The sequence below is a fragment of the Cricetulus griseus genome, chromosome 4, assembly GCF_003668045.3.
Source record: "Cricetulus griseus strain 17A/GY chromosome 4, alternate assembly CriGri-PICRH-1.0, whole genome shotgun sequence".
NCBI lineage: Eukaryota > Metazoa > Chordata > Mammalia > Rodentia > Cricetidae > Cricetulus > Cricetulus griseus.
Genome location: NC_048597.1, coordinates 201,179,422 through 201,251,510, shown reverse-complemented (window position 1 = coordinate 201,251,510; position 72,089 = coordinate 201,179,422). Strand labels below are relative to the sequence as shown.

At 37.9% G+C, this 72,089-nt stretch overlaps 1 protein-coding gene across 2 annotated transcripts; it reads right to left on the bottom strand.

The window, feature by feature from the left end:
* Window positions 1-37,393: 37,393 nt before the first annotated feature.
* On the bottom strand, window positions 37,394-52,376 carry Plscr5 (phospholipid scramblase family member 5). 2 transcript variants are annotated; one of them, XM_035444649.1, is made up of 7 exons: window positions 52,364-52,376; window positions 47,620-47,804; window positions 44,444-44,486; window positions 43,367-43,587; window positions 41,628-41,789; window positions 39,216-39,377; window positions 37,394-37,432 (listed from the first exon to the last, which is right to left on the bottom strand). In XM_035444649.1, the coding sequence occupies exons 1-7, from the start codon at window positions 52,374-52,376 to the stop codon at window positions 37,394-37,396; spliced, it is 825 nt and encodes a 274-aa protein (XP_035300540.1). The 2 variants fall into 2 exon arrangements, with proteins under 2 accessions (XP_035300540.1, XP_035300541.1); XM_035444650.1 differs by having other exon boundaries at window positions 47,656-47,804.
* Window positions 52,377-72,089: the final 19,713 nt, after the last annotated feature.

Here is a 72,089-nt window from a genome sequence, read left to right as displayed (position 1 = left end):
GGAAAAGGAAACAAGCTTAAACTCTGAATGAAACATGGTAAACTTTGAATGAAAATAGATTGCCCAGTGCTGGTAGAGCATGCCTTTAACCCCAGCACTCAGGAAGCAGAGGCAGGCAGAACTCTGTGAGTTCAAGGCCATCCTGGTCTACAGAGCGAGTTCCAGGATAGCCAGAGCTGCTACACTGAGAAACCCTGTGTTCTCCAAAACTAAGAAGTAAATTTCAAGAAGCAGAAATACATCTTGAAACATAGTTATGCTTACTAGGTTCCTGTATGATTTCAAAATGCCCTTCTGGGGAACCCAATGCTCTCTCATTAATTTAAGATTTTTTTTTTTTTGGTTTTTCGAGACAGGGTTTCTCTGTGGCTTTGGAGGCTGTTCTGGAACTAGCTCTTGTAGACCAGGCTGGTCTTGAACTCACAGAGATCCACCTGCCTTGCCTCCTGAATGCTGGGATTAAAGGTGTGCGCCACCAACACCCAGCCCTAATTTGAGATACTTTTTGCTTATACATAAATGGGGCACCTATGTCCAAGGAACTAAAGCTGTTGTTTAAATGCCACTCAGTTCACTAACTGGCTAAATTAACATGGTTCCTTTTCCCACCTTCATATTCTTGCCTCTGGTACCCTGGGGGGGGGGAGGCTTCCAACTTTCGTTGACATTTGTTGGCAGCAAATATCAAAGTCTTGGATTCCAGTTTATTCTTGTGGTCAACAGTTTAATGGCTAGGTAAGCTTTTTTCCAAGAATTTAATTTGAAAATGAATAGAACTCTTGTTAACACACATTAACCAGAGAGCCTGGTTTTATGGAGCCCTATTTATTTAACACTGCACTATAAGCCTGTGTTGGGCTGTGTATATGCACTACAAGGCATATAGGCTTTTCTAAATATTTCCTGAAGAAATATTCACTTTGTGAATATCCCGTGGTTTCAAGGGTGTATTCATGGACAGTATAGAGCTTATCCTGTCTATAGTATACATATATCATATATACTGTTTATACTATATACAGAGACAGTATAAAGTCTATACAGACCATGCAAAGCTCTATACAAACACTTCACCAGTAAACCTAGAGAGCCAGGACTGATGAGAAAACTAAGTATGTTGTATGGAATACTGAGAGTGCTGTGAGTGACAATGATGGTATAATTAGAAGGGTTTGGGGGGCACAAATTTACTAGGAGAGGCTGTGGTACCCTCAAGACAGACAAAAGTCTCACCCAACGAAAACAATCTGTCATCCACCAGGCCATGTTGTTATGGGTGTGGGTGTGTGCAGTGAGCACTACAGAGAGGTGGGACGACACAAGCAGAAAACCTGAAGCTAGAATCTCACTTCATTCGGAGGAATGGACAATCTGTGAATTACACAGCAGAGGAGGGAAGACAGGTCTTTAGAGGTGATGACAGGAGGGGCACAGGAGACAGTCACCCAGGCAGAGTCTCCACCTTACATTAAACTCCTTCCAGCAGTCTGATGCTCTCTGCCCCAGTGGCAGGGACTCTAGCAGGCTTACAACTCCTTTATTTCCTTGTTGGTTTGTTATTCAAAGTGGCCCAATTGTTGTAAGTGCCCAGGTAGAAAGCTCTGTTGTTAGGAAAACTCTAGAAGGCAAAACCCCAACCTGCCTAGTGCTTTTCATTAAGCTTCATGTGCACTTAACCATTTAGCTCCAATCGCTAAGCCGGAAGAAAGCGTAATTGTTTGTCTTGGACCTGGGAGGGAATTACAGGAATAAGATTACAGAAATCAATCCACACAGGAACCAGGGGAGAGCTGTGGGTGTGGGGACTTTGTCACGTATTTGTTAGAATGAAAACTGATTTCCACTGGATTCTTTTGTTTTTTTTGTTTTGTTTTTTTTTTGGTTTTTTTTTTTTTTTTTTTTTCGAGACAGGGTTTCTCTGTGGCTTTGGAGGCTGCCCTGGAACTAGCTCTTGTAGACCAGGCTGGTCTCGAACTCACAGAAATCTGCCTGCCTCTGCCTCCCAAGTGCTGGGATTAAGGGCATGCACCACCACCGCCCGGCTCCACTGGATTCTTTATGCAACTTATATTAACTGATGCCAAAGTGACTGCACTCTTTTGTTGTTGCTGTTTTCTTTTCTTCCTTCTTTCCTTCCTTCCTTCCTTCCTCTCTCTCTCTCTCTCTCTCTCTCTCTCTCTCTCTCTTTCTTTCTTTCTTTCTTTCTTTTTGTTCGTTTGTTTTACTTTTCTCGAGACAGGATTTCTCTTGCGTAGCCCTGGTTGTTCCTGGAACTTGCTTTACAGACCAGGCTGGCCTGGAACTCGGAGATCCAACTGCGTCCCAAGTGATGAGATTTTGAAAAATGACACGTTTTATGTCTTGTACTAGTTAACAGTTTCAGAGAAGAACTGAATATACAAGAAGAAACCGGGTCAGAGTTCAAGGCTATGCTGTAACACAAGCTTAAATCCTTAAGAAGTCTTACTCACTGTGTTCTTTACCCCCTTTATATTCCCTGTTTTGGTTTTCTAGAATGCTATGCATGGTTTGGGTTCTAGCCATACTCCAAAGGAGCCCTTGGGTCAAAGAGCTAGCAGGCTCTTTGAATGGTTCTTTGTTTTTTCCCTTCCCTTTCCCTCAATGGGAATCCAACTCGGACTCGCACGTTTGGTAAGAGTGTTACGGTTGAGGTATAGCGAGCCCAGCCTCTGGCCCTGATTCAAGGCTGCTCTGGGTTGTAAAGCAGTGCGCTAAGCTGAAGAAGGTCCTGTGGGGACTTTCAAGGAAATTACGCCAGTTTGGTTCCCCGAGTAACGGTGGGGACAGCAGGGCCTCTAGCTGAGTTCTCTCTCCACTTCCGGGGTCACTAACCCAGGTCTTTGGGCCACTTCCTCGAGTCTCCATTGCAAAACCCCTGTTGCCTGAGAAAACGGTCTTCAGTCCTCGCTCCCACTCACCCCTCCCCCCACAACCACCTCACGCGCTCCATCCTGCTACTCTGCTCCTAAGCGCGCACAGATCGCGAGCTCCGTCCTGGGTGGCTCAGAATGCCGGACTCACCTGAGGCTGCTTTTGCTTATCAGCCGTGGGGAGCTGAGGTCAGGGATGTATTCAGCCGGTCCTGAGTCTCAACTCCTTTGTAGCGGCGCAGCTGTAGCAAAACCTTCCCAGAAGCCTCGCAAAGGGACTCCGACTGAGACTATGGACGTGACTGCACCCTGCACTCCAGGATCCTCCAGCTGTGCTCTGAGGCCAGGCAGGCCACCTTCCCGCCCCGCCTACAAGCAGCTCTCTGACTGGTGGGTGCAAAAAGGAAGTGGAATTTTGATGGCCTTGGAAGGAAAGCTCGTTTATCACTTGGGGAGTGGTCTCCTCTGGGAAGTTTCTTTAAATTGCCCGATCTCAACCGCCCCACCTGTGCGGGAAGTCAAAAGTTACTTTCCTGCTTTGCACATTTTCGGAAGGGGTAAAATCGGGTACCACATCTGCTCCATCCTCCCTGATTGCATTGTCAAGTTTGTTGAACTCGTTTTTCTAGCAGCATTTTTCTCGTCTTTTAAAAAGCCTTATGGCTTTTACAATCATTTGATGCCTTCTGGTGCTAGCCATCTTATTTTCTTTTTATTACAGTCTGTAGAAAATTACTGCCCTTTAACTGGAAAACATTCAAGTTTGGGTTGAACCGTTGCTTGCTCACGGGGAAATCAGCATCTGCTTTTGTATAGGACAACAGAGGCTGTCACATCACAGCCGGGGAAGAACCGCCTGGCTAAAACTACATTTGAAGGCACCGCTTTCTAGTTTCCAATTTAGTATGCCTGGTGTGGAACCTTTCTAAGAAATTTCCCTGTGGCATGGAAGGTATTTTTTTCCTGCCTCGATTGTTCTGAATCATTTAGTATTCTTTGGGGCGCTGTATTTATGAACGGATGATGGAAGAGGGCTACAGGTGAATTCTGACTGGTGAGCTCATCTTTCTTTCCCTGTGATTGGTGCATTTCTAAGTATATTCAACCAAAAGAAAATCTGGAAATCATCTTGTAACTATGTATATATTTCTGGACACACATAAACATGTATGCATAGGGTATATTGTTCCTTCATAGAAGTCAGTGGTGTGAAGAATTTCCACGTCACTGTCAGCTGTAAGAGAGCAAGTCTTGAGAAAGGTGAAGCTTACATATGAAAAGATCCTGAGATCATTGGACACCGATACTTGATAAATGGACCCTGAATTTACGGAGCTCACGGTGATTTGTGACTTGAACCGGCTTGCTGTTATGAACTCAGGATATTAATCACTATTCTTCACCTAATTTCATACTCAGGCCAAACAAGGGTCCTTATTACTGTCCCCTTCTGCATAAAAGAATTCATTTCATTTGAATTTTATAGTATGATTATAGGTATTTGTGATTCTTTTTGCTCCCAAGCTTAAGCAGTTTATTTATAAGTAAAGTTTTGGGTCTTGAAAGCACTAGTACAACCCAAGAGTCTTCTTTTGCCATCGCCTGTTGTGTTTCCTAGTATAACTGCTCTTACCAGTAGCTCCAAGACTGTCTCTGCCACAGGTGAGACAGGGTTTCAAGAGAAGCAGCTGCATGGTAGAGACTCACTTTGGGTTTGTTTCTCTTCCTGATGTCTTAGTGCCTCAGGTCCACCTAAGTTTTCTCCTTGAAAAAACTAACCTTAGCAAATGTTAGTTTTAAATTAGATTTAAATGTTGTATCCCTAGCACTAATTCCTTATGAATAACAGGAGGCCCAAAATAAAACATTAAATAGGTAACAACTTAATGGGTATGTCCATGTTGGTGCTGTGTGAGGATACCTAGCAGATTCTCAGACCCCGGTTCTGTATTAGGTTTTAACATATGATCTATTCACAAAAGGGAAGAAAGGGCTCAGCGGCCTACAAAGAGTTGGGGGCCATGCAATGAACTGATAACTCATATTTCTAGTCATATCATATAATCCGAATTAGGTTGAAAGGCCACATGAATTAAAAAAATTGGAAATGCAGTGTGGAGTCTTCTCAGAAAAAAAGAAATTGTACCTTTTCTGGGAATTTCCACTAAAACTAAAACAAAAACTCCTCTAAAATAAATGAGCAAGCAAGTATTTCAGCATATGTATTTGTAAATCTTAGGTCTTTTTTACTTAAGAGGACTATTTCTTGAAGTTTGTAGTAAAAAAAAAATCCAAATGAACTAGATACTTTTTCCATTGCTTTTCAGGTCCCATTGCAAAATAGAAATATGACATTTTAAAATAATAATGTAGAGAAGTACATCAAGATCATCCAAATATTTATTACAAAAAATCATATATATTACACAAAGACATTATTCGTGAAGGAAGAAGAGTAATGCTAACTTTCTATAATCAATGGCTCAATTAATTTATAAAGGAAGGAGTAGGAAGCAGCCATGAGCAGAAGGCAGTACTAATGTGAAGAGAGGCAGTGGTGTTTTTGAAGAAAACAAATATACATAGCGTCTGCAGAAGGTATGGTTTGGTCAGAGATCCCTCAGCTTGCATCATAGACCAAAACTTGTGTTCCCTCTTCTAACAGAACATAATTGTTACTGAGGAGTGGTTGTCTGCCCTAGAAATGTATTTTCTTGTTTCCAGATGTGATTGAAATAGTACCAGTGTCATCTAAGAAACAAACAAATCTGTTCCTTCCAAACCAGGAATCTACAACATAGGCATGCCTTCATGGTCCCATTGTCCTTCCATTATTTTATTGCAGAATTGAGACATGGGAGGGATAGCAAAGCAGAAGGGTCTCTCCATTCTAAAACACCCTCTCATATTCTTGTCAATTCAAGAGCTGCTCACCAGTCAGAGAAATCCCACCTTGATAACCATGTAGGAGAAAATAAGTTACAGCTGCTAACATTGTCTAATCTAACCCTGGAGAGGTTGAAAAGGAGTCATGGGGTCTGAAGTCTTGTAAAGCAGACGTTTGATTTTATTGTAGAAAGGGGAAGATGGTGTGATCTAATTTTAAGGACAAGAGAGACACTCTAAAGTTTTTGTTTATAAAGAATACTTTGCACGAAGAGTGATTTGTAGGACTAGAAAAACACGTGGGGAGGAGATTCTTTTATTGACATTGCAACACCAAACTGTGAGGCTAGAGTGAGATACTAAGATAAGAGGAGATTTTACTTAGTAAAATTTGAAAGATGAGGAATGGTCGAAGGTAAATATAATCAAAGCATGATATGTGCATATATGAAAATGTCACAATGAAAATTTATCTTGTAAAAGTAACACAGACTGATAAAGAAAAAAAATCGGTTCTTGGTGACTAAGTAAATTTTGAGAGGAAAAGATTGTCCCTACCTTAAGCAATTGACCATGCTCACATTCCAAAAGGACAAAGGACATTTGGGGTAGAGCTAGATTGACTCAATTTGTAATCTTGTAGGGTATCTAAGTGAAGACAACTTTATTTTTAAGACACTCTGGTCACTTTTTTCTTTTTATCTTCTTTGCCATGTGAGGAACCAGCACCTGACTCAGACACTGAGCCCAGCTCACAAACTGTTCAGCACTCTAAAATATTAGAGCAGGAGCAGTGTCCAGTACTGGAACATGGGACACATTCATCGTAAAGCTGGTGGATGGATCCTTTACTTCTTCCTGTAGAGGGAAGGTGTGAACAAGGAAGGGAGTGGGAAGCAGAAAAGCTGGTTTTTATGGAACTCAACCGGGAAGTGATCTACGATGACGACACTGTCAGTTTGAAGGCATAAAACGGAGTGAGACTGATCAGAAGTGACCAAGCCTTGCTCCTAAGGTACCTCCTCACTTAAGCTACACCTACTAACAATGAAAGAGGCCCACATAGCTCAGCGGTGATCAGTTTATTGTGCCCTCCACCTCTCCAGTTGCATAGGGGAAAAGAAGGAACAATCAGAATCACACTGTGTAATTCTATGTCATAACTAATCCCTGTGACTACATATCACGAGTGTGAAGAAAGTAGAACCTTACCACATGGTTTCTGCCCCAAGGGCTCAGTGCTGGTTCTTTTTTTTTTTTTTTTTTTTCCTTTCTGTCTCCAGGCAGAGCATTCCTTTTAGACACCATGTGAGGTAAGAGAACTCTGGTGGCTATAGGAGAGACAAGGGCTACATTTTTGTAGCGGGAGCCTACTGTGATTTTATCACACACACTTGAGATCTTAGCTGTTTTATATTTTTTTTTACTTTGCACATGTCATTTAGCATTCATGCAAAATGCAAACCAACAAAAGCAAACAAAATGAATTTAAGGCCTAAGGGGCTTATTTTACTTATTTACTTATAATCCTACTTATTAAAAAAGATGGCCGAATAGCTACCTGGAATATAATTATCATTAGGTTTAGAAGAAAGCAAAAAAGTCTAAGGAAGAACAAGATGTGTTTACAGATTTCCTCAGCATCTAATCATGATTTCAAAGCTGCCAGTGACTCTAAAAATGAGGCCACTTCAATAAAATATTAAATTAATACTATTTAATGCTCATACCAGTCAATCAGTAACTTACCCCTCTATTAAAGAGAGAAATTGTGTGCTTAAGATTATTTTTAAATATAAGATTCACATTCATAATCTAATATGATCTAAGCTAATTTTATATGGAATAATAAATATATGAGCTTTCTGTTTTTAACTCTAATTCCAAAATTTAGAGATTTTGCATTGAAGTAAAATTTTCTTTGAAGATATTTAAGATGTATTTGAATGTTGACAGTTTCCAGGGCTTCATCTTTGTCTCCCACATGCCTTCTCCTACGGTATCTGGGAATGTCAAGCAGGCTGTGTTCCGATGAGCTATACACCCACAGCCCGGGTGTTGTTTTTGTTTGTTTTCTTGTCTTTTTTAGTGAAAAGTGTTTAAAATATTATAAACTGGTGCTACTTTATTAAATGAAAGTCAGCCTATTTTGTATTTACTTCTAAAATTTCTAGAGTGGTACTAGAGACAGGCCAACTTGACTCCCTGGGTTTTAATCGATATAATGTCTGAAAGCCTGTTCCTCAGGTTTTATGGAGATTACTTAAGCACCTGTCTTCTTTAGGGCCTTGATAACATCAGAGCTCCAACAGATGTTCTCTCTGGACAGCCCTGAATAGTTTCCCTCACTCCTTCTACCTTGCCGTGGCCTTTGGCCATTTTAAGTTTGGTTCAAAAATTAGGTGTGTTTGACACAAAGGATCTGTTAAATATAAGCACCTAAAACATTCAATGTGAATATTTTCTCAATAACAATGTAAGCCCAAATGCTAAAGGTTACTGATAGAGCGTAATTGGGGGCTTTCTTACTTTGCCACAGTGCAGTGTGAACAGGGAGCCTCAATAGGCTAATGCTGAGAAACAAGGCAGGGGTGAAGACATGGAAACAAAATATGTCAGGATTACTTTAAAATATGCCTAATTTCCAAACAGATTGTTAGGTCTTTGGTAGTACACTTTTTCTACAGCAAGTTAGCTCTTAATGTGTTTGGTAGATTTCCCAGGCAGTATTTATGAGAAATCCCTTGCTCTAAATATTCATGCCAGGCAATGTAATTACGTGTGCTTTGGGTTACATTTTCTCCCAGTTTTAGTGCTGATGTACCCTTTACATAGAGTTGAAGATGTGACCACAGATGAAGGGATTGAGGCTTGTTTACTACTCCTGGGACCAATTCTCTTAAGCTGATAATATTTGCTTCCTACTTTGCTAGAATAAATTCATCCAGTTATTGTAACAAAGTCTTTTTTCTGTTCCACCAGCGAGCTCCCAAATAATGACACAGAGACTTTAATTAATAATGAAAGCTCAGGCTCTTATAACTAACTTCAATGAACCCATTTATATTAATTTTCATTTTATCATGTGGCATTACCTCTCTTCTGTCTTGCACCTCCTGTTTCCTCTTCCTATCTCCTGGCTTCTCTTGACCCTCGATTCCTCCTCCTCTTCCTTTCTCCCCCTGGAAATCCCACCTATGCCCCCTGCCTGGCTATTGGCCAATCAGCTTTATTATTACACCAATCACAGCAATGCATCTTCACACAGTGTACAAGTGTCCAGCAACAACTTATGGAGAGTAGCATCCAGTTATGTGATCCCAGCATGCAAGTGCCTCTATTAACTTGAATTTCCACATGCTTGTGTTGACAAAAACATACAGTCTTCACCTCAAAAGGAATAGAGGTGGTTTATTCTGTAGCCAGAAATGAGTGACCACAGCCCTATACACACATTCACTTTCTCCCAAAAAACATGTTCCACTATGGGTGTGCTTACAGAAGATTTTATTAGTTACAGAGCAAAGAAAGTAAAGAGTCAAGTGTTCACCAAGTACATTGGCAGAAGCCACTGGTCTGGGGGGTGACAGGGAATGGGGGAAGTTTCTACTGTAGGTTTCAGATGACCGTCTCAGATTTTGTATTGATGAAAGCTCGTGATCTGCTAAGAATAGTGTTTAAGGTTTTGAGAGTTATAGAATGTCAGGTCAGGCACAGGGGTGGGTAGTAGATAAATAACTGGAACTCAAAGTAGCCCAAGAGACTTTATCTTTGGTTTGCATCATTTCTTTTTGTTTTTCTTTTTAAAGTAACATTATCTTTTAATGTTAAAAATGTAATATTTTTATGCATTTTTTTGAAAATTTTGTACATGGGGTGTCATGTATTTTGGTCATATTCACTTCCCACTCCTCCTAGGTCGTCTCCCCCTTTGATTGAAGATAGATTCTTACATAATATTCCCTGATTATAGTTTCTCCTCCCGTTTCTCCTCCCGTTTCTCCTCATCTCCCCTTCTGTCCAGATCCTCTGTGTCAGCCCTGTGTTTTCTGCTTCAGTCTCTGGGAGTTCATATGAGCTTTGCTTAGTTGGTTCAGAGGGCCTTGTTTTCCTGGTGACCTCCAGCCCTCGGGATCTTACATTCTTCCCGCCCAGCATTTCAACTTCTCAGAACCTGGTGTTCTGTCTCATAGTATCGTTAACAGATTCAGCCCCTTTCTCCTTTTCCTCTGCTCCCTTCCCTCTTCTTCTTATCCCTCCACCCTTTCCTTTTGAGAATGCCAGTTTACACCCGTCTAAGAGATATATATTCTGCAACAAAATATACTTAGAATTCATATTCTATAATGACAGAGAGGGGGAATAATTTTGCCATGAGATAAATGTAGCTAGGTGCCTCAGCTCAACTACTTTAGCTTTTCTTGGGCTCAAGGAACAGACAAGGAAAGGCACAGTGAAGGTACTTCCAGCAGTGGAGGCATTGCATTCTGCATTGGACCATGGCAGCTAGACAGCACTGTTGCGTCTCTGCTAACTTATTACCAAACTGGTCAGTCTTTCAGAGTTGTTAACTTTAGATATACATATTCTTGTATAACCCCAGGCTCAAATCTTTTATGTTCAGAAGTCACCTATATGACCAAACACAATGCATGAGTTGACTTGGTATGATGAAACTATAAACTCTGGGAAGATGACTCTGTCTCAGTGACTTCCTTGGCCATCTCCTCTCTTAAGGGTAAATAACAGTTTCACCCAGTTTGATTTGATATATTACTTAATGTATTTCCTGACAGAGATTAAATACTCAATATAAGCATGTCATATATAATAGACTATGATTTGAAAATATTATTTGATTTACTGCTTCTTTAACTTTTTTACCCTTTTTTATTTCTCATTAGGATTATGTTTAGGAATATAATTTCCAAGATTATATGAGTGGTTGTATCCATGGGAAAAATATCAGCTACACAGACAACCTGGGAAGAGAATAGTAACCTGGGAAATATTAACAATGTTCTGACCATAATTAGAACCTCCTGTACCTAGGTAATTTATTTTTAACCACTGAGATATAACCAAGAATACAACCTGCACTCTTTATGCTTAAAATCTTTTAGAATTGTGAAATGTACATACATTTCCATCAGTTGTGAAACTGAATGATATGAAAAAGTATGTGTGGAATCTAATTGTTGTCCCCATGGTTAAAGTGTTTTACTTTAGGTGCTATCTCTGTGTTGTATTGTTGTTAATGTATTAAACTTACTGAATCTTAGTCACTGTAGAAGATAAAGATGAATGTCTTCCTCTCTGTTTGCTTTACTAATTTCTTTACTTATATTGTAATTTATTGTTAATGCAATCTAAAAAGCATTTGCTAGGAGATAAGTTAAATTTAAGCGAGCCAAGTTTTGATGGTGTTGTTTGTTTGTTTGTATTTGTTTTATGTAGTGTCTTAGAATTAGAATGGCCTCTAGCTGGGTGGTGGTGGCACACACCTTTAATCCCAGCACTGAGGAAGCAGAAGCAGGTGGATCTCTGTGAGTTTAAGGCCAGTCTGGTCTACAGAGCGAGTTTCAGGACAGGCTCCAAAGCTACACAGAGAAACCCTGTCTGGAAAAAACAACAATAACAACAACAAAAAAAACTAAAACAAAAAAAGAATTAGAATGACCGCAAGTTCCCCTGACCCTGAATTTCTCTAATCCTTCTGTCTTTGCTCCCCAGTGCTGGGATTGCAGGCCTGAACTTGTTTGCCAAACTCTGAGAATTGAACTCAAGGCCTAATACATACCATGTAATCATTCTACCTATTGAACTACATGCCGAATCCAGAGGCTTTCTTCCTAAAATGGAATCCATGAAATTTCCCAATTGTTTTTCCATGCTACCTATATATTTCTACATTACATGTAACTCCTAGTAGGTGTATTTACATTAAATCATAAAAGCAGTATTTACTTCCTGGTATTCGGAATCATACAAGTCTTAAATATATGCTCACTAGTGAGTCACTCAGATCAATGTATGTGTGAGATATTTTCATTTAACTCACTGACATAAAGATAAAAAGAACATTGGCATACGTGTACTGCGGAAGTTAAGATCGACTTTCACTAACCAAACACTGACTATGGCTTTTCTGTTTATCAAGAACTGTGCTATGCGTGGGTGGCTCAAAGTTGTTAGAGACTCTGTGAATGTCCTGTGCTGGCAACTCCAGGCTGGCCGAGACTTTCTGGTGACCAGGACCCAGGCTAGTGTCAAGGACCCACAACTTTTTAAATCTACTGCTCTACACTGATTTCACATGCACGCACACACACGGACACATTCTCATTTTCAACTCTTACTAACTTTCAAAAATTGTAGGAAAGTTTGTCTTTTTTGTTATTTTTTTACTCCAGTTATCTAAGCCATATTTAGAGGTAGGAAATTATATAAACACAGCTGAGTTTTAAATGTTCAAAACTGTCAAGCTTTTGACAATGATATACTTTATGAAAATCAGACAGCTAGGGCACTTGAATAAGCATATGAAACTCTATTGCTAAGCCAAGTTAAAAGCAAACAATCATTTTAATATACCTTTAATTCTCCTTAGAAGGTAAAAATCTTAATCATTATGACTGTGACTCTCATTGAAATTCAAGGTCCATTTGTTCACAGAGGGCCACTACTCACTCATTTTGATCACTTGAAACATTTCGTGATTTCTTGAAAATATTAAAAATGGTACTAATAATTTCTTTGACACCTTGTATTTTAAGGCTATGTCATCTTATAAATGTAAAAATAGGTCTAATCTTTCAGGCTGTTGATATATGGCCAGTGTTTCCCAAGCTTTTTGTAATAGCTTCCATAAATATAGGCATTTATATATTCTTTGCCATTTTTTTAACTTTGTGTTTATTGATGATTTTTTTTAATTTTGTGCAATATTGATTCTTCGTATCAATTGCATAGAGGAGATTTCTGGCGTTTTTTTCTTTGTTCATGCTACTTAAAGTAATTCTTCATTGGCTTAATGTGACAACACAAGTGTAATCTCCATATATAAGTATGAATTGTGTAACTTATTTCATATTTAATCTTAGTCCTCAGGTCCTATTTGTCAATGCAACACTTCTGTATTTTAATTATTCAACTTTATGACAGTTGCTCCATAGTTCTATTTTACTTTTAGTTTTAGGAATTTATTTTTATTTTTGACTATGCATATGTGTGTATGTCTGTGGCAGATATGTTTGTGTGGGTGTAGTTGCTTGTAGAAGCCAAAAGAGGGCGCCAGATTCCATGTGACTCAAGTTACAGGTGGTTGTGAGTTGCCTGAGATGGGGTGCTGGGAAATGAACTTGGGTCTTCTTCAAGTGCATACTGTGCTCTACATCCCTAAGCCTTCTCTCTACCCACTCACTCTTCTTTTAACAGTTATGCCTTTCCCATGCATTCATCAAGATAAGTATTATAATTAGAATATAAAGTTCAAAATACTTTAAATACTTCTGCATATATCCACACTTTTGTAAATCTTTACACCTATGGATTAGTGCATATCTCAACTCTCATCAGAGAAGCTTCATTTTGGAGTAGATGATACTTAACACAGAGATTCATAACTGTTCAAAGTGAAGAAAATAAGAGACTGGATTGTTCAATCATTTTGGGACATCTGTATCATAGCCTCTTTTCCTAAGCCTCAAGGACCATCAGAGAAGATAGAGCAGAAAGACTATAAAGGCCAGAAATAATGGAGAACAAATGTGAAACTGTTTTCTGGATATGACAGGACCATTGCACACATGAACCCATGGTGGCTTTGACTGTATGTATACACAAGGCCTGCACAAGATCAAGACAGACAAAATTCTAGCATGGATGAGGGACAGAATCACATAGTCACACATCTAACTGAGGAACTGTGGGTGGTTGATGGCTATTGGAGAAGCAAGAGTTTTTCTTTTCTTTTTTTCCCCCATTTTTAAAATTTAAATTAGAAACAAGATTGTTTTACATGTCAATCCCTCTCCCTTCCTTCCTCCCCTGCCCCCCACTAACATCTTACCTACCCCATACCATTTCTGCTCCCCAGGGAGAGTGAGGCCTTCCATGGGGGCCTCTTAAGAGTCTGTCATATGCTTTGGGATAGGGACTAGGCCCTTCCCCCGTGTGTCTAGGCTGAGGGAGTATCCCTCTATGTGAAATGGACTCCCAAAGTCTATTCCTATGCAAGGGATAAGTACTGATCTACTACAAGAGGCCCCATAGATTTCCGAGGCCTCCTCACTGACACCCTCATTCATGGGGTCTGGATCAGTCCCATGCTGGTTTCCCAGTGAACAGTCTGGGGGCCAAGAGCTCCCCCTTGTTCAGGTCAGCTGTTTCTGTGGGTTTCACCAGCCTGGTCTTGATCACTTTGCTCATCACTCCTCCTTCTCTGCAACTGAGTTCGAGTTCAGCTCAGTATTTAGCTGTGGGTATCTGCTTCTACTTCCATCAGCTGCTGGATGAAGGCTATAGGATGGCATATAAATTACTCATCAATCTCATTATTAGGGGAGGGCATTTAAGGTAACCTCTCCATTGTTTAGTAGATGGTTAGTTGGTGCCATCCTTGTAGAACTCTGGACATTTCCCTAGTGCCTGATTTCTCTTTAAACCTATACTGGATCCCTCTCTGATGGTACCTTATTTTGCTCTCCTCTATTCTTCCCCCTATACAACCTTCCTTCTCCCTTATGTCCTCTTCACTCCTCCTCTTCTCCCCTTCTCATTCTCCTAGCTCCCTCTCCCCTCCCCCATGCTCCCAATTTGCTCAGGAGATCTTGTCCTTTTCCCCTTCTCCAAGGGACTATGTATGTCTCTCTTAGAGTCCTCCTTGTTGCCTAACTTCTCTAGTGGTGTGGATTGTAGACTGGTAATCCTTTGCTCTATGTGTCAAATCCATATATGAGTGAGTACATACCATGTTTGTCTTTTTGTGACTGGGTTATCTTGCTCAGAATGGTTTCTACTAGTTCCATCTGCCTGAGAATTTCAAGATTCCATTGTTTTCCATTTTTTTTTCTGCTGAGTGGTACTCCATTGTGTAAAGGTACCACATTTTCTGTACCCATTCTTCAGTTGAGAGACATCTAGGTTTCTTCCAGGTTCTGGATATTACAAATAATGCTGCTATGAACATAGTTGTACAGATGTCCTTAATTGTATGAATGTGCTTCTTTTGGGTATAGCCTAAGAGTGGAATTGCTGTATCTTGGAATTGCTGGATCTTGACTGATTCCCATTTTCTTGAGGAATCTCCATACTGATTTCCAGTTGATTTTCTACATGGATGCACTGTTTGGTTGTTTGCTTATGTTCCACTGGATGGCTCTACACCCATGTGCGTAGCACTAAGAGGACTCAGTGGATTGAACAAAATAATACATGAAGTAGGGAGGAGAAAGTGATGGGGGGTATGGCTGATGCTTGAGGCATTAGAGTGGGGCATGGCTTTGATCAAAACACATATTCATCAATAAAATTCTCAAGCAGCAAGTTTTAAGAGAAGACTTGATGCCTATCTTTAGCAAATATCATATCTCAAGTAAATCTAGTGGTTTCTAATGAAACAATATGGAGCTTAAGACTTGAGTTTTCTTTTCAAACTTTATTTCGTTTGAATCCATTATATTGTGTAGAAACTTGGTAAAGCAGAAGGGAAATGCTGATAAGACATTCTTTGTCTTCCTTTGTCTTCGTCTTCATATGCATGGAAGGAGATTGTCTCTGCATCTCGTCTTTGCATCATCCATACTTCTTAGCTGTTTGCTAAGCCTGGTCCTGAAGGCCTCAATCCTATGCTCTGAAAACTCCTGTTCACATGTTAGGTTGTGCCAGTTACTCAGTGAAGAGAGGAACAATCCTGCGTTTCCATAAACTGGGTTCATTTAGAGCCCCACCCCTCCAAAGAGTCATTATAATCCAGGAAAATCATGTCTAGTTAACGGGGTGGATTTAAGCTTGGAGTCTTCAGAAATGGTCTGTCTCCATTCTCTATCTTCTCTCTTTATATTTTACTTTCACAATTTATGTTCACATTTTCCTTTCAGCACAATTATTCCCAATACATCAGACTTAGCTTGAGCTGATAGATCAAAAATATGGAAGGAGAAAATCAGAATAGCTTACATTATTACTTTAATTTTTCAGGAAATTTACTGTTTCCTCTTGGGCTTTGTATGAATTCCTAATTTCTTCTTTCCTACCTTTCTTCTGATCACCTTTCAGGAGAGGTTCAAGAAGGGCTCAGCCCTGCATTACTCCATGCCCTCCCCTTCCATTAACCTCCATCCTCAAATCTGTTCGTTGTTTTATGGGTCAGTTATCCAGAGTGCTTTGTTTCTTAATTCAATATAAATATGCCACTTAATACAATATATACTTACAGATACTATGTATGGAAACTAACATTTAGTTTAAAAACTCATGGTGTTTGACATGGAGTGTGACATAACTGGTTTGACATTTTTCCATGTGTCCATAACTGATTAATTTGAGACAGTAGAATTTGAGTAACATAAGTGGGATTGAGGACCTTGATACAACTAGTGACACAGACCTTCACTTCACAGAGGGTCCTCACTTTCTAAGCACTGTGTAGAATGCTGCTGGTTCATCTGCCATTCAGCAAATCCTCCATACTTTTTTCTTACCAAGCTAAATGCATACAACACAAAATGAAGCACTATATCACATAGGTTTCCCTCGACCTCTCTTGGTTATTTTCTAAGCAAAAATGTCATTAGTTCATTATTGGTACTGACTTTCTCTTGCAGATGTTTAGAACATCTCAAGCAACAGGTATCCTAGTTATTCCAGGCCACCGAATCATCTCTATTAATTAGACAGCTTTATGAAGTGAGCTGTGTGTTTGAGAGAGCCTGAGACTTCCTGTGGCCAGTTCTAGGCTCCCAGCTCCCAGATCTCAGTGACCTCTCAACTCTCATCTTTTGGAGTTAGCTCTCACTGTTTGTTATTCTATACTAAGAACTATAACTTTAGTGTTGTAAAGCAAGGGTCATAAATTCCATCAATCACACACATATGCACCAAGTTAATGGCATTGTGATAAGTGTGTGAGTAGTTCCAACCTTTCCACTTGGGAAGGAGATAAGTAAGGACTGTTCCTACCCCACTAAGAATGACAAAATGTTCAGCAGGAGCATGCTAGCACTCTGCCATTCTTGGTGACAATCACATTCCAAGCATCAGCATTCCTGCTTTCCACCCGGATGGAGATGTAACTTGACTTCTTCCCAAGAAGAGAATGTCCAGTACAAGCTCAGACTGAAGGATAAGAATGTCCCCTAAAAGAAGCGCACAGTGAGGGCCTCTAAGTTGACAATTAAACCATTTCGTTCTTTTTAAAAATGATTCATTCACTTATTTATTATTTATTTATTTTCATGTGCATTGGTGTTTTGCCTACATGTATGTCTGTGTGAGTGTGCCAGTTCCCCTAGAACCAGAGTTATAGACACTTGTGAGCTGCCATGTGGGTGCTGGGAATTGAACCCTGGTCCCCTGGAAGGGCAATCAGTATTCTTAACCTCTCAGCCATCTCTCCAGGCCAACTCTTTCATTCTTAAGAGGTTACAGACTTCTAATTACCATAAAATGCTGCCTTTGCCTTTCTATCATTGCTTGCCCTCTTTAGAAGATGAAGAAGTAGAAGCTGGTTTGTTCATAGGCTTCATTGTGTTTCATGAATTCCTCTAAGTACAGAGTTATTTTGGTTATTTACTTAACCTTCAGGAAAGTCCTAAGAAGAATTTATAGCTATTGCGTCAGTTTTATAGATCAGTGCTCTGAGGCAACCAAGTGACTCAGAACAGATCTCACATTTCCTTTCTGGTGACATAGATTATTACTGATTTTTAAGAAATCTTTTATTCTTCACTCATACAATACATCCTGATCCAGGTTCCCCTCCCTCCTCTCCTCCCATTCTCAAGCCCATCTGTTCCTGATTCTTCAGAGAACATGGACTCTATACTCTCGTAGTCATCCTTTCCCGGATGGCCTCAGCTTTGGTGCAATACTAAAGTTTGAATTTATTACTGCAGTGTTTGTCACCTACAGGAAACAGGAGCACTGGAACACACTGTACCATAGCCACCCCTTTGTCACAGACATTTTTGTCAGTTCCCCTCAGCAAACCTTTGATTTCCAAATGATCACTGGAACTTTTTACTTAAGTAAAAAGCCTTCCTTTTCTTTTACAAAGACTGTTTGTTGATATACCTTCTATTAAAATGCCAAAGATTATTTTTACACAACTTCATTAAACATTTGCTTAATTCTTTACCACTGCCCCCCCCAAAAAAAGCAGAACTGAAATTAACTACATGTAAGACAAAGTGTTCTATGTCCAATGGAGGCAGCTTGAAACAAAAAACAAAAACAAAACACAGTTCTGTGTCACAGCCTTCTCAGATTCAGCTCAGGCTGGCAAAGGTGGGGGAGAGTAGAAGTTAAGCAGGGGATACACACACACAATAGAACATGGTGGTTTCTATGGTAAGCTTATCATTGTATTTTACTGACAAGATGAGAATGGAAAAGGAAATGTACATAGAATGGACATGAGAATAGCTCGGAGAGAGAGAAACAAAGCAGGGTGTTTGGACCTGTAGCAAAATGTGAAGGCACTAAGGAGTCTAGAAAATCATTCATAAATGTAGGAAAACTAGGGGCCCTGGGAATGTTTGAATTTGAGTAAAGTGAGTTAAGCTGTGTGAATTCAAAATCTAGATGTTGCCGTTTGGGTTTTGAAATTAAATTTGACAGTTTAATACTAGGATTTTGAGTTTCCCACTTGGCGGTTTCACTGTGCCCTCCATTTTGAGACAATAGATCTGCAAATTCTGCTTTTGCTTTTGCAATTATGTAGAAAGGTATGAAGCAGAGGAATTAATATCTGCATCACACAAGTGATTCTCTCTCTCTCTCTCTCTCTCTCTCTCTCTCTCTCTCTCTCTCTCTCTCTCTGTGTGTGTGTGTGTGTGTGTGGTGTGTGTGTATGTGTTACATGGAGGCCCAATGTTTGTGAGACAGGGTCTTTCATCGAACCTGAGCTCATTGATTAGGCTAGATTTGCTGGCAAGCTAGCCTGAATTCCTCCTGCCTGCTTTTTTTTTTTTTTTTCCCACACAGACATAACAGGTATGTGCTATGGCACCTGGCTTTTTTTGTGGGTGTCAATAATATAACTTAGGTTTATATGCTTTATATGCTTTCATAGCAAACACATTTCTAACTGAGCCATCTTCCCAGCAACTGAGCAGTGATTTAAGATACTTCTCAGCCCCAGCAGCCACCCCATTTGCTGTTTAGGTGACTGAAGCACTCTACAGAGAGATTTGCATGTTGGCATTTGTCTTAGGGTTTCTATTGCTGTGAAGAGACACCAAGACCATAGCAACTTTCAGAAAGGAAAACATTTAATAGGGTGGCTTACTCTTCAGAGGTTTAGTCCATTATTATGGTGGGACAAGGAGTGCAGACAGACATGGTGCTGGAGAAGTAGCTGAGATTCCTACATCTTTTGTTTTTAAGATTTTTAAAGTTTATTATGTATGTAGTGTTCGTTCTGCCTTCATGTATGCCTGTGCTCCAGAAGAGGGTACCAGATCTCATTACAGATGGTTGTGACCAACCATGTGGTTGCTGGGAATTGAACTCAGAACCTCTGCAAGAGCAGTCAGTGCTCTTAACCTCTGGGCCATCTCTTTAGCTCCAGAGTCCTACATCTGGCAGGCAACAAGAAGTAAACTGAGACACCAGGCATGGTTTGAACATATATGAGACCTCAAAGCTTGCTTCCATAGTGACACACTTCCTCTACAAGGCCATACCTACTCCAACAAAGTCAAATCCCCAGTAGTGCCACTCCCTATGAGCTTATGGGAGTCAATTACATTCAAACTACCACAGCATTCTTTGGAGGCTGAAACCAATCACAGAATAGTGAGTGACTTGCTTATGGAAGGGGTTTGTGTATTAGTAAATTCACATTGTGGGTCCTATTTTATAGAACAAAGGGTAGAATTATAAAATGCATATCACTTTCTCAACAGAGATGCATTTTACTTTCCCAATAGAAGCGTTTATTTGCATAATATACCAACCCAATTATTTCCTACGTGTTTATCTGTCATGCTTTGTTTTTGGTATTCACTCTGTAAGATATATTTTAATTGTATTACAAAGTAATGACATGTTTTGAACATTTGATTCTTGTATCATCTCATTATCTATAATGGTTGTGAAGGTTCTTGACAAGGAGTGAACCTTATATTTGATAGAATAAATGTTTATTTTTTGAAAGAAATCATATATTTCTAAGTACTTCAGTCTTAAGGTTTTGCTAGGTACATTGCAGCTCACATTTAAAAAATAAATCTGGCTATAAAAATATTATATACTTCAGGTACAGAAGGCATGGAAAATACTTAATCATCTTAACCAAATATTTTTCTATTTACTGACTATTCTGAGGTCTGCTAACTGTAGGAAAAAATTCAGTCATGACCTGGCAGTCAGTCTGCCGGGCATAATGCACTTCTAAATAAGAAGCATGGCACAGCCACAGCTGAGCATCCCCTAAGTCAGAACCCTGAGTTCTAAGCAGCACGTGTACCTGTTTGCTGGCCTGCTAAAAGTCAGCATTCTAGTCTCCTTTTGCTAGCTTCTTCTGCATAGCGACCCCTGGTGGTATGAGCACTCACTGTCCAATCGGAGGTAATGTGCTAAGCAATTATAGTAGATGGGCTTCCACTATCTAAGTGGTTGTCATGTGCAATAAAGCAGACGTTGAGTTCCCTGACATGACTGTAGAATAGCTTAACTCCGCACCCTCTACGGCATTGTGTTCTTGTGGGGGGCACGCCCCAATAGCTATGGCAGTTAACATTTCTGTAATATGTTTAACATTCGACACCTTTACTCTTTTCAAAAATCTATTTGGAGCATAAGGCCCTCAAAATATTTTTAAATTCTTAATAACTAATCTTGATGATTTAATTAAAATGTTACACACCAAAAGTTCTGAATCAAAGCAAATTAATTCCTTACCTGTAATGTCAAATTTGAATGCATGCAAGAGAGGAGACATGGAAGAAGACACTGTGTGGCAATGTGTAACAATCTGTGGAAGTCACAGAAAATCAGAATTTCTAGCCTAATCCAGATGTTTCTCTGAAAGTAGAGAATCAAATATAGTGTTAGTGTAGCTACAAAAGAATATTTGAGGGACATGTCCTCAGATCTCCCCTGTGTGTCTCTGGTTTGCAAAGATATGGCAGTCAGGACAGCAAGAGCTGTCCAGGGACTCTGCAAGTGGCAGAAGAGGGACATGGATAATGAGATGTCCCTGAAGTCCAGCGCTGTACTAAGAAAATACCTGCCTCGAAAGTTTACAAACATTAACAGATGAGCCTGAGGTCTGTGAAGTTGCAACATTCCTCTAGCATGGAGACTTCCTCTTCTCACTTTCCAGTATTATGTATTTCTTGTCTACTTTCATGGACTTTTTGATAGGACAGTTGACCTTTCCCTTTTTGTACGTATACTTTCACTTTTCTGGGACTTGGGAGATTTTGGATTCACTTATCAATGGAGTTTAGGAGAACTTTGATTGGGAGATGTCTATGTGATTTGTTTTTCCATTGCAGGACATGTGATGGTCTGAGTCCAATCCACTGATATTTTCCTTAATGCTCATTGAAAAAGTCTTGTATTTGTTTTTGCTTTACTAGAGAATTTGAAAGAAATAGGAATATTGTGTCAGGATCAAAGTGCAAGCAATGCTGTCAACCTCTTTAAAAAATGAACAGGTAGAAACCCTGCCTCGAAACCCCCCACCCCCCCCCAAAAATGAACAGGTAGAAAAAGAATTGAGGGTTTTAAAAGAGAGTTCATAGTCACAACTGCCTGATGACAGCCATCACAAGAGTGCTCAAATCACTGACTTGAAGAGAGGCCACCTCAGCTTTATATAAAATCTTAGATGAGGAAATCTGCAGCCAACTGTCTGTTTAACCTTGAGCTTATTCTATGTTTCCTAACTTTTGTGTCCAGGATATTGTTTTAAAATATCAGATGTTATCTTCTTCCTCTTTGTGTTCAGGATCTTCCCCAGCTGGGACTTCTTTAGAGACACCATGGTTTCCTCAGACTCTCTTCTCCCCTTTGTGATGCTCTTCCCAAATACATGAGACTGCATATACTTGTCCTGTATTGTTTGGTGAAGCAGTTGCTTTATGTACTCTTCATCTAGATTGTTGCTCTTTTTGTGCACTTGTGTCTTGGCAGAGGAGCAGTCCTGTGCCTTTGTTTCTGGAGCTCCTGTGGTAGCCCTGGAACACCATCATTAGTCCCAGCATTTTATCTTGTCTCCTGGGGCTTCTTCCCTTCTCTTCTTGCCAAGCTTACATGGAAATAAGCTTCTAATTCCTGGTGAAGACCTCATGGCAGAGGAAATTGCAAGAGCCAATAATTCCAGACAGGCCACAAGGTGAGACAGGAAGGCAGCTATCCAAGATAAATTATTATTTTTGGCATTTGTTCATCATTGTCCCTGCTGGATTCCACGTAGACATTTCTTTCAACCTGGGTCATATATATGCTTCCCTTCTATTTTTGCTCTCTTTAGTACATTTGCTTCTTTTTATCTCCCCAATGGTCTCCTACTCCTTTTAGTGTCTCTTCTGCATTTCTGTCAAATTCTCTGTCAAGTCTCTCTCTCTCTCTCTCTCTCTCTCTCTCTCTTCTCTCTCTCTCTCTCTCTCTCTCTCTGTGTGTGTGTGTGTGTGTGTGTGTGTGTGTGTGTAACTTATAAATAAGAGAAAACATGTCTGTAAACCACAGATATTTTCAACATGGAAAGACATTCCTAAAGGTGCAATAGTTGCACTTACATCTTGGCAGGAACCAAGGAATTGTACTTAAGGTTTGCTTACCAGGAGGCAAATCAGACCTGGCACTGTAAACCTAACCAATAACATGTTGGCTAATAAGGTCATGGAACTTAGAAGACAACCCATTACTGACACTTTCCTTCCTTAACCATTGAGATTTCTAAGTGCATTAAAGTCGTTATCCCTAGAGATAAGTGTACATCTTACCCCTCATCAAAGAGGCTTCTTATAGTAGGAGAACATTACAGAAAGCCCAACTAGTCAAATATAGAAAAAACTGACCATGGGGTGACCAGCTCTAACTGATTTATCTACAACTCAACTTCTATTACCTAAGGCTTAGGGAACATTGCAAAAAAGAGAGCAGCAATGTGTAAGAGCCAGAGGATGGGAAGTCTGCTGTGAAATCGAGTCTTTGACATATGATAGGGAAGCTGCACCCATGAAATCTCAACAATACGGCTTCCTGAGCAAGACCTGAAGAGTGACAACACCAACTGGCATGCTAATGTGGATGTGGGAAATATGGGTTCCACTCCATGACAACGAGCTACAAACAATTTACAACTGCGGAGAGAGGGAAAATTTGTCTTCCACATGATGGAGCCCCCTAAGTGGTTCTCCATTACCTTACTAAGGGCTCAACCATAAAGACATATACACATAAGCAACACTAAAAGGACTCAGAAGGCTGTACAGATGTATGTATGTATGTATATGTATATACAAACATATGAATATATATATTATATATATATGAAAAAGAGACTATAATATTGAGAGGGATATGGAAAGGCTTAGGAGAGATTGGTGGGAGGAGAGAGAGGGAGAGGATTCTGTAGTTCTTTTTAATTAAATTCTGATAAAATTTGGAAAATTGTGCTGGAAAAAGAGCTCAGCATTGAGTATGTACTATTTTTTGCAGAGAACTGGAGTTTGATTTTCAGCACCCACTTTTGGTAGTTCACAACAGCCTGCAAATTCAGCTCTAGGTGATTCATATCTTTGGTTACTTCAAGTACTTGCAAGAATATGTACATACCCACAGACAGAGAGACAAACAGTCACACACACACACACACACACACACACACACACACACACACACCTTAAAAATAAAGCTAATCTTAGAAAAAATAATTGAAAGAATAATATATAGACTTTACTCATTGTTACTTATTAGACCATTTCTTAGAAATACAGCACAAACTATAAATTCAAAACAGATATTTAAATTTTCTTTGAATTTTGTTCCTAAATTATCAGTCATATGTATACTTATAGTAAGTTTGCTTTCATGAGTTTCATTTTTTCATTTTTACATCCTCCTAGTCTCCTTTAATGAATATAAAAATGTCTCAAAATTTTCACTGAACAGCAGAACATTGTTTTTAATGTTTTATTCTCTTTCTTTCCCCAATTTTTTATTTGTTTCTTCTTTGGAACAACAAACTAAGAGATGGCGATCTAGTTGAACATGATCTTGGATCTCTGTTCTCTCTCTCTCATATGTGTGTGTGTGTGTGTGTGTGTATGTATATGTATGTGTGGATACATGTGCATATGTGTGTATCTATGTGTATATGTATATATGTATGTGTATTAGTCAGTATACTCTAGAGGAACAGGACTGATAGAATGAACTAGCACATATATATGTTATATATCATATATAATATAAATGATATATTATATATATGCAGAAAAAGGATTTATTAAAGTGGCTTTTAGGCTGTAGTCCAAGTAGTCCAAGAATGACTGTCTCCTGATGGCTAGGCCAAGGATCTGGTAGTTTGTTTAGTCCTTGGGATACTAGGGGTCTCAGCAGTCAGAGTTTGGTGCTAAAGTCCCAGGCAAGTCCTAGAGAGCTGCCTGATTTCAGTATATGGTGGAATCCTGAAGAAGTAGGTTCTAATACCATAAAGGGGAGCCTCAGGAGCAGGATAATTGGATTTCTCAGGCAGAGCAAGGGAAAGCAGAGGGTGTGGCCCAGATTTAGGGTTGTCTTCTGATCTCAAATGATCCAGGTTTAGGGTAGGTCTTATACTTCAAGTAATCCAAAGAAGAAAAGTTCCTCTAGGTGTGCCCAGATGCTTAGATTTTAATTAATTCCAGATATAGTCAAGTTGACAACAAAGATTAGCCACCAAAGTGTGTTCTAAGTGTATGTGTGTTTGTGCAAATGTATATGCATATATATGTATATGTGGGTGCACGTGTCTATACAGGTGTATATGTGTATATATGTATATATATACATATATATATATATATATATATAATATATATATATATATATCATAATAGTATGTGGTTTACTCACATGTAAGACGAGAAGGCTGGTGGTTGTGGCACACACCTTTAATTACAGTACTCAGCAGTCAGAGGCAGATGGATCTCCGTGAGGCCAGCCTGGTCTACAGCTAGGTCTGTTACACAGAGAAACAGTGTCAAAAAAAACAAACCAAAACCTAAAATCAAAAAACAACAAAAAAGAAGACTATTGATGTCTTTCCTATAATGTGTGTTTATTTTTCTGTTAGCTGGAGCAAAGCTGAAGAAGCAATTATGTTTAGAGTAGTCTGAGACCTGGAAAATAGAGGTATTTGGCTGTTGTCCTTTTAATCACAGCATACACATTTTATGTGGCTTGCAGATGAATGTGGATCTGTGTTTCTGTTATTTTAAACAGGAAATTTGACCTTTTCATGCTATTTGCTCACTTCATTTCTCACTGTATGTCATGTGTACAAAGACTACAGCTAGCTTTCTTAGTTAACTTTGACAAGATGCAGTCTGAAAATGCATTAGCCAAACAAAATACACATTTGTTCTTTGCCAGAAGGCCAAGAAACAATTGCTATGTCTTTGTTGTGAGGCAAAGTGTTTACATTCTCAAGAGTTCTACTATGAGTATTCTGAGAGATTGTGGGGGCCATTAGCTCTCTCCTGGCATCGTGATTTATGCCAAGAACTACCAAGATGTGTCTTCTTATCTGTGATCTTGTGTCTATTTCTTCTTCTAAGTCTGGTGGCCAAGACCCTCCCTAGGTAGAATGGGCTAGCTTTATTCTTTGGCCTCATTTTGCCAACTCAAGTCCAGAAATAGAAATCCATGAATTTTTATCCCCCCCAAAACAAACAAACAAAAACAAAGACAAAACAACAAACAAACAAAACCTCTAAACTACATAAACTTATTTCCTGAAATTAGATCTGAGATCTTACTATTTCTGTGAGATCTTTATAGCTGCACTGTTGCAAGATCTGGCATATGCTTGCTCAAGTGTAATTTCCATATTTAAAGACTTTGTAGTGGACCTGTGTATTATCTGTCATTCTGTTAAGTATATAGCTGAAGAAAAGGAGTATCTCTTTTAGGTGGTTTACTTCCACCATAAGGCATTTAGAACCCCCCCCCCACTTTGCTACTTTCTCCTTCCACCCCTCTCTCCCTTTTTCTATGTATTTTTTTATGGTTTTGCAAGCAAATCATGTTTCTGAATATTTATACAAGTCAGCTTGCTTTAGTCTCTTATGTGTTGTAGATTCTTTCCAGCCTTTATATTTGTGTATATGTTTCTTTTTCTGTCTAGAGAGTTTTTGTCTGTGTAGCTCTGGCTGTGCTGGAACTCACTCTGTAGACCAGGCTAGCCTTCATTCGGAGATCTGCCTGTTCTGCCTGCCAAAGTGGTCGCATTAAAAGTGTGCATCACAACTATCTATATGACTTATCTATTTACAACCTAACATAAACTAGAATGAAGTTGATTTATTTCTTGTTAATTCTTGATTTTTAAATTTTCTCTATATAAGGGAGGCTTCTTCCTGCTCATCTTCAGTATCACGTGTGACTGAAACCCTCTGAGTTCCGATGAGGTCGCACTCAGGACTTGGAATCTGCAGAAGTGCTCTGAAATACGGGAAGGATTCTAAGTCATAAGACGACGTCATTACTAGTATTGCTAATTTGCAATTACTTGCAGCATCTGAAATGAAAGTCAAAGGAAATAAACTATGGTTCTTCACACAGAGTGTCATGAATCCAGTAAGAATCTATATTTACTGAAGCTTTTTTTTAAAGATTTATTTATTATGTATACAGTGTTCTGCCTGCATGTATGCCTTTATGCCAGAAGAGAGCACCAGATCTCATTATAGATGGTTGTGAGCCATCATGTGGTTGCTGGGAATTGAACTCAGGACCTGTGGAAGAGCAGCCAGTGCTCTTAACCTCTGAGCCATCTCTCCAGCCACATTACTGAAGCTTTAAAATGGTAACCATGGAGTTTGGACTCAAACTAAATTTTTCTCAACATTGCATAAATAGCTGCTATTTCCTGTCATAGAATTTTTAGATAGACTTTTTATTGTAAAAGTATACAGTGACTAGCCGGGCATCGGTGGCGCACGCCTTTAATCCCAGCACTCGGGAGGCAGAGGCAGGTGGATCTCTGTGAGTTCGAGGCCAGCCTGGTCTCCAGAGTGAGTGCCAGGATAGGCTCCAAAGCTACACAGAGAAACTCTGTCTTAAAAAACCAAAAAAAAAAAAAAAAGTAACAGTGACTAAGAAAACAGGTGCACAAATTGAAATTTAACTGGTCTGCAAAGAGGCCTCAGCCTCGGCCTTGGCCATGGCATTTAACTATGCAATTAAATACACACTGGGTTGAAAATAGCCTGTCCAAGATAGAGTGATTTCTCTGTTTTAGTTCCTGTTTTCCTTCTGATGTCACAGCCAGTTCTGCATGGTGTATGCATTGTGGTTTTTTGCTCATAGTAGTTCATGATCTTAAAAGCTTATTTTAACATCATTCACTAGTAGACTCCCTTGTGATGGCTTGAGGGTTGAATTACAAGGGAGAAGAGATCTGACCTGATGCAGGATGCCTTGTCTTGAACAATGGCCATTCTTCACAGGCTCTCTTGAAAATTCTCAGAAACTTTAGATTTTTGTTTGAAGTTGTTTAAGTCTTAGTGACAATCAGAATTCAGATTTTGGGATCTATTTCTAGTTTTATGCTTGAATCATGTATATATATATATATATATAATATATATAGTATATACGTAAACTGGGTATTTCATTACCGATACTTCATTCTCAAAATACTTTGTGTATTTTAGGCTGTGTTTAAACACCTTGAATGGTAGCTATAGAAAATGCAGAGGAAGAGTGAAAAGAATATATTATATATATATATATATATATATATATATATATATATAGAGAGAGAGAGAGAGAGAGAGTCTTGATGCAGTGTTCAGGCTGTCTTGGTATTTAGTCACCATGTGCAAGAGTCTGGCATTGAACTTTCTGCTGTTTTCCTGCCTTGCCCTCTCTAGTCCCCGGATCACAGGAATGAATCATTACACACAGCTCCTAAGCTTGATCTTTATGGTTGTTCTCACTTCACTTGTTGGTCGAGTGCTTGTCAGTGTTCAAGGAAAACTGACAAAGTTGACTGAAATTATATTAATGTCTATTTCCCGAAAGCAGAAAGTACAAAATCTTTGTGGTGTGCATCATGCAGCTAGAAAGAGTCTGCTTCTCTGTTGATAAGGAAATGAACATCAAAGTTCCCCGTCTTGCTGATGAACCCTGCATGCTTGCACAGATTACAGAAAGCACAAAGTGAATCACTAATAGAAATGAGCTTTTTCCCAGAGTCCTCTTGCCTAGCTACAGTGTATCCATGATAATGTGAAGTGTTGCTGCCATCTGCAGCATGGAAGAATTATTAGGAATATATTACCTTTACCAGTCTTGCATTGTTGAATTTTAAACGCGTGCTATAGTTTTAAAAGCAAGAACTGCTTAAATTCTTTTCACTCTTCCTCTGCATTTTCTATAGCTACCATTCAAGGTGTTTAAACACAGCCTAAAATACACAAAGTATTTGAGAATGAAGTATCGGTAGTGAAATACCCAGTTTACATTTCCTGATCGTTTAGTTATGCTAAACTTATTTTGAAAGGAAATAAAATAGCAAACAAAAGGAGGATTCAAAACTGAGAAATTGTTCTTCAAGTTTACTGCTATTGGCTAAGTATAAATATTAATCTTTTCTAAAGTTTTTAACAAAGAGAACTTTTCCCGTGTGGCTGCTTCCTCCAGTTTTGGAGGAGTTACTCCAAAGCTGACCACTAAGTTGACACTGAAAGCACACTATTGTCACAGGGAAGTGTAAGTTCATTGTTCAGTTGCTTTTCCAGATAAAAATGACAGGTAGATTGAAGAGACTACTGCTTATTTAATTCTCAAGAAAATGAAGACCCTCTTGTCCTGCATGTCCAGATTCTCAGTCTATGTGTTTAAAGGTCCCCCCTCCTCCATGTTCTGCCCACTTATATTCTCATCAGGTCTGTGAAATCTGACAGGTTGCTTAACATCCACTGCTCAGACTGATTTGTTCAGTGAAACCTGTGAACTTATAGTATTATTTTTAAACTGAAATTGGATGAGAAATGTATAAAATGTCTAGTCTTGAATTCTAAAATATTCATTAATGTTAGCTTTTATAAATTGATGAAACATTTTCATTATGTTTTAGTGTTGTTTCAGGCAAGGTACCAAATTTTAAAGTTTTAAATCTCCTATAATTCCAGTGTAGATGACCTTTTAAAAGTAGATATTTATAAATAGAAGCTTCCTGTGGTGATCTATTGTTTATGTTCTAATAAAGCTTGCCTGGATATCAGAATGCAAAGCTAGCCACAGCCATAGAACTGGGCAGTGGTGTCACACACCTTTAATCCCAGGACTCAGGAGACAGAGGCCACCCAGGGCTACATGAGAATGAATCAGTCTAAAAGAGAAACAGAGGTCATGCCTATAATCCTAGCACTAAAGAGGTATATAAGATAGGAACAGTATCTCAGATGAGGACAGGATTACTCCATCCTGGGTAGAGGTAAAAGCTCTCTAGTGATTTGGCTGCTTTACTTCTCTGATTTTCAGCTTGAACCCCCAAATCTGTGTGGATTCTTATTATTCTTGTTACAACTTGCCAGAAAGTGAACTTTGGTATTATTATGGCACCATTATTAATGGTCAACCAGAAAGCAGTGGCCCAGTAAACACAACCCACTATAATCTCCTCCTTTTCTTTAATGAGATTTTAATCAATTTAATTTTTATTTATATCTTTAACATCTAGATCTCTAAATGCAACTTCTAGTGGGTTAAGGGCTGATAACCTGTCAGAGGTAGTGACCTCCAGTGGTTTGTTTCCCCCACTTTGTTCCTCACATTGTGTCTCTGTGCTGTGCTCTTGAGAGAAGTGTAATTCCATGAATCATCTGCAGTGAGAAGGAGCCACATACACATGGTTGAGCACAGAATTCATTTGATTGCAGTGTAAAAATAAATGCCATGCCAAAAACAAGTTGTGAAACTCCTTGGCCTTCCCCTAGGGCCTTACACACACACACACACACACACACACACACACACACACACACACACACACGTAAAGTTATTGGCCCTGCTCTACTTAGCCACCTGCTTCTGGGACTTTGCCCAAGAATCCACATAGACAGAAGCTCCTGATAAGAATAAGACTCTTTCACTCTCCCTACTCCCATGCCTCTGCCCTAGAGAGTGGTCAAGCAATCCCAAATGTGGTTCCAGGTAGAAAGATGTCCTTGGGCCCACCTAGATCCATCCTCATGTTGTAAGCCTTAGCCTAAGCAGCTGCATACAAAGCCAACAGTGGTCAAATACCTCAGTCCCTCCAACTGTTTGTCCTGGGACCTTGTCCAAGGAATGCTCATGTGTCCACCAGTGACAATAACCAGAACTCTACATTATCTGGCCTCAGGACTTTGCCCAAACAGGTGTACATGAAGCCAGTAAGACCCCAGGGACTCTTAGCCTCTGAAATCAAGTCACCCTAGCCTTTCCACTTACAAATAACATTGAGGAACCAAAAGACTGAATTTCAAGCATCCCCTAATGTCTCCAAAGCCTGCCAAATTTGGGTAACAGCAAAAAGAGAATGAAACCACAACCTAGCACAGATAGGTAAGAAACTCATCAACAACTATAGTTTCCTAGGTCCCTCTGTAAAAACACAAGTATTAAAAAACAAACGAACAAAAAACACAATATGGAAAACCAAGACAATAAACTCCCTAAAAGATGATCAATTTTACAGCAATATTCCTTAAGCAATGAACCTAAAGAGGACAGAATAATCTGTTATTAAGTCCAAGAAAACACAATCAAGTGGCTGAATATACAACAAAGACAATTCAGGATATGAAGAGTAAATTTAATAAACAGAAATACAGAAAAAAACCTAAATTGAAATTTACTTGAAATGAAAAATTCAGTAAGTCAATTAAAAAATATCAGTGGAAAGCCTCAAGAAGATAGAATATCATGGCTGAAAGATAAGGCAGAAGAATAGGATCATGCAATTAAAAGGGGGTAATTTTTAAAAAGAACTTCACCAATGTAATATACTTCTATGGAATATTCCTTTACATTGTGTGAATATATGTTGCTGTGATTGGCTTAATGAAGAAGCTAACTGGCCTATAACCAGATTATGTGGGAGAGCCAGACTAGGAGAACTCTGGGATAAGGAAGGGTGGAGTCAGGAGAATCACCAGCATATACAGAGAAGCAAGATGGGCAGGTTGGACTGAGAAAAGGTACCAAGGCACATGACCAAGCATAGATAAGCAATATGGGCTAACTAACTTAAAATGTAAGAGCTAGTTAATAATAAGCCTGAGCTATTGGCTGAGCATGTATGAATAATACTAAGTCTCTGTGGCAATTTGGAAGTAGCTGCAATGTTGGGGAACAGGCAGAATCTTTGGGATGATATGAATTATAGGGCTGGAAAAGTTAATATAGTAAAACTCTCTAAATCTGTGGAAATAGATGCCCTTATAGAAACAAGAGGCACACAGAACACCAGATAGGAGCATGAAAATTCTTTCTACACCATATAATAATGAAAATGTTAAACTTAGGGAACAAATAAAGAGTATTGAAAGCTACAAGAAAGAAGTGACAAGTCACATGTGGAGGGAAACAATAGCTATTTTTTCTATTGGAAACTTTAAAAGACAGACAACCTTATAGCAATGTTCTTCAAGTCCTAAAATCACCTACGTTGAACTAGACTGTTATACTTGAAAAATTATCTGTCCTATTGAAGAAAAGAAAAATTCACTGAAATTAAAAACCAGGCAAAGGAATTCATCTCCACAAAACATCCTTACAGAAAATACTGAAAGGGATTCTTCAGACTGAAGGGAAATGCAACCATATCCAAAAGGTTACAGGAAGAAAACAAATGATGCTACAATAACAAGTGTGCAAATTAAGACTAAGAAAACTAACACCACAAAAGCAATAAAATGACAGCAATCAACACAAAACTGTCAATAATAACTTTAATATTAATGTCCTTAACTCCACTATCAAAAGATATAGGCTAACCAATTGGATTTAAAGACATGGGCCACCTTTTTTGTTGTCTACAGGAAACATTTTACCTTCAAGGATAGCTACTACTTTAGGTAAAAAGTATTCCAAACAAATGGAATAAGAAACAAACAGGCACCACAATGATAGAATATTATAAAATAAAAGTAAAACCAAAGCTAATCAGTAGAAATAGAGGTTTCTTTTTCATTCTGATCAAAGGAACAATCCACCAAGAGGACACTACATTCTTAAACATATATGCACCAAACTCAGGTGCAGCCAGTTTCATAAAACAAATACTACTAGGCAGTATACTACATATTAACCTCAATACAAAAATATTAAGTAACATCAGCACTCTACTTTCACTAATTGACAAGTCATCCAGACAAGATTTAAAAAGAGAAGCATCATAGTAAATGACATCAGGAATTAAATGTACCTAATGAATACCTCTAGAATATTTTATCTAAACACTACAGAGTACACATTCTTCTAAGTAATTCATGAAAATTTCTCTAAAAAACAGACCATATATTGCGACACAAAGTAAATTTCAACAAATGGAGGAAAATTGTAATAATTTCTTGTATCCAATCTGGCCACAATGGAATAAATATCCAAGTCAACACCAAAATAATCTTTAAAAAGACACAAACTCATGGAGATTAAGCAATACACTATTGAAATATGAATGAGTCATTACAGAAATAAAGGAGGGAGGGGATATCATTTGAACACAGTGGGTCAAAACCATGATGGGGAAACCCACAAAGACAGCTCACCAGATCTAGTGGAGGCTCATGGACTATGGACTGAGAGCTGGGAACCTGCATGGGACCAAACTAATCCCTCAGAATGTGGGTGACAGTTATGTTACTTATCTGTTGGTGGGGGCTCTGGCAGTGGTACCAGGTCCCAACCCAGGGGCATGAACTGGCTTTTTGGAGCCCATTCCCTATGATGGGATACAGTGGGTGGGATGCTCCTACCACAACTTTGTATGCCAGGCTTTGTTGACTTCCCAAGGAAGGCCTTACCCCCTGTGTGGAGTGGATAGAGGGAGTAGGAAGGGATGCAATGGGGGAGATTGGTGGGAGAAGGGGAAAGAGGGGCAAACTGGAGTTGGTGTGTAAAATGAAAAAAATTAAATAAAAAATAATTACTCACAGTAACAGTATTAATTAAACATATGCAATGTGCTGGACACTGTTCCCCCTTCTCACTTAAAACTCTGTATGGTCAAAACTGCACTTTAAGTACCATTTTACAGAAGAATAAATAGAGTTTCAAAAGAAAAAAAGAAATAAAGGCACAGAGAAATTAATATGGAACTGAGATGGAAGTTTTTCTCCCTGCTACTTAAGTTTCATACATCTAGAACGTATTGTGTAGGCTGTCAGGGTGTGTGAGAGGGTAGGGGGATGAAAAGCACCAGTAGTTGTAAACTCTACAAACTAGTTATAAACTTTATAAACTACAGTACCTGTCTGTCAGGCAAGATGTGTCTAATTATGCAATAGTGGCATTACTATTATGGGAGTAACCAACTGCTTTCTGATTGGAGTTGACTGGAAGGATTCCATTTTTGGTATTGCATATCTGAGTAAAAATAAAAATTCCATGTGTTGAGACTAATCTAACAATGTTGCTTGGCTAACTAGTTACAGTGTCAAATTACCATCTAATTATTCATGTCTACAGACAGAGATGAATGTGTCTCTCAATCAGAGAAACATATCTTTAATGAAAAGCAGTGAATGCAGAGTCATATATGACTGATGAAGAAGCTGAGAATGAATGAAAAGCTGAATGAAAGTTGAATGCTTAGCCATAAACAAGACATTTATAACACCTTCTCTAAGGCCCAAGGAACATTGTTGAGGAAGATATGGAAAGAATGTAAGAGCTGGAAGATAATTCTGAAGAAGGGCCAGAGAGTGTTACAATACAGCCATTCTGATAATGAGCTCAATGCAACTGTGCTTACTTATATTGTATCTGCATAAAAGTTGACCTGTCAAAATCAATCATGAATGAAGGAGGGACTTAGGGTCCTGTTCACTCTACTGAAATAGCATTCACTGATAGATTGTGGAAGCAACTGCCATCAGTTGCGTTACTACTGTGGCCCTACAAGGATCTATACAGCTCTGAGCAGAGTCACACAGATGACTCTGGCTATACACACACCAGGTCTCAAAACAATCATAAATTGATAAAGGGATTTATAGAAAGAAGACGAGATTACAAGTGAGGGTAAGCATAGAGAATAATCGATGTATTGTACCCATGCACAGAATGCTCAAAATAAAAATGTAATAAATTTAAAAATGTAATAAAACCATTAAAAATCAAATTTTAGGAGCTGAAGACAGCTCATCTTTTGCTGTGCAAACATGAAGACTTGAATCCAATTTCTTGCATTCCACATAAAAAAATCTATGCATAGTGGAAGGCAATTGTACTGCCATTGCTAAGGAAGCAGAGAGAGTTGGTGGCCTAGGGATCATTAGATACAATCTTAGTCTAATTTTCAAGCTCCAGGCCAGTGAGAGACTCCGTGCAAAAAACCAAGGTGGATAGCTCCTGAGAAACACCCAAGATTGGCCTTTGGCCTCCCCTATGCACACAGAAAAACAAACAAACAAAAAACAAAGAAAAATCCACCAAACAAAACGTCAAACTTTATGGAAAGGAAAAATATGTAATTTGGAAAGTTAAATATTATAAACCATATTTCAAGACCCTCTAATTTTAAGAGAAACAATAACATAGAACTCCTAGAATAGAAATGCTGATGGACTGAAGAGATGTTTCAGAGATTAAGAGGACTAGCTGCTCTTCCAGAAGACCTTAGTTCAACTCCAAGCACACACATGACAGCTCACAACAGTATGTAACTCCAGTTCTATGAAAATTGATGATGTCTTCTGGACTCCATACGTATCAGACACTTAAATCATGCACATATATACATATAGTAAAAAGACCAATGCACATGGAGTCATAAAGTAAATGAAAATAGTAATGCTATCAAGTTATGAAAGCATGAAAAGTTTGTTATTTTGGTAGTAAAAATTACAAATATAAAAATCCATATGGTGTACTACCTGAGGCTCAAGCAAGTCAGAATTTTAGTCAGCTGTTGACATATCACCTGTTTTTTTAAGATTATCTAACAAATATTCTCTCTTCTCTTTTAGTTTTATTTTTTAGTCCCCATGATCAAATCCAGATCCTTGCATATGCTAAGGGAATGCTCTACACTCCCACCTTTAATATTGTGTAATTGTGTCTCCTTATCTGTCATGGTAACTGTTTTGGTAATAGACAAGACTCATTTTGAATTTTCTATAATACACTGGCCTCAAACTTCAGATTCTCTTGCATATATCACTGCACCAGTTAAAACTTCTCTATCATGGAGAAATACTGGTGATTCATGGGAAGATTTTAGTATTTAAGATTTTGTGGCACATGAAAAATACTGTTAAAACCTATTGTCATTGTACCTCCTCTTGATCACCACACCCTAGTCACAGTCTTCCTGTGTTTATCAAACTGTTTGACTCAGAGACTTTGGAATTTCTTTTCCAATTGGCAAGAATTCTCTTTTCTAAATGCACTTATCTCTTGCTGACTTCTTTTCCTCCATGCTCAAATTAACAGCTCTGTTTATGTCTATTTATTTATCCTGAATTACTTTTCTTCCTGGGTCTGGAAATATAAAAACTCTTGCCCTTTTAGGAGAGAACTGACTGACAACTTGTCATCCCAATAGGTGACAGTTAAAGCCAGCATTAAACTTATTTAATCAAACAAAAACTGATTTTTGCAAAAGTATGAACATCTGCAAGACAATGTGAGATACCATTCATAAAATTACTGAACATCAGATACTGCACACCAGATGCAAATCAATTAAGACATTTCTTTTGTTTTCATTTGTGGGTATGAGGTTGAGACGGGGAATGATTTTGCAGCCTAGTATGCTCTTGAACTCAGATGGTAGTTTGAATGAGTATCTCTCACAGGCTCATGTATTTGAACATTTGGTTCCCATTTGATGCCCTGTTTGGAGATGTTCAGGAGTTGGAACCTGGCTGGAGGGCTTTGGAAGCATATGGGCAAGCAGGCTATAGGAATCAGGAGTGGTACTCAGCATCATGTTAGCTCTGAATCAATTGTATTTACTGTGCTTTCTTCACTCTGCACTGAAGCATGGATTCAGGTCTGACTCTCTTGTTTTTGTTTGTTTGTTTTCAATTCCAGAGCTGTCAATTTTTCATTTTGAAGTTTCAGATCTTTTAACTGGCAGAAACTTCATAGCAGTTAGCTAAAACCCTGGTTGATAAGGCTGCTTTTGCTAATTTAGAGTCTATTTGTATGGCTATTTAAATCTCTGGAATGAGTCTGCTCAGTGCTTTGTTAATTGCCTTACAGAATATAACTGTGCCTCTGCTACTTCAAGAAATAGAAGCTATCTATCTTCCCCCGGATCTTTCCACGTATTATTTACTTAATCTCCAACTTTTCCGATATAAATAAAACATTTTTACTGCAATAAGAAAATTAACGGAGTCTGGAATGTATGAGATTCTCTCTCAAAAATGTGAAAAATGCACTATAAAATAATGCTTATACTTTAATTTGTTAAGACTACATGAGAAAATTTTAAAAAGAAATAAAATTAAGAAAGTGAAAAAGAACTACTTTTGAAAAGATAGTTTAGCAATTCAAGCCTTTTGATTAGTAACCACCCTTAGTAGCAGAGACACTTCAAAGTGTTCTCTAAACATTGAATCCCCATCAGTGATGCTGCAAGCCTTAGCTCTCATCTTTCATGCTCACCATTGCAGTAACTTCAAAAGGATGAAAAGAGAATGGTAATCTCCCAAAGTAACCTTGTACTCATGCTAGTAATTGCGTATTTAGCTATCGTGCATTCACAACCAGGTAATTGTCTCATTACACTGTGTTTTAATAAATATAATAATTAACATTTAGTTATAAAAATTCAAATGCTCAGACCATTTAGAAATTAAATTCAGAGCCCATGGGATATCTAGGAGAAAATGAAAACGAATTAGATAGTGTCAAACATAGACATCTTCAAAGGAAGGAGATCATTTAAACTTGCCTTTTACTTACTGAATTGCGTTCTGCATATTTTATTGTTTTCGTCACCGTGCTTGTTATAATCCAGCAAGTGAATGTTCAAAGAACATAAAATCCTACAAATAAATAGAGTGAATATGAACGAATTGATAAAAGAGGCAACAATTAGGATCAAGAGCTTGACATGCCAGCTTTGATTATGTGAAGCAATGATGTTCCTAGCTGTGTCTCGGTAATGCATAATTTATTGGAAGAATAAAAACTATAATGTTTTAAGGTTCATGATTCTCACATGTTGAATGAATTTTCATTATGTAAGGAATTTAAACCCTTATCTAAACAATCCCAACATCATCAATCAAAATTTTGGACTTGACCAAGATTGTAAAATTCAGTTGTAAACATGATTAGGCAGAGGAAGAAATGATAACAGGAATCACCTTTCAAGTGTTTGTAATCTACCTTAGAGATACATTTGAGAAGCTGTCTCAAAACATATATTGGCAAAATTGCAAAGGCATCATAAGGTTATGATTTAACAAGTGGATGAGAGTTCTTTCTATTGTCAGTTAAGTAAGTATGTATCTCTCTTAGTTTCTGGAGTATTACCCATTTAACTGGGAAACTATCTACTTCAGTCTTCATTTGAGTTTATTGAACACAGAGGACTCATTAGACATCAGATTCAAGCACTGGCCCTGGCTCACCCAGGGAAAGCTGAGAGTCTACAAGCTTTCATGGCATGAAGAGATTGTATGATGTACTACATATGGAGTGGGATCTAAACAATCTGCCTATATCACATTAATCTCTCAAAGAAAGTGAGCCAATGACAGGAAACACACTTGCCAAAGCAAAAATATTCAGGCTTTGGAAAATGAACAACAAGAAAAATCAGTAAGGTTTAAGATCTAGAAAACATCTACTGTTTACCAGGACTGCTTTGTCACCAGCCTGTCTGCAAAGTAGGTTAATAGAGAATATCGAAGAACCACTGTTTTTAATATGAAATTAAGTGAACAGTTTTATCAGAAAGAGCTAATGAACAGTCAAGAGGAAGGGTATGTGAAGGTGTGTTTGTGTAAGGATGTGTTTTTCTATGTGTGTATATGTACAAGAGTATGTCTCTGTGTGTACTTGTGTGTGTGTGTGTGTGTGTGTGTGTGTGTGTGTGTGTGTGTGTGTGTGTGTTGAATGGTTAATGATGAAGTGTGGAATGACCAAAATCAGGAAGGGTAAACAGGAAGTGATGAAGTTCTATGAATGAATACTTTGGTGACAGGGAAAATTAATTGGAATAACTTTGATTTGTAGATAAATATAGGGACCAATTATTAACGATTAGTTAAGCCGATTTCTCAAAAGATTTTGAAGAAATAATTCTGATATACACCCCTCTCCATTTTCCTATTTTATACTTAATTCCCTGTGCCCATCAAAGGTAAAACTATGGAATTATTTTGAGTTATTGTGTTTTATAAGTGTCTTTAGCAGAGACACAATAAATGGGTTGAGTTTATTCAACAGCAGCATAGATGATGTCATCATTAAATCTGAGATTTTAAATTCTGAGTAACAATAAAAGGAAAAGGAAAAATGGCTTATTTGAAAAAAAAGAAACCCATAGTTTTCTGTGAGTTTAAAATGATTATAATGAGGGAGACCCAAGAAAGGAGCTAGTCAAGCATTTTGGCAAAGGTGTTACTTGTCTCCTGTGATGCTAGCCTGAGTGAAATATAAACCTCTAAATTCTCATTTTCAAAGGATGATGATCCTAACTTAAACTACCTTTTTTGTGTAAAGCCCATTTCATAGGTCAAGACTGTGTGGAGGAGGAAGACCCTATAGAGTCTGGCATGTAAGGATAGAAGTCATCCATGCAGCTTAGACCAAACTTACAAAGAGAAAGCAAGCACCAATCATTGCTGCTTTGAGTGTCACATCGAGGTCTGCAGGAACATGTATCCCAAAGTTGTCCGCATTGGTGAATACATCATTGACAAATCCGGACCAGTACTTGGAAATCTTCCCAATTATAAACTTTTCATCAACAGTTTTCACCTTGGAAAAGAAAACTAAGAGGTATGAGATTTGCAGATAAAAATAGAGTAGCTGACATTTCTCAGTGTGTTGCCTTCCCGATGAATTTGAGCCACTGTATTATTCGCCACCCCCAAAAGGCAGCTCTATGTTGTTTGTGCCTGTGTACCAGCACAGGTGTGGATATTTACCTCCACAGTGCTCCAGAATTTCAGACTGCCAGTTTATAGACCATTATAATTTGTCTTCCTTTTCATTTTCTATGCAGATGGAGTAAATAATTAAGTCGAGACAACCACAAGATGGCAGCAGGTACATCTCTTCGTTATGTAGCTAAGTATGAAGGTACACATGTTCAGATTTTAATCCTGATTTTGCCATCATAAAATATGTTTATGGACAATATATATACTGTGTGTGCATGTGTATGTGTATTAAAATAGTATTAAAATACTATTTGGCTGAATTAAATTATTTTCTAGGTGTAATTCATAAACATTAAAAATTTACCAACTATGTAATTATTAAAGCTTTTAAACATACATAATACATTGTCAAAATACACTCTTATGTTACACTCAGCCATTTGTAAACAGATTCCCTTCTAACCAATCTTAAGTAAAAGACATCACTTTGAGCTGGTGATGACTTAAACAGGAGAATGAGATGAGTCTGACGTTGAAGTCTACCACACCCACTGCTACATCTGACTCTAGCAACTATTTATTTCTTTATCCTGTTTGCCAGCTGGAACTGACACATTTAATATGGAGCTTCTCTTTCCCTGTGATGATAAAAAATAGAAAATAGGGAAGGTTTCTTAGGCTATAGCTATAGCATGGAAACTAAGCCCTGCTGTTTAAATTCTCCTCAATCATACTATTAAGAAGCCATGTAGCCAGGCAGTGGTGGTACATCCATTTAATCCTAGCACTTAGGAGGCAGAGCTATGTGGATCTCTGTGAGTTCTAGACCAGCCTGGTCTACAGAGCTAGTTCTGTGACATCCAGGGCTATACCAAGAAACCCTGTATTAAACACAAAAAACAAAACAAAACAACAACAACAACAAAACAAACAAAAAGGCATGTCACACCCTTCACAATTCTGGGCCTAGGACAAATCACATAACAAAGTCTGTGTTCTCGGTGTGTGTAGGCCCCTGAATAAGTCTGGAAGACAGACCTAGGTAGGATACAAATAAACAATGAAAAGAAGATGCTTTAAAAGCTAATGGTTTTCTCGAACCCTGCCTATAATGTGTATTCACAATAATCTGTTAAGAGACCGTATGTTATGTTGTTGTGGGTTAAATTAGCAATGTCCCATTTTGATATTTCATTCCAGAAATCTGAGAACACATTATTGTACAATGTTACAAATATAGATTTATATAGTGTCATTCTAGTGGAGTGTGCTTCTGAAATGAGACCTGATAGGGTTAAATGTCCATCAAGCAGATCAACAGGACAGGGCAGAGATAAATTTGGTGGTCAAAATACTCTACTTACTCTGACTATGAATCAATCTCACCAAATATAGGGTTAACATGTTTAACAATCACGACATATTAGTTATCTAAAATCATAATACTGTCTGTCTATCTATCTATCTATCTATCTATCTATCTATCTATCTATCTATCTATAATCTTGATGTCTAAAGCTTCAGATGTTAAAGTTAAAAATAACAAGACATTTACTATTTTAGATAAGGAAGCACAGTAGTTTATCTACTGTATTTTGCAAATATGTCAACAATTTTAATTTTACAATTCACATTTTCATATGTTAAAGTTTCTTTGAATAATGTGTAGTGGTCTATGACAAATAAAATGGCTAAGGACAGTAGTACATCGTCATTGCATTATTTTTACTAAAAGCTCATGGGCTTAGACTCTCTGGAGTAATGGTTGTTATTATTAATATGGAAACATGATTTATTAGAGTAGTACACTAATATGCAATTCTTGAAATATTTTTAAGGGATAAATTTTAAGGGATAAATCATGATTTGGATTTTTTAATTGAAGATTTTTTAAATGTATATTGGATTTTGCCTGCATGTATGTCTGGGTGAGAATGCCAGACCCCCTGGAACTAAAGTTACAGACAGTTATAGGTGCTGGGAATTGAACCCTAGACCTTTGGAAGAACAGCCAGTGCTCTCAGCCACTGAGCAATCTCTTCAGCTCCAGGATTTGGATATTTTATAAATTGAATTTCATTGCAAGAAATCTGGACCTAAGCAAAACTTTCCTTGTCATTCATACCTCAAAGTCCACATCGCCAAAACAGCCACATGTTGCACAGGGACCAACAATTTTCAAAATATCTTCTTTGTTTGCATTTTGGATTGTGAATTTGGGTTGAAAGGGGTCCCACTTTTGTGCGACATAACCAACTATAGTACCAGGAGGAGCTTGGATTTCTAGCTGTAAGAGAAAATAGTAACAAAATGAGATTTTTAAAAAGCTTATTGTGCATTAACCACATAAGAATGTCAGCTTACATCTACTCAATATTTATTATGAAATCATTGATGTATTATAAGAGTCATTATAAATATATTTTAGGATGAAAATTGTTGTTTTGACATTTTGTATTTTATTATGAAAAGATAAGAATTCATTACTCTGATATCTTTGGCACTGCCCTCTAAATGCTTTGGTGTCCTTGCACAGTTGTCATTCCATCTCACCTGTGACAGTGAGTTAATTATAACTTTTAAGCATGGACAAAGTCAGTAACTACTTTTCAGTTGTAGCCACAACACAGATCTATTTTAACCTCTTTTACCCATTGTTGAATGTTCACATTCATCATTTCAGATATTATTTTAGCATTTGAATGTAAACCAAACAAAATCCTTTTGTAAGAGACTTGGAGATGGGGCAAATAGAAAATGCTTCTTTTGAAGTAATTCAGTTCTCTACCTATTTATATCATTTTTACCCCATGATAAGTTTATCATCTTGTGTATACATATTTCTACAGTGGTCTTGGATAGACTATATATGTGTGTGTGCATTTTGACTATATATACTATATTATATATAGTATATTTTGAATATATATATGTATATCTATTTAGGATACAAAGCGGTGTTTTCTTTTGACATTTTGTATTTTGTCTTGGAAATGCTAAGGATTCCATTGTACTGATATGCTTAGCATTTCCCCAGATTTTATATATTCACATATATGTATTCATATACTCATATATATGTGACATACACATATAGTCATATATAGCATATGTCATATATATGACATATTATATGTCATAGTCATACATATGCATATATATGGACAAAATACACAAATTCACTCTTTCCCACATATGCTTTAACTCCCTGTGAATCAATCTTTTCAAACATATGTGTGTCTATATGTATGTGTATATAATGTCTTTAATCTCAGAACACATACACACATGCATATATATATATATGTATATATATATAATCTGCAAAATAGAGAATGAAACAATATTCTAGTTCACAGAAAGTTATTGTTAGTTCTATTAAAATGACATTCAATTATTTTTTAAAATAAAATAATTGAGAACGTCACTCTATTGCATACAATGGGTTTATTGAATGTGCAAATAGTGTTATTCTGAGAAGTATAATACCAAGGGAAGGTAACATCTTAGAAGAGGTTATGTGTCATGGCACTTCCTGGGCATTGCTACTGTCAGAGAAGAAGACAGCATTTGTGTAGTGGGAACCTGTAGATGTCACAATTACTTGGTTAATGTGATAGTTCAGGAAGCTATGTCTCATTTATAGGATGCATGCACTCCCTTTACTGTTTAATCTAATGCAAGCTGCCATAGTTATGGGTTACAAATGGAAGAAGTGCTTCACCAAATTTTCATGTTTTCCTTATCATAAAAGGGAAGATATAAATTCAAACAACTGATAGGTTGACTGTCTCATAGCTCCAGATGAATGTCACTTGAAGGAATGATCTTAAAAAGGAAAGATGCTCAGAGGCAGTGACCAACCTCTTGTAGGTAGCAAGGGCACCAGCAGCTGTTACACCTTAGGGGCCTGTTCACTGTAATCACCTCTCGACCCGAGTTGTCTGTGATCCTCAGGGTGCAGGCTCTCAGTGTGGAACACACATTACGATTAAAACAGATGCTTTCCTCCACCGCAAAGTAAATTCTTTGTCCCAAGCTGTTTTTGATCTCATATTTGTTGGAGGTCTCAGTGCCGAGAATCACTATTGGAAAACACATATTATGAAGACATGCTGTGATTGTGATCACCACGTGTCAAAAAGTAAAGGAGTATTATGAGAACATAGAGTTGTTGCAGAATTACTGGGCTTATAGTCTCATCTTCACACAGGTCTCTGTCAATGCTCTGAACTTCGAAGACTTAGCCTCAGATGTCAAAGCAAGATCCAAGAACAAAACTAACAACTTAACTAATTTTTATTCTAGAACTACGAACAAATATGTTGTGACAACTTTCAACCAAAGAACAGATTGTATAAGGGAGTATATATTATTCATTCTTCTGCAAGTTATTTGGACAATTTACAGTGGTATTTTTTGCTGTATCTAAAATTATTTTTAGCTTCCACAGTAGTGGTACTGGCCAGATTCTTCAATTCTGACATATTCTGAAGTAATATAGAATCTTATAGAGAACACTCAAGCAATTTGAAATTATTAATCATACTCACATAGCTGATAAATTGTGTGCCTATTTTATTGAGTCAATTGCGAAGCAATAAAGTGATAGCATTTGTGTTGATTAAATTTTAATATGTTCTCAACTGTGATTTCCCTTTCTCAGAATGTTAAGAAATTTCAATGATTAATATCCATGGGATATTAATTACTGCTTGTCACTTTAAGATTAATTTTATTAGATTTGGATGTCACTCTTATGAAAGACACTTATACTAAAAGTTGTGCTTAAATTAATACATTTAATTTTGGTTTAAAAAATAGGTCAAGCAATCATCTGATCTCCCTAGCCATTGTTTATAACATTTTAGTTGTAAAGACACTTGTGGACAGTAAAGTCTTTTCAGAGGTTTTAATAAATGCATAATCTAATGTACTTACTCCCAAGAAGTTCCACTTGCTGATGGATGATTATCAGGTCCAACTGCAAAGGACAATACAAAGGGAATGAAAGCCATTCCGTCACAGCCCTTACTATGCAGCATGAAGTCTTTCATTGTCATTAAAAAAGTTTCTAACACTCACAATTTATAAGTAAAGAATTAGCCACAGGAATCTGAGAAGAAAATTATTTAATTGTTATTCTAAATATATGAATCAATGTACTATGTTTCAACTAAAGAACACAATTTGTAAGGAAGAATTTATTATTCAAATAATAACTATGTAATTACTCTATAAGGTGATGTCTCACTGACAGGATGCATGACCTGTCTTCACCAAATGTTATTGTTCAGCTAATAGTTTATAGAACTCTTAAAATCCCAAGTCAGAATTGCCAAGAGCTAGAAAAGCAACAGTGTTTGCGCTAACCCTGATAATGAGAAAAAGAAGTGATACATCAAACAGTATTATTTTTAGGATATTTCAAAATGACCTCTAAATAATAAAGTAGAAGATATTTTAAAATGTCTGGTGAGGAAATGAAGACACAGGATGAGTATTGGATATACAGCTTCTTCCAGTGCACATGTATCCACTGTTCAACCTGGAAGATGACTGCTCCATCCCACAGTAGATGGGAACAAATATAGAAGAGACCCATGGCCAGATATTACGCAGAGAGTGAGAGATCTCCCAGCACTCAAGCCTAAATGGATGTCTTCATCAAATCCCTCTCCTCAGGGCTCAGGAAAACCTACTGAAGAGGAGGCAGAGCTAGTCTAAGAGTAAGAGGGAGTGGATTACACCAAGAAAACAAGGCCCTGTAAATCAACATGCTCAAAACCCTATGAACTCACAGAGACTGAGGCACCATACCCAGGGCCTGCATGGGTCTGCACCAGATGGTGCCCTAGAATGGAAAGGAGAGCTAGACACATGCCTCCCATTCCTAACCCAGAAGCCAACTGATAATTACTTGCAAATGAAAATCTAATTTCCTTCAAGGGAATCTCACTGGGGAAACAAAGTACTCTTAATGTTAGGATGCATGCCTGGCAGAAGATGGCCAAAGAAAATGAACTCATTGACATCTTTGGAGGTTCCTTGACGCACAATGTCAAGGCTTTTCATTTAAAAATATATTTTTTAAATTTTTATTATATATACATATATATATATATATATATATATGTGTGTGTGTGTGTGTGTGTGTGTGTGTGTGTGTGTGTGTGTGTGTGTGTGTGTGTGTGTTCATTTTCATTCTCTCTTTTTAACCCTACAATCCCATATGGTTTCCTGTTTAGTGTTTTCAGGGGATTCCTGAGTGTGTGAATGAGTGGGTCTGTGTTTCTTGTGCCTTTTCTGGGCTCTTTTCCTTTTGTTTGTTTTGTCCAATTCCTATTGTTAATTTTTGTTTCATCTTATCTATTCCTTAGAAGCCTGTTCGTTTTCTAGTGACAGACAGAAAGAGGGTGGATCTGGAAGGGAGGGGAAGTTGGGTAAGACATTGATGAGTAGACGATGGGGAAAATGTAATCAGGACATATGATGTGAAGAAAAGTTACATTTTCAATAAAGGGAAAGCACTCAACACAGACAAAGTCATTTAACAGGCGTTCTCTTACAGAATACATGAAATACTTTTGAAATCCCCACTCATCTTTTTATACGTACATAGCTTCAAGTAAACCCACATTCCATGAGTACAAAATGAGTAAGTTATTCCCTTTAGAAGTAAAAGTGTTAACAATTTATAGAATATTTTGTTTTCTGAAAAAATATTAGCAAAGGAATGTTTTTAGAAAATGTGCTACATTTAGAACGGAAGCTCCTGAGTTCTTATGTCTGTTTATTGAAGGTTGGAACACGCTTCACGTCAAGCATCTGGCCATGGTGTGTCATCATTCATGAGTGGAAGAGGAATATGTGATGACCATATGTGACCATCAAACCTCAGCCCTCTGGCGCTGGTATATCACTTTTATATTTGGCAAAACCTTGTCTGACAACACTCCCAAACAGCTTGCAGCAGTTAATCAACTCTAGTCAGCTATTACAGCTGATCCTTTTTGCAGATGGAAGATGGTAGGTTAGTTTTTCCAGCTCCTTTTGGTAGCTCCCTAAGCTCGCCAGTCTCTATAGAACATTTGTCTGCCAGTGGGTTTCTGGGGAAGGCATCTGCAATTATAAACATTTTCCCAGGAACATATGCTGCATGCAGCTTAAACCCTATCAGGCATAGCAGAAATCTCTTGTACCTTAAGGGAATTAATACAGAGATTTGATTTTGATAAAAGAGATAGACTTTATGTTTGAAGGAATGCCAAACAAGGGAGCCTGGCAGCAGATGTGCTGACATCTCAATATTAGTGTTGGAGTCTTTCTAATATTGTGTAGGATAATGTGCTAAAACAAAAATAATACATCCATATACAAACAGCAATTTTCATTTACTTGTCACATGACAAAGTTTTACAAGGCTTGAAGTGCTGTCCATCCTGCCATAACTATAACAGCAACAGTACCTAATTAGTAGTGTGATATGATCATTCCGGGAGGTTGGCCTGGGGTAAGATGGTAATATGGCTGTGCTAACTCTTTTTCCCTTGGACTTTCACATTGCTTTTTGAGAGATCTGTTGAAAAGTTTCAACTCCTTACAAAACTCTCCAGGACTGCCTTCTCCCTTAAAGATGCGTGTTTTCCTGACTCCCATGTCATGCTTTACACTTTTAAATCAACATTTTTGTTTGATCATTAACTAATACAATGTTTGAGTGACAGGGGCAATGCTTTATGCTTCCTTCTTATGTGCCTTGAATATGTTAGTGCTCAATTAATGTTTAATTAATAGCTGTAGGTGGCCTAGTCTGGTAATTCCTTGAGAATATCTCCACACCTTGAGCAATGAACAAACAGAAGGTAGATAAACGTGCTAAATGGCAAAGTCAAAACTATTTAGTCTTGTCACTCTGTCAAGTAAATAAGAGTAGGTGGCAATGGTATGGAATAAAGTTCTACCTAAATACCAAAAATAAATGAAGTCAGTACTTTATAACTTTATGATTTATAATACATTCTGTACTCTGTTAAATTATTGGTTGAAAAACAAGAAGCTGAATTTGAATTGCTTTTAAAGGGAACACAAGAGTAGAAATGGAAAGGCATGCAAACCTGGCTTAAATATTCTAGACCAGGGGGGAGACTGACTGTTGGCAGGAAACTACTTGGCTGAGGTTCATCAGGTTGCTGTCTTGCTTGTTTCCTGGGATGGGAAGAAGCTGTTCGAGAGGGTTGATCTGGGTTTGTGGCTCCAGGAAGAAATCCAGGCAGACTTCCAGGCTTTTGATTCTGTGAATCTGTAAGAGAATGATTATCTTTATGTGTCTTAAAATTTAAGTTGCTTTTCCTTCCTTCCTTCTTTTCTTCAATCCTTCCTTCCTTCTTTTCTTTTTCTTTTTGATTTAGATAGAAGTTTGTTCCTTGATAGATTTCTGTCTCATTTTAGTGCATTTCCTTTGTTTTTACTGCTCGATACCACACTGCTTGACTTCTCAGCCAGAAAAAAGGAAGGTAGAAGAATGCTGGTAGTTGTGAGACAAAGTTGAATAACTTGGTTTAAATAGTTGGCATGGATATACACTGCATATATAAATATGTTTGTGTATAACTGCAAGGTAACACCTGTTCAAAAAGATGGAGAATCATAGACTATGAAAGCAAAATAACTGGGAATAGACCCTAGATAGCCTGTACTCATAAAAAAAATAGCCTTAGTCTTGAATTTTTCCTTGGAATTTAAGCCATAGTTTCCTTTTCTTTGAGTGTTATGGGTCTACCTTGAACTTTATGAAGTTACTCCATCTGATTTATTAGTCATAATATTATTGCCCACTTTAATTTTTAAAAAAAATCTCCTATTTCAGCCTTCATCAGAACCACCTGTAGTGGGGACCTGTCAAAATAGGTGTTGGGCCTCTCTCCAGTTATTGATTCAGAAATTGGGGTGGTAGGCTTGCAATGTTTCATTTTGATAAGATCTCAGATAATGCCAATTGTCCTAATGATAGGAGGACATCCTCTGAAAACTCACTGTTAAACTGAGTAAGCTAAAAGAGGCTCATACTTTATCTGTGCCTTAGCATAATTACAGAGTTATATAAGGTCACTTTGCTAGTTTAGAGATATCAACTGATATCAACATTAATGTCGAGTAAATATGCTTCCATTTCAGTCACAGTCATCCCACATTGAACTCTAGGTTTCTTATTTATTATGCATTAGTTCTGTGTAATATTAATGCATAAGCCCTAGGCAGGAAAATCTTTATCCAAAATTTTAAATAATAGCTTTCTATTAGTTTCCCTATTTCATTCTCATAAATATCATTGCATTATTTCCCTCATAGGATGCTAAGTTTTTTTCTATAGACTACTGATGGTCATGCTTCTCACCCTCATAGAATGTCAAGGCTCCTTTTTAAAAAAATGTGAATAAATTTAAGCGGTTTATCAATGATGCATGGCTTTAACTTAGCTGTTGGTTCACAAGAAAGTGAATGTCCAAGTTTTATTTTTTTAAACTATAATAGGGTTCATCATGTAAAGCAAGCACATTTAAGCATCACATTGCTTAACAACATTAACATTATTTGAGAATGTATCAATCATTAGGTGATTTCACTGATGTGTGAAGATCATGGAGTTTATTTAAGAGTTAAACGGACTCTAGCATTATTAGGCAACAGAATATTATGACCCATGGTCTTTGTGGTCCATCATACACTGAGATGTTGTTAAGTAACATGAATGGGTAAAAGGAATTGGTTCTGGATTGATACAAAGAAGAAATTTATAACTGCTGTGTAAGTTTTGAGCAATTGCTTTCATTGAACATATAGTAAGATTTGGGGTGCTATATAAATACTTAATATAAATTATAATGGTCTAATTTCTGTAAGAATACCCAGATTTATGAAAAATTTTGTGTGTTTGAGGTACTTTTCTGTATCTTGCAATCACAAATACAGTTTAAAAATGTACTGGCATTCTTTCTAAGACAATAAACTCCCATCATTAAGAAACACAAGCATAGTCTGAACAGGGATGAAAGAACACGGATGAATGGCCCTTTGGACAAAGGAATAAATTGATTCTAGTAATGACAAGCTTGTTAAGCTTGTGCATACAGGAAGTGTTAATGAGGGGCAATTGCCAGATGACTCATTTATTTATTTACCCCTCAGGTTGTGGGAACTGGCTGGATTTATATTAATATTGATGTCAGTTGCTAAGTTTGAATTTATCTGTGGCATATGAGATCTGTACAGGACTTGCTTTAAGAGTAAATAAATGAAGAAACTTGTTCTTTGACCCCTTTGTAATAGAGCTTGTAAGTGATAAGGCTGCAGTAGTTGGCTTCCCACAAGTTCCTCCAGAACCGTTCTGACCACAGGAATAGACACAATGGAAGGAGATAACCACTCTTGTTCTTAGGAGAAGACACTGAAAGGGAATTCCAAGGGGGAGCCTCAATACCAGGAAGACTATCTAAAACTGTCTTAAAATCTGAGGGGAGCTACGGGTCATAAGAGCAACAGCTGGAAAACAGTGAATGCAACCAACACCTCTTCCAACATTAGTGCTAATAACAACTATCATCATTATTTTGCAGAAGACAAAACCAAACAAGTGGCAAAATCATGATCAAGAAAATATAGGTCACAAACAGAATGTATGATAGTAGTTTATGTGGGTATGGAGTTGTGTGATTATTGGCCAGAAAGGGAACATTGTCAGCTGCTGAAAGCATTACCTATCTTGCTCTTGGTAGTGGTCATATGAGTGTATCTGTTTTAAAAAATCATGAGAACTATGTTTGGTGCAAAATTGTGCAAAACTCCATAATAAGAATATGGTTAATTAATAACAAAAGTTGCTTCAATATTGGTAAATTACCCCAAGTTTATCTTATAAACTATGCTGCTTTATCACACCACAGTAGGTTATTAAATGTCTGGAAAGGGGCTTCAGATCCCTGACCTGGGCTGCTAGGTTTCTGACCTAACAGCAGGTCCAGAGGATACCTTTCCATGCATTTATTTTTACCAAGTAAAGGGCTTCCAGATGATTTACATTTCTTTGGATCTACAGCATCCGGTTCAGGATGTCTTGGACTTGTCTATAAAATGCCCCATTATCTGGAGTCTCTGAGAAGATACTGCCCTACAATACAGTTTCATAGGCAAAAGACCAATATGAAGTTACAGCCGTATCTTAAAATATTTTTCAAAACTTACCCTCAAACATATTTTAGATAAAAATGAGATAAGGTGATTTCTCAAACATGATTTACTATTTAGATAATAAATACATTCCTGTCACTATGATTTTATAATAAATGTTTATTCAAGACATGGGCTAAATGTTTTTAGCTGGCCATTGGGATGTTTGTTTGGATCTTAAAGTTTGTCTCTAGGTTTAGTGTATCTTTAATTCACAAATCCAGTCGTTTTCATTACTGAACCTCATGTCTTTTTGGCAGATTAATCATAATATTGCTTTCCAGTCACATTTTCTTCAAAGACCCAGACCACCAGATGAATAAGAAACCCCTTTGAATTGCTATCTGGCTTTGAATTTCTATCTACTCTTTTAAAAATGTATAACTAAACCATAAATATTTTACACACTCTGCAACTCTTCCCCTTCCAGGCCACTCGGTTGCTGCTCTTAATTTATAAAATGAGAAGCAGTTGTACAGTGTCAGTGTCAGTCTTCAGGAAATGTTTGTCAAGGTTTGTGTTTATTTGTCTTCAAATAGAGACCATATTAAAATTCAATATTTTTCTCTTTCTGATATAATTTATAATCTGTTGATAAGCTTTCTCAAGGATTCTCAGGCCTACATTAAATAAGAACAAAAATACAAAGAATACTTGATTGGTTTAATGGATGTTAGAAATATGTTTATGAAGCAAACAAAAATGTATTCAGATTATTTGGAATGAATCATCTATTTAAATAATTTGCATTTGTAGAATTATCTGATTTGTAACTAGTTTTAAATGCTTCCCTAAATTTCACCAACCAAATTTCTTCATTCTGCAACATAGTGTAGAGTTTAATAGTGATTTGTTTTGATAATTGAATAAAAATGGATTATAATTTCATTTTTAGAAATATTTTACTGTGACTGTATATTATTCCCCCTGACAAAACCTTCTCTCTCATCTTTTGAATCTGTCTTAATTAAAACAGTTGTTTCAACAGTTTTAGGGTTCTGAGTGAAAGCCTACCCTTTTCTGCCAATGTTCCTAATAGATCTGCTTGTCTAAATTGGATACTTTGATCACTTTGATTGATTTTTATGCTGAATTTACTACCAAGTATTTATAAAATATTTTAAGTTTATAAGGCAAAATATTTCGCCCTACTGCATTAAATTGAGGCTGCACTGATGTTCTGTTCTTCATTGGGCTGTGAGCTACATGGTTTTGAACAACAAATGAGCAACTACAAATGTTTGAGTAGCATTTTTAGATGCCTATGTGGAATCTTTCTTACAGATTCACTTACACTTGGAATTTCATCCCATTGCTGTGTTTAAGTTAAATACCCCCACCCTCAATTTTACTTTACTGCTTTTCTTACAAATTTTCTAAGTTTACATTCACTGCAAACAAAAGCACATTTTGCATCTGAATGTTTTATATTCTTTTGGCTAAAATGAGTGTGTGTACTTTCAGTTAGCACAAAGTCATCCTTGGAGTAAAATAATTCAAATGCTAGTGTCCAAGAGCAATAAATAACAGCTTTTCAAGTACCAACCTCACTGGTTATAATATTTCAATAGCCATGCACTTGTCACTATAAAATATATGAGGGCACATTTAGTTGCTGGCTAGCTCTACCCTTACCTTTAGAGGCCATGGCAGTCTGAGTACCTCTTCAAAGGCAGCCAGGTGAAAAGGCTTTTCCTGTTTCAACACGGAGAGAGCAGAATGAATAAAGCTCCGGACACTCGCTGTTTGCCTCATGTCAGCTTACAGACAACAGAAACATGGTGCCTCGCTGGTTCTAGAGTGTTTGATTTTTATCTGGTCAGAGAATAGGGCGAGATGAAGTCATCACCCAAAGTAAAAGACCTCCTTGGAAAAAGTCATATAACTGGGTGGCTGAAAGAGCTACTTAGAAATAGCAAAGAGAAGGGAAATCACATTTATGTGCTGCCACTTAGGTGTGTGATACGTTCTGGCATCAGATGTGGTCTGTTAGTTCTCAGGGTCAGAGGCTGTGTAAGTCATCCTATCACTTGAAAGACTGTCATGGATGGAAACAGTTCTTTAGAAGTTCAAATGTCTGAGCCACCTTCTTCCTTATTTTGTCATGTGATTTCTGTCCAACCCACACCTCACAAACAAACAAACCAGAAGACGATGTTTTCTCTATCTCTTCTGCACATAAATAATTCTTTATTTTCAGGTGTAAATTAAATGTGATTCATTGCAGGAATTGGGAAACACAAAGTGTTACAGAGCTAAGCAAAGCCTCCAGATATTTCCCTCATCAAGCACTGAAAGTGGAATTTCAACCTTAAAGAGTCATCTTCTGTGACATGGTGGACTTTGGGGAGCTCCCATCCAGGGCCCTACCCTCCCTGGGGAATGGAGGGGGGATAGAGTGGGGAGCAGGTGTGGGGTTGGGGGAAGACTGGGGGAGGATGGAAAAGGGATTGACATGTGAAGCAAGCTTGTTCCTAATTTGAACTAATAAAAAATTGTAAAAAAAAAAAGGAGTCATCTTCTGTTGTAAGTGCAGCTTCCGAGGAGGATGTGGGGCTTTGCTCACCCACCCAGCCTGGATGCTATAGTACAGGATACATTTCGGCACTGTCTACGCTAAAAACAGTACAGTTGCCCAGGAAGGAATAGGAACAAAAAAACTGAAAGTTTAACAGTGTACATATTAAAAGTATAGATTTTCTTAGTTGACAGGTAACTTTCTGTTAAGTTTGAGCCTGAACACAACTGTTTTATTTAAGCTTTCATTCCCCAGAAAAGCTATATTTGCATTCTAAAAAAAAACTAAACTCCATAAATTGTATTGACAAATGCAAAATAAAAGGCCATCTAAAGAAGTTAAGTTACACTATCCAACAGAGTGTTTTAAATTGTGATCATAACTGGACAGTAATTTCTACTATCCTATAGAACAGTAAGTTTGAAATGAAAAGAAAAACATGATTAGACATTTGACCTGTAGAGGGCATACCATCCCTGCAATTGCATACGGTCATGTGACTGACAGCTGGGCTCTTTATGCCATGCTCTGCAACCTGGCTTTTTTACTTGCTCTAAGGTGGTATGGCTAATTTGATGTGTGTCACTGCCTACTTCTCCTGTACATTCTCTCTGCACAGCCAACCACAACGTCAGTATTGTTTTCCTCTTTTCAGATGCCCCTTACGAGCCTCGGGACTCCCTTCTCTGCTCTTTTCTGACTGATATTTTTTCTCAAGGAGAGGCATGGGCTCCTCTTTCCTGAAGTTCAGATGTTTCACGCATGCTAACAGTTTCAAGTATCCTAATAATCGATACCTGTTGCTTTGGGCTCTGCAGAGAGTCTCTTTCTGTAGGTAGGAGCTGCTGTTCAACTTCACCTTCATCGTGACAGTGTTGTGCTCATGGTAGAACCAAGGGCCCCATTATTTTTCAAGATGGCCACACCCTCCACCAGGGGCAGCCGCTTCTCTTGCTATGGTGATGCACTTTTCCCATCCCCCAAATTTTTTCCATTAAGCAGAGCTATTAAAAGGTGAGCATGACTAACAAAAAAGGCAACAGCAACAAAAGAAACCGTCATAATAGAGGAAATATTACCAAGTAGGAAAATCAAATATTGAGCTTGAAGAAAAACAAACAAACAATACAAAACAACAACAAAAACCCCAAACAACCTTGAAAACAAATATCTGAAAGCATAGGGTTGTGGCCTTGCCCCTCCCCTGTTATTTCTTGACTGGCTAGTTTGAGGCAAGCAAGTGCAGAGAATAGCTTAGCCATCTTAAATTCTGCTTGACTTGGACTATACTCATATCCCTCTAATCATGACATACTTGTCTGCGCAGGCTGTGTGCATAATTCTCATTCCTGTATACCTGTAAACAACATAAGACTCCCACTTGCATTACGCCACACACACACACACCACACTATGAACAATGGAGTCAATTTCTCCTTCTCCCAGTGATCACCAAACTTGGACTGTTTCCTCTTCAAAGGTTATTTCCAATACTTCCTAGAAGTGCCAATCCTGCCTGAACTGGTCTTTGATGCAGACATAATGAGGCAAAACTCTGTGTCCTCAAATGGATATTTGTGGAGAATCCTCATTTTACCATGTTAAGCATAATTGCATGTGACTATAGTTAAAATCAGATGCATTATGGGAAAGGGCATGTTCAGTGGGCAAAGGCTTACGCTATTTCCTACTAGTTAAAATGGAGATCCACACAAACTCTGTTATTTAGTAATCAGCCATTCTTTCTCTCAAAACTGGTAAAAGGAAGTTGTAAACAATAACCGGTCCGTTTAAATACCCTCACTCATGTGACCTGCTGCAAATTTTTATGTTTATTCATTTTATTGACTTGTTTATTTATAGTATGTGTGTGTCCATGCCCATATGCCCACATGCACCTATACTTTGGCACAAATGAAGGTCAAAGGGCAACTTGTGGTGGCAAGCACCTTGATTTACTGAGCCATCTTGTCAGGTCATTTATTTTGTCTTTTGAAAGACCCCGCCCCTTGGCTCGTTCTCTCTCTCTCGGTGACACTCCCGTACGCGCGCGCACCCACACGCCTGGCGGCTGGCTCCCTCCCAAGCAGGTTCACCCAGGCGGGGCGACCCAGGCCCGCCCGCCTGGCGCCGCGCCCCGGGGCTGGGGCCGAGCAACGAGCACCAGGTGGGCCGGCACGAGAGCGAACACCAAGTGAGCCGGCCTGGGGCCCTGCCCCTGAGCCCTGCCCGATGAGAAACACTCTGTCCCAAGGCCCTCGCCCCCAAGGTCAGCCATCTGGACACGGAGGGGGGAATGGGGAATTGAGTCTGTTGTACCAGACACCAGACCTTGAGAATATGCTGGTCTGGAATGGCTCTGTGCCTCATTTGAACCATCCAATAGAAATGACTCTGTACTTTACCTCATTTGAATGACTCTGTATTTCACCTCATTTGAATAACTCTGTACTTCGCCTCATTTGAATAACCCTGTATAGCGCCTCATTTACATTGACCAATGGGAATAGCTCTGTACAATGCCTCATTAGAATTATCCAATAGGATCCCTGCTTCTAGCTTGCGCCTTTTTCCCTATATAAGGACCCCTTTCCCTTGGCTCGGCTCGCTTAGCCACACAGAAGCTAAGTCGCCCCGGGTACCCGAGTCTCCAATAAAGCCTCTTGCTTTTGCATCCAAGTTCGTGGTCTCGCTGATTCCTGGGTGCGGGTCTCCTTCTACGAAAGTACCTCTTCGGGGGTCTTTCATTTTGAATAGTTTTCTTGCTACTTAGGGAAATCTGTGTGAATGTTTATTTCAGTTCTTTAAGTAAGAAACCAAAACCAGGAAACATGTGGCCCAGTCTCTGATTGCCTATCACGTTTTTTTTTTTTTTTCCCCATGAGCCTTTGGTTTGCAACTTCCTTGTGTGAAATTGTTCTCCACTCATGACACTCAGTCTTGTCTGTTCTTTCTGTCTGTTCCCATGTCCTCTGTTTCAGCCAAAAGAACACAGAAAAAATTACAATATACCCCCTGCACCATTATCTTCTGCCCATGGCCCATTCAAGAATATATTATGGATGCTTTGTCATGCTGTTCATTCAATAATAAATCCCTGTTAAGAACATGGCATGTTATTTAATGGTTATATATTTGAAATACATTTTCAGTTGAGAGACTCATCAAAACAGTATCTTTTGATACCAGGGGAGAGAATATTTATTTAAATCTGTATAGTAACAGGCCAGGCTGTGGGGGCACACGAATTAATTCCAGCACTCAGGAGGCAGAGGCAGGCGGATCTCTGTGAGTTTGAGGACAGTGTGGTCTACAAAGCGAGTTCCATGAAAGCCAGAACTATTACACAGAGAAACCCAGTCTAGAAAAAAAAAAAACCAAAAAATCTATATAGTAACAGAGAAAAATACTATGCATTACAACACAAACAACAACAAGAAAAATACCTCTGATGTTCTCCAAATCATATGTGCCAAAAAAGATGAGGAATATGGAAATAAGATGACAGATTTTCTAGAACCTGGGAGAGAAGTTTGGGAAGAGCTGGCTATTGCAATACATCATTAGGATTGCTTTCTGTCTCTGGTTTTACCATGAAACGCACATGCATTTAAAAATCATGTATATACATGTAAACACAGGTATATTTATATGTGTACTTCTACAATACTTGTATAAACACAAACACATCCACATGCATATAGACACAATATAAACCGTCACTTATTTTTCTTGGTTTTAAAAAATTATCATTTCCTATATAATAATTGCAGTTTATTAAGTTTTGGCTATGGTCCTTTTCGCAGACAATGCTGTCTCCATTGTTCAAGCAGTGGTTCTATATACATGTCCTTCTCTTGTATTATAATATGTAGAAATAAAATTGCTTGTATGGAGTATGAAAATCTGTATGTTTACTAAGTACTTATAACAAATTATCATCCGTATGAGAATGGCTAGGAGTTCTCATTTCCACACATTCTTTTCAATACAAACTTGATCAATGTAGTGAGGGATTAACTAGGGGATTTACACGTGTTAATGTGTGAGGAGGTAGTACTCAAAGGTCTTAATTATATCATCTAAGAAATACTTAAGAAATGTAAACTGGGTGGTGGTGGTGGTGGTGGTGGTGGTGGTGGTGGTGGTCCATGCCTTTAATCCCAGCACTTGGGAGGCAGAGGCAAGTGGATCTCTGTGAGATTGAGGCCAGAATGGCTTACAGAGCAAGTTCCAGGACAATCAGGGCTGTTAAACAAAGAAACCTGTCTCAAACAAACCAATAAACAAAAAAACAAATAAATAACTTAATTTGTATCCTTTTTTATCTGCTCTGACCACATTGTTGTGAAATGATAATTAATGACTAATTTATGACTTACTGATCATAAAAGTGATGACTAGACATGGAAATATATGTAAGACAACTATAAGTTAGCAATAGAAAAATTCCTTTCAAGCTTGCTTATAGCATGATTTGCTAGAATATGAAGCTGTGTAAGCATCCCATCACCATCTCCTGAGTCATGCATTTCCACTCATAAATCTAATCTTCAATTTTTCTCCTATCAACAAATACATCATGGATCTAATCAGGATGAAAGTAAATAAATAAATAAATGAATAAGAGAAAGAAAAAACAAATATGGGGAAATATCATTGTTGGTATTTTCCAGAGTTGTAGGATACATAGACACTCATGAAATGGAAAAAAAAAAACAAAAAAAACAACAACCTTTTAATATGAACTGATGTTTCTTATGGTTAACACTACTATTCATTTACACAATTGTGAATGAACATCACACTTGAGTGCATTTATTTACTATTTACTCAAACCTGCTCTTTTGAAACAGTATTTCATTAATGTATGCCTTTAAAAACACTCATTAACTTTTCATTGTGTTCATGGCATTATGACGAATACTGACATGGCTCCACCCTGGAGAATGTGTACCTTAGTGCAATATCATAACAGAATTCAATAATATACTTATTTCTGACAATTAAAAGTCAATTTCTACCTTCTGAAAATAAAATGGCCCAACTCATTCTCTTTCTGAAAAAAAAACACTTAATTAGTATCAATAATGGGCCGTCAAATGAGATGGACAATTAATTGTTTCACACACGCACGTTAAATTTTCTTCTCTTTCTGTTAACTTTCCAACAGGCGAGTAATAGCTATTGCAATATTCATTTGTGAGTAATGAGAATAGTAAATTGCATCAGGCCTCTTTGTTGGCAGTAAGAAATGTTTCAATCTTCCTTCTTTCTAACAGAAAAACAAACGGTAACAATTTAAAGGACCAGAAAGGAAAGAAAAGAACCCTAGACATTCAGCTGAACACATCTGACTTGAATTCTTCAGCACATTTATCTAGAGCCCCCACTGACCTGGATGGAGTAGAAAAGACTGAATTGGAAGACCTGTGCTCAGTGACTCCATTAGTCCAAGTGGATAAATCCTCTCTCAATAGATTGCAAATCCCCCAGAAGGAACTGACATTTATCTGGCTTATTGCTCTTTACGTCATTTCAACCTTATACATTTACTTCAATAAGACTCAGGTGGGATGGTGTTTGAACATAAATCTATATGCATGGCCTTGTTCTGTTACTTACCTGCTATGCACAATGGAAATTTAATAATCTTTGATGCTATCCTGAGAGTCTAAGAGGAAAGAAAACATTTTGAGACATTCTAGCTTAAATGAATTTTCCAGAGAGAGACAGAGGGAGAAGGGGGAGGGCTGGAGATATGAAGCAAATGGAGAGATTAACAAGATACTACCAATCTCCAGAAACCTCAAACTACCCCAACAAGAACTCCTTTGCCATTTCTAAGTCTTTCTTTTGGTCATTATTTGAGTTATAGTTACCTTGGGGATATTTTTTCCTCTCAACATCTGTCTGCATCTTCACAAATATCACCAAAATACTGCAACGAGCCATTCAGTTACTGCAGCCTCCAGCCCAGCATCTCTGAATAGAACTGGCTGAGGCTCCACCACACAGAGCCAGGGCAGCTGCAGTTCAGAGGCAGCCAGCTAACCCAGTTGTTTTCTGCGGCACACTTTCTTCCTTTTTCTAGCATTAAAAATAGCTTCCTTGGTTTTCAATCCCCCAGGAGCAAAGCTCCCATGAAAATGAGGTAATTATTGTAATAAATATACATTAAATATATAGTCAAAACATATCAGAGTCAATTTACGCTTAACAGCACATGTTTATTATTTACTTCTTGTGCTATTTATGGGCTAAATCATTGAGAAAATAGCACATTTGAAAAGATGCCTTGCAGGGTGGTGGTGGCGCATGCCTTTAATCCCAGCACTTGGAGGCAGAGACAGGCAGATCTCTGTGAGTTTGAGACCAGCCTGGTCTATAGAATGAGTTCCAGGACAGCCTCCAAAGCCACAGAGAAACCCTATCTTGGAAAAAAAAAAAACAAGCAACCAACCAACAAACAAACGAAAAAAATGCCTTGCTAAACAATAGCTAAGAGTGAGATGAGACTCTATAAACCACAGTGCTGGGCAGCTTCTGTCACCTTGACACAAACCTAGACATACTTGAGAAGAGGAAATCTCAGTTGAGGAATTTCCTTCTTCAAATTGTCCTATGAGTGTGTCTGTGAGGGAATATCCTTGCTGGCTAATTGGTGTAAGAGGGTCTAGACTACTGTGGGTGGTGCCATCCTTGGGCAGATGGGTGTGGGTTGTATAAAAGAGGTGTCTGAGCAATCCTGTAAGTGATGGTCCTCTCTGGTCTCTACTTCTGTTCCTGCTTCCAGGTTCTTGCCTTGAATTTCTGTGTTGGCTTTCCTAGGAGGTGTAACCAGTTGGCCAAATAAACTGTTTCCTTTCCAAATTTCTTCTGGTAGTGATGTTATCACAGCAATAGAAAGGGAACTGGGACATCCATGTAGAAGGAAGCCTCACTAAATAGAAGGCAAAGGTTTTGTGGGAAAACAAGGCCTACATGATCTTTGATTATTTCACTTTCTTGTTTTTACCTAGTTGAGAAAACTTCTAATATCTTTATTAGGATTTCCTTGTCTCTCATGAAGTGTTCACCAAAAGCAATTGAGCAGTTTCCACAAAAGCCTTATTTTTGGTTTGGGTTTTCCTCCCTTAATTATGAGCAAATTCATGAACTATGAAAATGGATGACAACTGTGATATTTATACTTATTTTAAATAATAATTATCATGATCTAAACCAGCTGTAAATGAGTATGTTACTGTGGTTTTGGTTTGTCTAGAAACATAGGCTACTGTGATATTTGTAAAATACATTATTGAGTTTTTTTTTTACAAAATTAAGAAATTCTCTTTACTATTTTAAAAGCTTAGGCATGGAGGCCTCTAGGTAACTAGTAACTCATGCCCTTATTATACTTAATAACATATTGAATACATATGAATTTTGTCACATGTCACCTTGACCTATAGGTTCTGAAGGAGTAGTCATAAGACATGAATTCAGATATATTTACTTAGTCTCATGTGTATCGATAATAATGATCTAAGCTAAAGGAATATGGAACACAAAAAGCAGTGTAGTAGAGAAACTGAATGTGCAAAACTCTACAGTACAATATGTGTGATAAGCAAGAAGGGCATTAAAACTCTTACAGGGGTTGAGTGCCTACAACTATCCCCTGCTAAACCCCGGTTCTGTTAAGAATATTTCTGTAAAGTGGAACAAGAGGCAATGTATTCAAGGAGAATGAGTATATAGCTAAGAAATGTGGCCATGAAACCATAGTGGTCTTGGTATATGAAGTAAAAGTAAGTATATCCCTAAAGAATACATGTAAGTTATTCTAAAATAACTACAACTGACTTTTATTTTGTTAATAACTTACAAATCCCTTCTTCTGTTTCTATGTAGACTATGTTCAAATTATGTATTGAAAAAGGTGAATGATATTTCTACTCTCTATAATGTTATTTTTTCTTTTGAAACTCATTAGTTGGCTTTCTTACACAAATTGTGAGCTATATATATGATGGGGGATGTCCTTCTGTATGCTGTTAATGTATGTTTATCTTATTGGTTGATGAATAAAACACTGAATGGTCAGTATAAGCAGTGCTACCAGATGAAGAGAATTCTGGGGAGAGCAGGCAAAGAGAAGCTTCCAGAGAGATGCTTTGTAGCTGCTGAAGGAGTTACATGCTGGAGCATTCTCTAGTAAGATAATACCACATGGAAATACTTAGATTAATAAAAATGGGTTAATAATTAAGAGAGAGATAGCCAGTAAGAAGCCTGCACCATTGGCAAAACCATTTGTAATTAATATAAATGTCAGTGTGTTTATCTGGGGCTAAACAGCTTCGGGACCACGTGGAACATGAAACACCATCCATAAATATAAGTAATTAAAAGCCTTCTGGAGAGCATATTTAAAATATTTGTTAAACAGTTGAAATTAATGTTTCATCTGTTTTTGTTGTAATATCATGCTGTTTCTATTACTATATATAACTTTGAAATATTTTTTAAACAATTGAAATTAATTTAAAATATTTTATCTGTTTTTATTTTAGTGTCACACTGTTGCTATAACTATAGCTTTATAATATAACTTGAACTCAGGTATGGTGATTATCTCTAGTTGTGGTTTATTGTTCAAAATGGTTTGGGTTAGCCTGGATAGTTTGTGTTTTCATGTGAAATTTGAGAGGATCTTTTTTCAATTCCTGTGAATCGCATTAGGATTTTGATGGAGATGATATTGGATCAGTAGATTGCCTTTGGCAGGATAACCAATTTTTTTTTTTTACAATATAAATCCTACCAATCCATGATCAATGGAGGACCTTCATCTTCTAGTACCTTCCTCAATTTCTTATTTCAGTTTCTCAAGATTTTCATATTTCACTTTCTTGATTTGAATTATTCCAATAGTTTATTTTATTTTTATGGTTTTTTGAGACAGGGTTTCTATGTGTAGCTTTGGAGCCTATCCTGGCACTCGCTCAGGAGACCAGGCTGGCCTCGAACTCACAGAGATCTGCCTGCCTCTGCCTCTTGAGTGCTGGGATTAAAAGTGTGTGCCACCAACGTCCGGCCTGAATTATTACAATATTTTATTGAAGCTAATGTGGATTGAATTGCTTTCATGATTTTGTGCTCAGTGTGTTTGTTTTGGGTATTGTATTGGAAGTTATCTGATTTGTGTGTATTGATTCTGAATCCTGTTACTTTGCTATATCAGGCTATCAGCTGTATATGTGTTTAAACTGGAATATCCATACAAGACAGGAAATGAGTAAGGAACTATGTGGTGGGAGTTCCAATGAAATGGAATTGAGCACAAGTGTTTCATAGAGGAATAGAGAAGTAATGGAACAGAGGGAGTTAATGAATGAGGAGATAGGAGGGCAGAATAGAGGAAAAGGTATGGGAAGGTATAAATGACACTAAGGACCATTTGAAAGTGTTATATAGAAATCTACTACTGTAGAAGCTTTATAAAATGTTTAAATAGAGTTGTCCTATAACAGGGGAACAATACCTCATTTGTACAAGATAGGCTATCAAATAAAAACTCCGGCGCCAGGTATTGGTTGCCTTTTTTGAGTAGTGTTCAATGGAGGGCAATACACTCCATAAACACTACAGGCTATTGCAATTGCCCTAGGTTACATCCTGTAATTTGACAATAAGACCCTGCTACAGAAGATATCATATCCCGGAGTCATAGAACAGAAAAATCAAGCTGGTACAATCCAGCAATCTTCAGTCCTACTGGCTAGCTTTCATGGTTCTAGAAAGTGATATGCATGGAGCTGAGGGGGAAGAATAGTCTTACTTAGAGATGAACCCTACAAGTTACAATTACAAGCAGCTTGGACAGATAAAGATATTGTTGCAATAGTGCTACAAACGTTATAAGAGACATCAACCACCTTTTTGTTGCATTTAATGCCTACTATGTAAGAAGGAACTCCTGTCTGGTACTGATAACTAGGCCAAAAATTCACGGTTGGTGTTGTGGATTGAATGAGAATGGCCCCCATAGGTCGTATATTTGAATGCTTGATCTCACAGCTTTAAGATCATAGATATAAAAGTGAGGTCAGTAAGTCTCATTGTATATGCACTGTACATCATGTTCCCATGTAGGCTTGGATGATAAAAAAAAGTCAGAATTAACTTGGAACTTTTTCTTTACTTTCTATTTCATCAGATGCTGAGAAATAGGAAATACAGAAGAAGGGGTTTATAGTGATCTTTCCATAAAATTTAGGGTGGGGAATAAGAGACTGAATGCATCGTGGTGGGACTCAAGACTTTGCTTATCAAAGACGGACCATGGAGGCACCAGAGAGAGTGATATGGAAATGGAAAAATGGAGAGAGAAGGGAGGAAATGACAAACCTGAAATTATAGTACTGAATTAACTAGTCCCCAAAGCATCTAAGATATAGACTTGTAACATGAATAATAAAAACCCAGAGACAGATAATGGGGGTTCAAGCTGAAGATCAGAGAAGCAAAGCAGCCAAGCTACCAGAGAGCTATTTATCTATTTATTTTAGTTTAGAAACAATCTTATTTTACATATCAATCCCAGTTCCCTCTCCCTCCCATCCTCCTATGCCTCTCACTGACCCCCCATCCCATTCTCTTCCAATCCCCAAGGAGGGTGAGGCCTTCTATGGAGATCATCAAAGTCTGTCACATCATTTGGGGAAGGGCCTAGGTCCTCCTCTGTGTATCTGGGTAGAGAGAGTATCCATCCTTGGGGAATGGGCTACCAAAGTCCATTTGTGCACTAGGGTTTAACACTTGTTTTGCTGTCAGAGGTCCCATAAACTGTCTTGGCTCCCTAACTGGCACCCACATTCAGAGGGCTTGGTTCGGTCCAATGCTGGTTTTCTAGCTTTATGACTGGGGTCCTTGTGTTTTCACTTGGTCAGGTCCACTGTTTCTGTGGGTTTCTCCAGTATGGTCTTGACTCCTTTGCTCAATACACCTCCCTCTCTACAACTGGATTCCAGGAGTTCAGCTCAGTGTTTAGCTGTGGGTGTCTGCTTCTGCTTCCATCAGCTACTGGATGAAGGCACTAGAATGGCATATAAGGTAGATATCAATCTCATTATGTGGGAAGGGCATTGAAGGTAGCCTTTCCATTATTTCTTAGATTATTTTGTTGGTGTCATCCTTGTGGATCTCTGGACATTTCCCTAGTGCCAGATTTCTCTTTAAACCTATGATGGCTCCCTCTATTATGGTATCTCTTTTCTTGCTCTCCTCTATTCTTCCCCTGACTCATGTTCCCCTGATCCCTCATGTTCTCTTCTACCCTCCTCTTCTCCCCCTCTCTTTTTCATACTCCCCCCCCACTCCCAATGTGCTCCCAATTTGCTCAGAAGCTGTTGTCCATTTCCATTTCTCCAGGGGACCATGTATGTTTCTCTTAGGGTCCTCCTTGTTTCCTAGCTCCCCTGGAGGAGTGGATTGTGAGTTGGTAATCCTTTGCTGTATGTCTAATATTCATATATGAGTGAGTACATACCATGCATGTCTTTCTGTGATTGGGTTACCTCACTCATGATGGTTTCTTCAAGTTCCATCCATTTGCCTGTGAATTTCAAGATTTCATTCCCCCCCCCACTGAGTAATATTCCATTGTGTAAATGTACCACATTTTCACCATCCGTTCTTCAGTTGAGAGGCATCTAGGTTGCTTCTACGTTCTGGCTATTACCAGAGAGCTCTTATCTCTACCAGGGCTGGGGCAATCCTGACCTCAACATGACTGGATACTAATTGCCCTACACTGAATGCTGAATGCCCTGCTCCTATCTTGTATACCTATCTAGTTCTGGGATTAAAGGCATCAACTCTGTTTTTCTTTTAAATTGATTCACTCTCCTGTAGCCCTGGGTAGCCTTGAACTCACAGAGCTCCATCTGCCTTTGTCTCCTGAGTCCTAGGATAAAGGTGTGAGCCACCTCTGCCCAACTTCTATGGCTGTGGCTAGCTTTGCATTCTGATCTCTGGGCAAGCTTTATTGAATCATAAACAATATATCACCACATAGACTAACAGATGCAGCTAAGCTATGGATAAATAAACATCTGCTTTTAAATGTCAGGTTGAATTAGAAGAGGAAGCATGATCATTGGAAACAAGTAAGGGAGTGTGGATTTATTTTGAGCAACTTGGAGTTTTGATTTTCCACAAGTTAAGGTCATATTAGATTTTGTTATTTATTTGATTTTGTTTTTCTTTTTAAATTTTTAATTGAAAAATTGTGCAAACAGAAAATGTATACACTAAAATTAAAAATCAGTTTTGATTGTTCTATGCAACCTGAAGTAAAGAAAAAGGTTTTATACTACCCAGTTACTTTAGTCACATTTTTTTTGTTGTTTATTTGGCTTGGTTTTGGTTTTGGTTCTGGTTTTTTGAGATAGGGTTTCTCTGTGTAGGCTGCCTGTCCTGAGACTTGTTCTTAATCATACCTTCTAATGCCAGATTTCTAACTCCATTTCACTTGCTCTGGCATTATTGTTATGGCTTGTACCTCCTTGGAATTCTTACAATTTAGACATCAGTTCTAAGTGGCCCTGATGTCTAGAAGGCTATTATTGAAGACATGTGTAGTTGAATTGCCTCACCTCAATGGTGATTTTTATCCAGGTACCATCGTCTAAAGATGGTATATTCTAACCACACTGTTTAATACTCAGACACAATCTTACTTCAGGCTTCTCAATTGCCTAAATTAACAAACTAGAAAGAGTATCTAAATTAAAAATGCACACAAAGTTGTTAGGGAGATGTGATGCTGATGGGTTGTTGGGAAAGCTGGAAGTGGGATGTAGGGTTGAGATGATCACAATCTATTGTATCCATATATGAAAATTTCAAAGAATAAATGGCAACAGTAATGATTTCAAAGATCTACTTCTATAGAACAAACCTTATATGTTGAAGATGTTAATATAATAAACAATAATTATTTTCAAATGCTAGAGTTTCAGGCAGGTGCTAAGAAGACAAATTCACATTCACATTATTTTCCATGGCTGTGTATATTAGCAGCCTGTAGCACAGTTTCTATATATTAATATTTCAACATTTAGGATTAGTTCTTGAGTTATAATCTGCCATTTCATGAGTTATCATAATGTTATATTTCAAAAGGAGTTTCTGTTTCCTTACTTTAGGCATGCCAGATCTGAAAAATCATGCCCTTTAAATTGTAGGTCACACTGGTTGGGTATAATACTCAAATATTACTGTAGCATCTGTTCTTGCTCACTTAGGATATTTATGTGATACCAGTAAGTGTGATGTCTGTTCCTGGTTGTCAACTTGACTACATCTATAATTAACTAAAATCCAAGCAGCTGAGTACAACTGTGAGGGATTTTTTTCTTAATTATGTCTTTGAAGTAGGAAGACACACTTTTAATCAAGATCTTTTGACATGGGAAGACCCACCTTTAATCTGGGCCACACCTTCTGTTGGTAGCCTATGTAAAGGACATGGAAGAAGGAAGCTTGCTTCTTTTGACTGTTTGGTCTTGCCTTGCTAGCAAGTCTATTCCTGCACTGACATTAGGAACTACTTCTTCAGAATTCTGGCATGTACTGAAAACCAGCTGATACATCCAGCCTTGTGAACTGAACAACTACTAGATGATGTCATCTACTATTGGTAGACAGCCATTGTTGGAATAACTGGTCCACAGCCCATAATCCATTATAATAAACTCTCTCTCTCTCTCTCCCTCTCTCTCTCTCTCTCTCTCTCTATATATATATATATATATATATATATAATTTTATACGCTCTGTTCCTCTAGAGAACCCTAAATAATATAGCAGACATTCTTCCCTCATCAATATCTTGACTTCCTTGCTAATCTGCCTGGAGAAGTTCTTTTTATTTTCTGTTTTTATAGCATTTTAAAAAGCATATACACTTTTGACTCATATATTCATTTATTCTTTTGAGATAAATCTTCTCTTGACTTTGTTTTCTATCAAATGTATTTTATTTCAGAAACCCCTATTAACATTTGAAGATTTATGGTCATCAGCATATCTAGCTATACTCTCAGGATTTGAGGTTTTCCATTTCATTGTTTTCAACTGTTTTGTCTTGTAGGTGGAAGCAGTTATTTCTGGGGAACTGTTTCCTTCTTTTAAACACCCTTCTTTCTGGAAAAATTATAATGAAAATACTTGGGCTCTTTCATTTTTTTTTAACCTCTCCTGAAACTGATGCACTTAAGAGGACCTAGATATCTAGAGTTAATGACATGAATTTTGCTATCTTGACAACATACTTCTTCAAGATTGTGTTTCACATGGAGGCAATATTTTAAAATAATAGTATTAAAGCTATAGAAAGAGACCTTCAAATTTTTTCTTGACCCAGGAATGGTGCAATTGCACATTGTTCAATTTCCATAAGAAATTGTGGATAGGCTACCTTAAATGTCGTTCCCCCATAATGAGATTGATGACTACCTTAAATGCCATCCTAAAGCCTTTATCTAGTAGCTGATGGAAGCAGAAGCAGAGACCCATAGCTAAGCACTGAGACAAACTCCTGGTATCCAGTTGCAGAGAGGGAGGAGTGATGAGCAAAGGGGACAAGATCAGGCTGGAAAAACCCACAGAAACAGCTATCCTGAACAAGGGGCTGCTCATGGACCCCAGACTGATAGCTGGGAAACTAGCATAGGACTGATCCAGACCCCCTGAACATGGGTGTGAGTTAGGAGGCCTGGGCAATCTATGGGGCCACTGGTAGTGGATCAGTATTTATCCCTAGTACATGAATGGACTTTGGGAGTTCATTCCACATAGAGAGATACTCTCTCAACCTAGACACATGGGGCATGTTCTAAGTCCTGCTCCGAATGATATGACAGACTTTAAAGATCCCCATGGAAGTCCTCACCCTCCGTGGGGAGCAGAAAGGGATGGGATAGGGGGTTGGTGGGGGGCAGGGGAGGAGGGGAGGGAGAGGGAACTGGGATTGACATGTAAAACAAGCTTGTTTGTAATTTAAATTTTAAAAATAACCAAAACCACAAAGAAACAAACAAAAGAAAGGAAGGAAGGAAAAAAGAAAGAAAGAAAGAAAGAAAGAAAGAAAGAAAGGAAGGAAGGAAGGAAGGAAGGAAGGAAGGAAGGAAGAAAGAAAGAGTTTAAGAAACCTTTAAAATCATATGCTTAGATACAAAGATGGCTCAGCAGTTAAGATCACTGATAGCTCTTCCAGAGGAGGTAGGCTCAATTCCTAGCACCACATAGCAGTTCACAATTGTGCAATTTTAATCCCAGTAATCTGGTGCCTTCTTCTGATCTTTGTGAGACACAGACATGGATGAAGCATACAGACATACATGTAGGCAAAACACCCATACACATAAAATGAATACATTAACAAATAAATACAATAAATCAGGTGTTACAGAAATTGTTGATTTACATGAAGTTCAACTCATGATTTTTTTTGAAATTTCTGTGAAAATGACAAGAAATCAATAGATTTTTAAAAGGGTAATAGTGGTTTCCGCCTCCTCTTTAGGGTTAGTAATACAAAGTTTACACTCTGTCATGAGGATTATCAAGGACAAGCAGCTCCTTGTCACCCATAGATATTCTGTAATGTGCTCTGTTACTAATTTTTGGCAGGCTAGAAAATGCATTTTGAATATATGATTTTGCATCATCAATCAAGGATCTGCTGTGCAGATTAGGTAGTTATTTGGAGTTAGTATTATTTTTATACTGAGTACGAGAAGTTAATTCTTCAAACAGAAGCCACATGGCAAATAAAATTATATGGCTACATATATTCAAATAATTAAGGAAATAGAACCAAGGCCCTGGATTTCTTAATATTAATTTTAAGTTTTCAACTTCTTGATTTATTTTCACTTACAAATTTCAGAAAACAATATGAAAATATCACAACATTTATTTTATACACATTAAATAACTGTCTTGAATTTTATTTTAATTTTTATTCACACTTCTAGTCTACTAATAGAATTTAAGCCAATTTTTAGAAGAATATTATAGACAATAATGTACTCTGGTTAGCTAATCAGGAGCAAGGGGTTCAGTCTGTGAATTCACGCTGCTATAGATTGAGATATTCCACCCATTTTTTTTTATGAAAGAGCAAAAGGAGGTTTCATTAAATTTCAAAGGCCTGTCTTGTGTCCAGCCATCAATGTGCTATTATTACACTTAATGTCTCATTCCTCACAAGGGAATTTTTTTTCTCTTTTTAAATCCCTTGTCACTTTCCAAATCATCATTTTCAGAATCTACCAATCAAAGGAAATTGTGATTCTTTGAGCCTCTCAGCTGTACTCTTTGTAACCATAGAAACCAGCCAAACTGTTACCAAGGTTACCTTCCTGAAGCTATCATTGCATTCTCATTATCACTTTTTCCCTAAGATTAATAAATCCATTGATGTTTAAAAATAAATAATGCTATATTTTTGTATAACTTATAGACTATAAGGTGATTTTTCATTCTCTTCCATTAAAATTAAATATAACTGTATGTGTGGCTCCAAGTGGAGGAACAGGCACTCATAGGGTGACATTTTGAGCAATTGATTGTCTGACAAGAGAATTAATTAGACCTTGGTGCTGAGAATGGTTTCCTCTTAGTGAACAATTTAGAACTTAAGATTATTTGTCCTTTATTTTCTTTTCTGTCACACGACTTCATTCTGCAGTATTATATGTCATCATATTATAAATCTTTTACTGATTTTCAATTTTTTAAGTTAATGAATAGCTTGGACACAGAGAACTTGCTTTGGGTAAACAATAGAAGGTGTGTTTATAGAAATCATAAAATTATAAAAGTAATTGTACATTTTCTATACTCTAAAATGTAGTCAGATAAAGTAGTTCATTAAATATTAAATAGATAATCTATTTCAGTTAATATGCAGTATTTAAGTAAATAAATTAAGAATCAAATTAGGGCCAAATTATACATATTTTCAGATATTTATATTATTTACACATAAGAAGTTTGTAACATGTTTGATCTTCTGATCAGGTATATATTTTCCAAATATCTTTAAATATACCTGGTATCTATTCAAAGTGGGATAAAGACAATGACCCAGTGATTGGGTTGGGATATGACTTAGTTTTGCAGCATTTGTATGGTTAGACATTGATGTCTTGGTCACTTGGAACAAACTTCAAATCACTGTTTTTGTTTTCTATCAATTTGGAATGATGTTTTTCACAGGAAAGAGAAGGTATAGGCGTGTTTCTCCTAATTGAAGAGGAACAGAAGCACCTGTGATGACTTTTTTTTGTGAGGGTTTTCCTCCCCATAATTTCCCCCTTTCAGATCGCCCCATTGCTCCCTTGTCCTCTGAAGGAGGCATGCATTAATGGATCAGATATCATGAATGTGAAGCGTGAGCCCTAGAAAGGGTACTTAGTGCCATGCCTGTGTGTGTACAGCAAGAGCCCCCTCCAGACTCAGGGAAAATTGGGGATGCTTATTACAAAGTGTTTGCTTATAAACACAGGAGTGGTGGAGCTGAAAAGATGACCAGTTCAGAAGTCATCATCTCAGGAGAGAGCATGTCAACTACCAGATGGTCCAGAAGAAGAAGAAGCTGACTGGCTTCTTGAAGTGGGTGAAGGGGTCAAGGCTCATGACAGATAGTATGCACAGCTCCTGTATCCCACTGTCCTCCATTTCCTGTCTCCTAGTACATCTAAATTGAATTAGAAATCTCAGAACATGAGATAAAGGAGGCAACTTATCTGGCACAGAGCTCTATGGGGGTAGGTAAGTTTCAGGGACAAAAGACAACATTTTTCTTTTGTTCATTTTTGTCTGTATGGTGTGTGTGTTTGTGTGTGTGTGTGTGTGTGTGTGTGTGTGTGTGTGTGTGTGCGCGTGTGTGAGTGTGTGTAAGTATAACACATGGTTATACTTACATGTGTGTGCACACTTTTATATGTGTAACTGTGGGTAGGAGCATGACAGCACAAGCTGTAGATCAGAGGATGACTTCAACAGCTTGTTGGTCTCTTGGCGTCAGTCCTCACCTTCCATCTCTCTTGGGGCAATCTTGTGTCCTGGAAGTTCTGAGGGTTCTTTCTGTATCTGCATCCCATCTCACTGTAGCAGGGGTTGCAGATGTTTTCTCTGCACAGGACCACACCAGGCATCCCCGTGGGGGTCTAAGGATTCAAACTTGGGTACTCATACTTGTCCAGCAAGTACTTTATACACGGAGCCACCTCCTCATGCTCTGGAAAACACTTTTCTGACTTTATCAGAGCTAGAAATTTTCAGCTCTCAGAAAAATCATTGCAATTAATACATAAAGCTTCCTTGTCTTATTCACAACAACACTGGGCACTACATAATCTGGTAGGCCCTGCTTTAAGGAAGACCTGGATTCTAAACAAGGAAACTGCCTGTATATATGTGGGATATCTCTTAGGCAAATGTTATGTTGAAGAGCAAAGGGAAGATTTTGTGAGCTTAAATCCCATGTCTTTGGAAGCACATTGATAGAATTCAAGAGATAGGAACTGACTCCAAACTGAGGTAAAGTCTCAAACTCCAACTCTGAGAATTATTTAATCTGTTTTAAAGCTCCAATTGAGATTTGTATATGCCCTGCTGGGGATATATAACAAAAATAGTATTACAGCAAGACCAAGGCTTTGAAATAATGAACTTGTTCCTATGAAATAAGCTTGGCAGTAGCTGTCAGGTGCTGTGCTTCTAATAGGAGTCAAGAAGGGAGAACATTAACAGGTCTGAATATTTTGCATCAGATTT

What these genes read in the sequence shown, in the direction of transcription:
- Plscr5 (XM_035444649.1), bottom strand. An exon ending in GCCCTTGCTACCTACAAGAG is followed by an intron (nt 41,790 to 43,366) that starts GTTGGTCACTGC and finishes TTTCTCTTACAG; the next exon opens with CTAGAAATCCAAGCTCCTCC. An exon ending in TTGGTGCTTGCTTTCTCTTT is followed by an intron (nt 37,433 to 39,215) that starts GTAAGTTTGGTC and finishes ATTTATTTGTAG; the next exon opens with GATTTTATGTTCTTTGAACA.